Here is a 60,948-nt window from a genome sequence, read left to right as displayed (position 1 = left end):
CTTCTATTTATATATGGTAGTAATTCTATTAGTTTGAATTAGATTTTAAATACAATCCTGGAAAGGTTAGAGAGTTTCTCATGAAACTTAAGCACTTAATACTATAAAACAAATAACAAATGAGGCACAGAAAAGACAAACCACCATTATATGGCTCTGGTTTGTGCTATATGGGGATTGAATTCAGGGCCTTGCACATGCTAGGCAAGGTCTCTAGCACTCAGCCATATCCCCAGCCCTTTTTAATTTTTAGTTTGAGACAGGGTCGTGCTAAGTTGCTTAGGTCCTCACTACTTGCTGAGGCTGGCCTTGAACTTTCGATCCTCTTGCCTCAGGCTCCTGAGTTGTTGCAGTTATAGGCCTGCACCATTGTGTCCATAATTGTGTCATTATATCCCTTAAAGTGATGGGAATGTAGCACCCCTGATATAGTAGGAAGCAGGAGTAAATGGAGAGTATTCGCTGACATTGCTAGGACCTAAATAAAAGGTTCATAAGTGCCATGATAGGTTTTTTTGTCCTTTTTTTTTTTTTTTTAAAAAGAAGAGTCTTTGGTTTTCAAAGCAAATGCAAGGGTTCCAAGGATCTTTATCTCAACCAAGATACTGCCTTTGGTTAATATCAACAAAGATACAATTTCTGAGGTTATGGTCTTTTCCCAAATCCAAAGCAGAAAACCATCCAGAAAAATGAGATTCTTCAAAATTTGGTGCATCTTAGATGATCTTATGAACAGTCTTTGGAATCTGTTGTGAGTCTATAACCAATCAAAGACTCTTTACAGCCATCATCCACAATCAGATCCACAATCACATGTGGTTTATCATAACCAAAAGAGGTAGGGGCATTTCTCAGCATTGTGGATATTTGTCCTTCTGTTTTTATTTCAGCTGTATCACTTGGGGGTAATTCTGATTCAGATACGAAGCCATTTGATCCCACGAGGCCACTATCAGAACCATTCCTGGAGTGATAGGAATTCAAGGTGCTGCTGCAGGGTGCTGACAGATTACTACTTGAATGGAGAGAATTCTCTCTCTCTCTTGAAGACATAGGGCTGCTCAGGGCCAGGTCAGAAATATTTTCTTCAGTAGTCACCACTTGTGTTTCACTAGAAGGTTCTTTTCTGTGTTCTACTTTTCCTGGTTTATCTTCTGTCTGCTTGCCTGGAATTGTTACTGGAGACAATGGCTCTTCACAGACCACCGTCTCATTTTCTACGACAAATGGCTGGTATGATGTGATGATCGATACATATTTTGATTCAGGTTTTGTCTCTGAAGTGGCATTTCTTACCACAGAAAGCTAAGGGAGAGAAAGTGATTAAAGATAACAAATTAATAAATTATTAAACTTAAATGCCAATTCTCAAAAATAAAAAAGAAGCCTAAAGGTCATGGGCTACTACATGGCATATTTAGAATAGTATAATGGAATCAGATAGTTGCTTTTTTCTTTCTTTTTTAAATGAAAAATAATATATTGACATGATAAGCAAATTTGGGGGATTTTTAAGAAGTCATCTAATATCTTACTGAAGTATTATTGCTTTTTGTACATCACCTCCTATATGTATGCTTGTTAAATATGCAATGGGAGTACAACTACTTATTTTTTTTAAATATTTATTTTTTAGCTTTAGGTGGACACAATATCTTTATTTTATTTTTATGTGGTGCTGAGGATCGAACCCAGTGCCTCACGCATGCCAGGCAAGTGCACTACTACTTGAGCCACATTCCCAGACCCAACTACTTATTTTATATAAAAGTTTCATTAATTTTCTTTATCATTATAATTTTCACTGGCTTATATAATTTATACTGATAATTAATTTCTTTAATAGATGTTAAATTATTTCCAATTTTTGCCAGTTACAGAACATGTTGAATATTTCACATGTATTTTCATTTATGAAATTATTTCCTTAGAACAAAAGACTCTTTACAGGGATGGCAGACTTACAGTACTACCGTATTATACACTCTGCAGGCTTAACTTCCCACTAAGACTACATTATTTTTCACCTGTACACATAACTTGTACTACTACTGGGATTACTGGATCATTAGGTTTATTGTTCTTTCTCTAGTGAGTTTAAAATGGCACATTGCAAGGTGTCTTTTTGCTTAATTCCTAGTAAGGATAACTATTATAATTCATATATGAATTGTCAACTAACTGTTGATGATTTTTAGCCACTTTCCTTTAAGGTAGTATTTTTATTGCAAATTTCAATATGCCCTTTGAACATTACAGGTATTATTCCTGTCATAATTGATTCAAATAATTATGACTTTGAAACGTTAGACATTTAAGTGTCAAACTCTTTTGAGAGTCCAATTTTTGGCCTTCTCTCTTCTACATTGCAACTATAATCAAAAGCCAGGCTTTCTGGACTTTGGACTTTAGCACATACTGTCCCTTAGAAACTGGATAAACTCTTACTGTCCTTCAAGACTGCTTAGCTATTTCAGCCTCTGGAAAAGCCACAACTAACCCCACCCCCAAAGATGGCCAGTGTCCTCACTGGCTCCTGTGTAAGCCTCTCTCTGCCTTTGAATTTGTCACACAGCACACCAATCTTGTTCTCATCTTTTTTTTCTCACTAGACTTTAAGCTCCTCACCAGACTCGTTTGTGTTTTTGTATCAAGAAAAAAAGCAGCAGCTGGTGAATAGTAAAAAACATATGATTCTGGATATGTGGAGATTGAGTACTTTTCAATGTAAAGTACTATAGTAAGATTCAATATAACAATGTTCAGCATGTCACATTCTGCTGAATGATGCTGAACATCATTTTACTTTACAAACAAAATTGAAGAAACCTTTCAAAAAAGATTCAAGTTACATTTTAGCATCTATAAATAAAAAAAAAATTAAATACTTTACCAAGGACTTAGGTAACATTCTGTTTTTTTTCTTAAATGGATTCTTCTTAATATGACAACATGCACATACACATAGTATGATAAATACTAGAAAGACTGTGAACACAGCAATAACTGGAATCCAAACAAAATCTAAAGAAAGGGAAAAATAAAACATTAGAATTAAGATGGAATACTGCTACTGCATATCAAAAATCTCAGCCCTTTTTTTTAATAGCCTTACACATTAGGTAATTAATATGATCAGAGTTTTAAAGGACATTGGAACAGAAGTTATAGTCAGTGAGTGAAAAATTAGATATGTATCCTAGACAGCAATTGATTCTTCCCAGTTCTGCAATTCTGAAACTTTCTGGAACAATACTGCCATGATACAACATAGTTAAAATAGTTTTCATACTCACTTCCTTACAACCTCAAATATAGGGTGTTCTTAGGGTTATGCTTTTCTGTTAAAAATGCAAAAGGAGGACTTAAAAAGTATCTCTTTTGAGAAATAAACTCTGGCAATGTTTATAACTCTTAAAATAATTTAGCCCTATACCTTAGACTTTTCTGTTACAAGTGCTTATTTCAAGGCACACACAGAGGAATATTGTGCAGGAATAAAATCCCCTTGATTGCAAATCAGATACAAAGAGTAATAAAACATGGGAAAGATCTGGTTCAGAGCACACATCTCTATTAGCACCACTGTGTCCCTGTAATGCTGCTTTTTATTTTCATAGCACATTTTTATCCCCCACCGTCTTCTCCTCTTAAAAGTTAACAGTGCTCTACATATTATGGTGGTGTTTGGTTTCCTTCATGGCATTTAAAAATGTTTTTATTTGTTTTAATTAGTTATACATGATATGCATGGCATTTTAGTAGCTCTAATTTCCATCCTACTTCTTTGGAATAGTGACTGTAAAAATTACTACTTAATAAATGCTTGCATCCTCCCTATTTATAGGTTATGAAAAATTAAATCATTACAATAGTAAAAAACAAAATTATAACATAATAAATACCAGCACTATGAGAAGTCCCATGGGGGTCCATTTCAGAATTCAGCCTTTTAAAAATAATGTGCATTATTTCAAATTCTGGGCACTAAGTAGGATTTTACTTTTCAAATAATACAATACAAATTAGCATAAAATGAACTACATGACTTTGAGCCACCATACAGTGGCCTCAAAGTGACTAGTACTAAATTTTAGTTGTTTGTTCTAAATCTTCAGCCTAGATTTTCATTATTTAAAAGGATATTTGTTAAGTAAAATTTGAGATGAAAAAGGAGATAGTACAATCAATACCATAGAAATATAAAGGATCATTAGGGATTACTATGAAAAATTATGTGTTAGCAAACTGGAAAATCTAGAAGCAACAGATATACTTCTGGATACACATGACCTACCAAAATGGAATTATAGAACCAGGACCAGATGCTTCACTGTTGAATTTTTACCAAATTTTTAAAGAAGAACTAATGCCAATACTTTTTCAAAGTATACCAAAGTACTGAAAGAGAAGGAGCCATTCCAAACACAGTCTATAAGGTCAACAGTATCCTATTACTAAAACCCGACAAGGAACAAGTACAAAAAAAATTATAGACTGAATCCCTGAAGAGCATATATGTAAAAATTCTCAAAATTCTAGCAGATCAAATTCAACGGCACAACAAAAAGAACATTCAGCCTGATCAAGCTGGTTTCATCCCAGGGATGCCAGGATGGTTCATTATATGTAGTACATTAACAAAATACATCCTATTCACAGAATAAAGAGAAAAGTCCCGATCATCTCAACAGATGTAGAAAAAGCACTGATCAAATTCAACATTTCTTCATGATAAAATCCTTAAATTACAGGTATAGAAGACTGTACCTCAACATAATAAAGACAAGCGTGGAGCCAACACCAGCAAATAGGAAAACGTTAAAAGCATTTCTTCCAGGATCAGTAATAAGACAAGGGTGTCTCACTACTCTTACTCAATTTAGGACTAGAATACCTAGCCTGAGAAACTAGGCTAGAGAAAGAAAAAAAAGTCACACAAACAGGTAGGAAGTCAAATTATTCCTTTTTGCAGGTGATACGATTCTATATATAGAAAAAATAGACTCCTTCAAAAGACTATTAAAATTGATAAATGAATATGGTAAAGTTGTAGGATACAAAATCAAAGAACAAAAATAAATAGCTTGTCTATTCACCAATAAATAATTTTCTGAGAAAGAAATTATGAAAGCAATCCTATCTGCACCATCTATATACACAAATACCAAGAAAATGCAAGACCTCTACATTGAAAAAGAAACACTATTGAAAGAAATTAAAGACACACAGAAAAACAGAAAGACCTAGATCACAGGTTGGAAGAATATTGTTAGGCCACATTACCCAAAACAGTCTGCAGAATCAATGCAATTTCCATCAAAATACCAATTCCATCTTCACAGAAGAAACAATCTTAAAATTCATATGGAAGCATAAAAGATGAAATAGTGAAAGCAATCTTGAGCAAAAAAGAACAAAACTTGAGGCATCAAAATGCCTGATTTTATGACATACCATGAAATCAGAGAAACCCAAACAGCATGGTATTGACATAAAAACAGAAACACAGACCAAAGGAACATAATAGAGATCCCAGAAATAAGCCCATACATCTGCAGCCAACTGATTCTTGACAAAGGTACCCAAACCATACATTGTAGGAAGGACCGTCTCTTCAATAAATGGTCCTAGAAAAATTAGATATCCATATGCAGAAGATTAAAACTTGACCTCTATCTCTCCCTCTATATAAAAATCAACTCAAAATGGATCAAAGACCTAATATAAGACCTGAAACTTAAACTACTAAAATAGAACATAACAGAAATACTTTAATACATTAGGACAGGGACTTATTTTCTGAATAGAACCCTCCAAGCACAGAAAACAAAAACAAACATAAACAAATGGGATTACGTCAAAGTAAAAAACTTCTGCATGGCAAGAGACAATGTACAGAATGGGAGAAAATAATGGCCAACTATTCACCTGGTAAAGGGTTAATATCTAGAATAGACAAGGAACTCGAAAAACATAACAAAAATATATAATCTAATGTAAAATGGGCAAATAATCTGAATGACATTTTTTAAAAAAGAAATACAAATGGCCTACAAATAATATGCAAAAATGCTAAACATCATTAGTTATCATGAAAATGCAAATTAAAGCTACAATGAGATACCGTCTCACCCCAGTAAGAATGGCGATGATCAAAACAACAACTAAAACAAATGCTAGCAAGTATGTGGGAAAAAAGGAACTTTTGTATACACTATTGGTAGGAATGTAAATTAGAATAACCCTTACAGAGAACAGTATGGTGGTTCCTCAAAACACTGAAAATAAATATGCCATATGACCCAGCTATCCTATTTCTAAGTATATATCCAAAGGAAATGAAATTAATATACCAAAGAGATACCTGCACTATTGTTTTTGTTCATTACAGAACTATTCACAATAATTAAGATAGGGAATTAGTCTAGGTGCTAAAGAATATGTGGTGTATTCACACAATGAAATATTATTCAGCCATAAAGAAGAATAAAATAATGTCTTGGAAGCAAAATGGATGGAATTGGAGGACATCATGTTAAATGGAGCAAGTTAGACACAGAATGACAAGTATAGCACAATCGCTCTCATATTTGGAAGCTTAAAAACAACTCAAACTGAATTTAAAATAGTGATTAATAGAGGTTGGGGGTGTGTGGGTGGATGGGGAAGGTGGATAAAGGAAAGATGGATTTGATTAGTGCAAGCTGTATGCATGTGTGAGAATTACATGAAGAACTACATTAACATGAACAATTAATACATATTAATAAAAAAACAAAACTTATTCCTTGATTTTTCTGTACACGATGACTATTTTCAATGCCTCTGACATAGTCATAAAGTCAGTTTATGATACCTATTAATCAATAGGCTATATTTTTAAGATTAGATTATTGTTAAAATTAATTTAAAAAACAAGATAAGTCAAGCTTAAGGGTGGTGTTTTTAGGTCATAATGGAGCATAGGGATTTATTTATCATGAGCAAAATATCTATTTTTTCCTGATTAACAAGTAAAAGTGGAATACATACTGATTATATTCTACTTCATGGAACACTGATATAATAGGTAGAAGAATTAATTTCATCATTTAAAAACATTTAGGCCAGTGCAGTGGCAATGTGTCTGTCATCCTAGCTACTTGGGAGGATTTCTGAGCCTACGGTTGGAGACCTGTCTAGGCAATACAATGAGATCTCATTTCAAATGCATAAATGAGTAAGTATAAACATGGAAAAAGTTAGTGTAAAGGTAGGTATGTTTTTATAAAGTCATGAAAATAAAATTTTCAGGTTTTAGATAGTATTAGTTTGCATTTATCATTGACTTCTTAGTGAACACATCACAGAGACAGTTTTGTTTGGGTTTCAATTTGACATTTTTTTTCTTTTAAAATATTACTCTAGAAAACTGGATATGTACCCCTTTTTAAAATTTTTGTTGATGTCATTTTATTTGTGTTGATTTGATGTTAAAATGTGTTTTGTTTTAGTATTGAGAGTATTATTAAAACTTTGCTATACGGAAACATTTTCCTCCTTCTCAACTGCTTTTCATTTTCCCCATGAAAAATTATATTTATTTTTTGTTAAAAAAGAAAAAGACATTTGTATTATACAATTTAAGCACACTGTTAAGCCTATAAAATACATTCTAAAAAAATAACCTAACAACAGGAAAATATATACACATAAACATAAAGACATTCATCAAAGTGTGATTTATCATAATAAAAACCTGAAAATAATCTTAAAGAACCCACAATTAGGCAACAGTAAATTAAAATAATATACTATAAAATGAAATACTCTACAGATATTATAAAATGTTAAGAAAATATGTGAGGTGAAATAAAAAAATAGTTAAAATATATGTTTAAGGCAGTACAAAAAATTATATATACTATGCAATATAATCATGGCTACAGAGAAAAATAGGATGTGAACAATGGGGTATCTTTTTGGACAACAGAACTATAGTTAATTGTGTTTTCTTCTAGCTCTTTATAAGTTATCCATAATGAACATTTGAAATGTAGATATTTATGTATATAATTTTACACATATTTTATATTTTTTCTTTCTTGGGTCAAAAGGCTCTCACATGGCTTTCCTAATTAGTTACTTTGCATATTTGAATGCCTGAGAAACTGTCTTATTTTTAATTTTGGGTTTCTCTGAGAAATTATTAAATATTTTTAAAAGAAAAGAGATTTGTTGAAGTTACAAATGAATTTATCTTTTTTCACATTACTATATTTTAGTTCTCATCCTCTCTATTTAGAAAATAATGGCAAGAACTTACCCTTTGTGTTGTCATTGGAAATAGTTATACAAACTTCTTTGGACACTTCCATTGTAAATCCCCATGTGTTTGAGCTTCCTGCTGAAAAGCAGTACTCAGAATTCAGTGAAGACACAGGAATTCTCAACTGGCACAGAGACTCATCACAATCATCTTCCTTTGGTTCAAATTTTATATCTGCCATCTATACGGGAAAAAAATACAATGAAGATGTCTGACTTCTTCATCTATACAAAAATCCCCATAGTTATCTTGGTCAAACACCTAAAGAAAACACATATATGACAAATACTAAATATGTCTGAAAATAGTATTCATATCAAATAATAAGTCAATTTGTCACTTCAAATACAGCATGATAATGTGCATTTGTTAAAATGTTCTTTATAGGAATAGTAAATTTAAAAACTTGAGCGGGGATGTTCATTATTAGTTGTTAAACCAACAGATAGATGTTCATTTGTCCCATTGCTAAGAGTGCTAGAAATTTAGCTTGTTGAAGGAGAACAGCATTTATAGGAAGCATAATAAAGGTGCTTCATGAAGGCTGCAGGGTCTCTGGGCAGTGATACACAGAAATGGCTGAAGCAACCCCTCCTAGTTCCTCTTTCATTCCCCAGTGTGTGGACCACCTGTGCTTGGGCCTGAAGACACAAAGGTAGTGCTGTGGTTTGGCTAAGTGTTCCCAGGTGGTGGTATTGGGAAGTGTTGTGGACCTTTAAGATATGGGGCCTTATGGGAGGTCATTAGGTCATTGGGGCATATCCTTGAAAGGGACTGAGAGACCCCAGTCCCTCCTCTCTCTGCATGATGTGAGATATAATCACTTGAGCTGTGGGTGAGATATAATCACTTGAGCTAAGTCATATGGTACTTGCCTAAGAGGTAGGAGGCCCTGTGTTCAATCTCTAGCACAGGGCCTGGAGGGGAAAAAAAAAAAAAGGAGGGGAAAAGAAGAGATGCAATCATGTAATCATTTGTTTAATCACTTGTTTGCTCCTACGTGTGCTCCCACTGCGATGTGCTGCCATCTACTGCCTTCATCAGAACTAAGCTGATGCATACCTTTGAACTTCTGAAACTGGGAACTAAATAAAACTTTCTCTTTACAAGTTAGCTGTCTCTGGTATTTTGCTGTACTAACAGGAAGCTGACTAAGGTAAGTAGGACAGTGGTAGGACAGTGGTGACTATTATAGTTTGGATCTGAAATGTCCCCCAAAAGCTCATGTGTTGAAGGCTTGGTCCCCAATGAGCAATGCTCAGAGGTGGGGCTCTTGAGAAGGGGTGACTGGATCATTAGGATCCTGACTTCAGCAATAGATTAATCCATTTGATGTATTAATAATATCATGCTATTTCTGAGAGGTGGTGGAAACTTTAGGAGTGGGGCCTAGTTGGAGGAAAGAAGTCGCTGGGGGCATGACCAGGAAGGGCATTTCTTATCTCTGGCCCCTTTCTCCCTCTTTCCACTTCCTGGCTGCCATAAGTGAACAGCTTTTCTCCACCCTTTTGCCCTTATACCATGATGTTTCTCCCTCGCTATAGGTATAAAAAAGCAACTCAGCCAGCTAACCATGAACAGAAATCTTTCAAACCATGAGCCATAATAAATCTTTCCTCCATTAAGTTGTTTTTCTCAGGTATTTGTCAAGGTGGTGCAAAGCTGACTACCACAGAAAATTGGTACCAAGAATAGTGATGTTGCTGTGACATACTTGGCCATATGGTTCAATACCCTAATTTGAGAAAGTTTGAAGATGCAGGATAGAGAAGTCTTAGAATGTTGTAAGAAGAGCTTAATGGACAATTCTGGAATGAGCTCAGAAGACCAGATTGCTGACAGAATGTTGGGAGAAACTGCTTGTGAGGTTTCAAACCAAAATGAAGGCTCCACTGGGAAATGGATTAGAGCCATTCATGTCACATTCTGTCTACAATCTTGTCCATGTCCTGAGACTGGGTAAGGCTGAATTTAAAGGTGATGGACTAATTAATATGGTGGAGAAATTTCAAGAAGCAAAGCATTAAGGCAGTGGCCTGGGTTTTGCTGGTTCCTTTTAGATAAGTTTACAATGAGAATTGGGAGCAAAAAACAGCAGAAAGATTGGAAAAATTTGCAGTTTAGTCAAAAAAAGCCCGTTTGTTGTGAACCAGGAAGATGCGGTTGTTGAAGAAATTAGCATCACTGAAGAGAAGCCAATTACTTTGCACCAAGATAATACAAAACAAGCCTTGAAGGTATCTCAGGCTCAAGGGTATAAAAGTGAAAACTTTTTGAAAGTCTTTATTTTGAGAAAGGAGTTCTGGGATGTCCTGATCATATCCTGCAGGGCCCCAGGAAGTTGTAGCCCTAGAATTTTTTTCAGAATGCTCAGATACCCAGGGACTCATAGACCACAGTAGCCATGGTCCAGGGGTGCCTGGTTACTGACCCTATTGGTGGCAGACCTTAGCTTTGTCCACATAGTGCTGGTTTTAGGAATGTGAAATGCAAGAGTTACAGTCATGTAGGCTTTCACTGAGATTTCAAAGACAGGCCTGGGAAGCCAGGCAATGTGCAGCAGGTTTGGAATTCCTGTAGGAAGCTCCTGAAAGTGTGATTTTTAAAGCTCTGAAAGTAAAGTCAAAGCAGCAATGGAGACCCTAGGAAGTTACTGATGCCAGGAATGTGGCATATCTGCTGAGGAAAGCTGTAGGCAGAAGGAAAAACCAAACCTAAGTGAGGTATGGGGACTACAATCAACAAGGCCATAGAGATGGGCTGTCAAAATAATGTAATTATATTCTCACAGTTGTACTGTTAACTTTTCTTTCAAAAAAATTTAAATGATCCTGCCAGGCTCAGCGGCACACATCTATAATTCCAGAAACTCAGAAGGCTGAGGCAGGAGGATTCAAGTTCTAAACTAGCCTCAGTGACTTAGTAAGTCTCTGTCTCAAAATAAAAAGAACCAGATCTGGAGATTAGATCAGTGATAAAGCACCTTGAGTTCAATCTCCAGTACAAAAAAAAAAAAAATCCTTATGTTTCCAATAGAGAAATTAAGGTTAAGAGTAAAATTTTAGATTAGGGTCATGTGGCTAAATGGGACAGAGAAAACTTTAATGTACACATCTGGTCACTGTTAGTGATTAAGTCCATACTACTTCCTTTCAATAGTGTGTGTGTGTGTGTGTGTGTGTGTGTGTGCGTGTGTATGTGTGTGTGTGTGTGTGTGTATATATAAAATTCACCCCCCCTTACCCAAATCTATGGTTCATGAGCCTTGGCTGAAATTCCATTTTCATTATAAAAATGACTTGTGCTAGCTACAGAATAATTTTCATTTTGAAAAGATGAAATAGAAACACATACCTCACTTCTGTTAATTTTCATATTTACAAAGTACTTAAATGGTGGGTGACAAAGATTTTCACCCTCATATAAAGTCACCTCCTCTTTTCCCATAATAATTAAAGGGTGAAATATGTCAATAATGATTTGGTCTTCCTTCCTTCTGACATCTAGTGTAGGTGGTCCAATCCTTCCTGGAGGAGAGAGGGAAAGTATAATTACTACTAGCCTAGGAACTTCATGGTGCATTTCAAAATTATCAAAATCACTCAAACAATCTACTCTTCTTTTTTATTTTTCTAAAGTAGGGCCCCATTCACACTACTCCACAAAGATCTAGAAGATATTCCAAAAATCATTCATAAAGAAATATTTAATAAATCTCAGTAAAACTTCTCTTTATCAATTTAATTTCACTTCTAGCTCTAGAGAAATACAATTGGTTATAAAAGCTGGTTTAAAACAAACAAAACAAATAAAACAAAACCTTGCCATAACAGAAGCTCTATTAAGTACAAAAAATTTTCCTTTATTTCTGTAAATTAAGAAATCTGGTTTCTAAAAAGGAATTTGAGATATGTTTCCCCACAAAACTCTCTTTAACATCCACAAGTGTTTTTAATGCCTATGGGAATTTAAATCCTAACTTAATACATTAAAATTTTACAACTTAATCTTCCTAACCCCCCATGATTTTCACTCTTCCCACATTCTACTCCCATAATATGTGTGATATTTATTGGCATATCTGCTGAGGAAAGCTGTAGGCAGAAGGAAAAACCAAACCTAAGGGAGGTAAGGGGACTACAACCACGAAGGCTCTAGGAAGGTTCTACAAAAGTTTGCTAATAATGATTCCTTGTGAAAATCAGAACTAGACATTTAACTACTCAGCAAATATTCCCTGTGTCTTTGATGTGTGGAACTTGGTTGGTGAATACACTTCACATACTAACTGTGCACCTACTATATGCCAGGCAAGTCTGGTTTTATACCACTGTATCTCAGGGCATGGCATACTTACTAACACATAGTAGGCCCTTGAAAAATCTGACATACCGATGGTAATGTATCAGATGGAAAAGGCATGAACTCAGGAGAACTTAATATTTAAACCTTAATATTTAAAGAATAAGCAGAGGAAGTGCCTGTGTAAGAGCCCAAGGCAGCACAATTAGAAAAACAGAAGCCGAATCAAAGCAGTGGAGAGAACTGGCAGGCAGCCATGGAGTAACCAAGCACAGGAGCTGAACAGGAAAGAAGTGAAGGTAGAGGAAAGGAACCAAGGCTGAGCACACTAGGGAAGAGCCAAGTGACTAAGGCTTCTTTTACCCAGGAGTGAGGATATGATTGGCAAGGTGGGATGATGTAGTCAGAAAACAGGAAATGGCACTGAAGATTCTGGAGTTTGGGTTGTCAGTAAAGATCACACATCTTATGGGAGTAGAATGTAGGAAGAGTGAAAAATCATGGGGGGTTGGAGAGATTAAGTCTTAAAATTTTAATATATTAAGTTAGGATTTAAATTCTCATAGGCATTAAGGACTTAAGGTGGCTAGGAACAATGAGAACCAAATGAGCACAGTGAGAACAATGAGAACAATGAGCCAAAGTCCTCAGGGAATGTAACTTTGAAATGAATTACAGAGAAGATGGGGGGAGTGGGGAGGGAACTGGTGCAGACTACAGCTGGAGGGCACTGATCCAGAAATGTAGAGAGCAAAAACTTAATGGTTTTGAAGCAGCAAAGGGATGGCTATCTCAGCCATATTTTGTGGAGCTTGGGAGAAAGGAATGTTATTGATGCACTGAATTCCTCCAAGTGTTTCCCTGGCACTGTGATCATTTTTAGCAACTACTAATAAAGGCAAACATACACTGAAGACATGTGTGAGTATTTTCAAATTTAAAAGTTACACAAGCATGCATTCTACTCACCATGTTGGCATAAAATAACTTCTTTTGACTCTACATAGACAGATTCTTTTTGTCCAATCCTAGCTTTAACTCTGGCCCAGAAAGCTTCAGATAAACTATAAACTTGTTCAGAAAGTTCACAGTAATGATGAGAGATATTGGTGCAAACATCAGTCCATAGTCCCTTCCTAAAATGAAAAGGAATAAAGAAACATAAAGGTAGTTTTATTTGTTGTCACACTAACTTAAACCATCTCTGTATTCTGCTTTTCATTTATAGCACAGAGCTAGTAGAAAGAGTTTATAGAACAGGACAGGATTAGAACAGGACATAAAAACCAAAGTAGGAAGCCTCTACTCTTTGGTTAGAAATATATGTCCAGCATCCTTAATCCAAAAAATTCAAACTCCAAAAGACTCCCAAATCCAAAACTTTTGAGTGCCAACTTGATACCTTAAGAGAAAAATTCCACACCATGAAAATCTGTTTCATGAATAATGTTACCTAAAACATTATATCAATCAATCTCAGGCAAGAAGTTATCTTATTTAAATTTCTCTTGAGCTTCCAGCTATGTGTACAAGGTATATATGAAATACTGATAAATTTCATGTTTAGACTTGGGTCCCTTTCCCAAGATATATCATTATTATATACAAATACTCTAGAAATCTAAAAAAAAATCAGAAATATGAAATACTTCTGATTCCAAGCACTTGACATAAAGGATAGTCAACATGTACCATAAATTCCTTTACAATAAAGAGGCTCCATTCAAAATATAAAACTGTACAAACAACATGACACTATAGGTCTTTAAAATCTGATTTTTACTCAACTCTAGATGCTAAAGATGTAGATGCCTAGAAGTGACTCAATTCCAAAATCTAGCACATTACAAAGCCTCTTAATAGTAATCAATTTTTTAAAAATTTATGCCTTTCTGGTGACAAATACACACACCATAGGAAGCAGGATGACATCTTAACTATTAGCTTCATTTGTTATGCCTTAAAATCTTGTAAGTTATTGTCCATAGAAGAGCTCTTCATTTTCTTCACTACTACTATTATTAAGAACAATATAAACATGAGGTTCTTTTCCAATTTCAATATGTTATGTTCTTATTCATATTGAAGCTCAAACAGTCCCACGTTTGGGCCATGAGAAACTATTCAAGGTAGCTCCTGGATCCTTTGGACACATTCCCCAACATTTAAAAAAGAAATCCTTTCATCATAAGAAGACTTTCTAGTTACCCTTAGACTTTCCCTGGCTTAACCCTGAAGTCAGCATTTCTCCAATGAAGAAACAGATGTGAGTTTTTTCTTGCTCACTTCCATGTCATTGTTACTGTCCCCCCCCCCAGTAGTCAATTTCACTGATTTCAGATTTTCAGTTCCTATTTTTTTAATCAAAATTAGTACCTACAAAATATTTATTCTCATTTTTTAACCAAAAAGGAGAAAACCATATATATTTTATCAAATTAATTTCTTTTTCATTTCAATGTATCCTGGAAATCACCATATGTAAGTTCATAGAAATTTTCTTTATATTTTCATTTAAAGCTACACAGTGTTCCATGTATTGATGAATGGTCAGATGTATGATAATCTCCTATATATGAGTGACATCTTTATATTCTTTTAAGTGTATTTTAAAGGTAAGGTCCTAATGTGGGATCATCAGGCCAAAAAGCAGACACATGGATCATGGGGGTGAAGCTTGGAGGTATAGTACTTGCCTAGCATGTGTAAGGTCCCAAGTTTGATTCCTAGAGCCAGAAAAAAATAAATAAAATAAAAGTTTTGTAAAATACTGCCAAATTCTTCCCAGAAAGCCAGATTGCATTCATGCCAGTAATGTATAAGAGTAATCCCCAGTCTTCAAAGTGCTTTTAAACTTGTGAATTTTTATCAATCTAGTGTACATGGAATCAGCAAATCTTGAAAAAATTATGAACTTTGAATCTATCACAGAAATAACAGATATAATCAACTGGTGTTAAAATATTTGTGGATTTATTGATTCTTGGTTTTAATTCTTGTACTATAGAAGTCTTATTAAGGAAGTTGGGGCCTAATCCCACATGATGAAAATTAGGGCCTACTTTTTCTTCTATTAGACACAATCTCTGGTTTAATTTGTAGGTCCTTGATCCACTTTGAGTTGAGTTTTGTGCATGGTGAGAGATAGGGGTTTAATTTCATTTTGTTGCATATGGATTTCCAGTTTTATTGGCACCATTTGTTGAAGAGGCTACCTTTTCTCCAGTGCATGTTTTTGGCACCTTTGTCTAATATAAGACAATTATAATTTTATGGGTTAGTCTCTATGTCCTCTATTCTGTACCATTGGTCTACTAGTCTGTTTTGGTGCCGATACCATGCTGTTTTTGTTACTATTGCTCTGTAGTATAGTTTAAGGTCTGATATAGTGATGCCATCTGCTTCACTCTTCCTGCTAAGGATTGCTTTAGCTATTCTGGGTCTCTTATTTTTCCAGATGAATTTCACGATTGCCTTTTCTGTTTCTATGAGGAATGCCATTGGGATTTTGATCGGAATTGCATTAAATCTGTATAGTGCTTTTGGTAGTATGGTCATTTTGATAATATTAATTCTGCCTATCCAAGAGCAAGGTAGATCTTTCCATTTTGGAATCAAACTAAAAAATTTCTTCTCAGCAAAAAAAAAAAAAAACAAAAACAATCTTTGAGGTGAACAGAGAGTCTACATCTTGGGTGCAAATTTTTTACCCCTCACACATCAGATAGAGCTCTGATCTCTAGGGTATATAAGAACTCAAAAAGCTAAGCACGAAAAAAACAAACAACCCAATCAACAAACGGGCCAAGGACCTGAACAGACATGTCTCAGATGAGGATATACAATCAATCAACAAATATATGAAAAAAATGTTCATCATCTCTAGCAATTAAAGAATTCAAATCAAAACTACTTAAGATATCATCTCACTCCAGTCAGAATGACAGCTATTATGAAGACAAACAACAATAAGTATTGGTGAGGATGTGGGGAAAAAGGTACACTCACACATTGCTGGTGGGACTGCAAATTGGTACAGCCAATTTGGAAAGCAGTATGGAGATTCCTTGGAAATCTGGGAATGGAACCACCATTTGACCCAGCTATTCCACTCCTCGGTCTATACCTAAAGTACTTAAAAACAGCATACTACAGGGACACATCCACATCAATGTTTATAGGAGCACAATTCACAATAGTTAAACTGTGGAGCCAACCTAGATGCCCTTCAATGGATGAATGGATAAAAAAAAATGTGGCATATATACACAATGAAATTTTACTCAACAATAAAAGAGAATAAAATTATGGCATTTGCAGGTAAATGGATGGTGTTGGAGAAGATAATGCTAAGTGAAGTTAGCCAATCCCCAGAAAACAAATGTTGAATGTTTCCTCTGATATAAGGAAGCTGACTCATAGTGGGGTAGGAAGGGGAAGCATGGGAGGAATAGATGAATTCTAGATAGGGCAGAGGGGTGGGAGGGAAAGGGAGGGTCAGGGGATTAGCAAGGATGGTGGAATGTGATAGACATCATTATCCAAAGTACACATATGAAGACGTGAATTGGTGTCAACATACTTTATATACATCCAGAAATATACAAAATTGTGTTGTATAAGTGTAATAAGAATTGTAATGCATTCCGCTGTCATTTATTTTTTTAAAAAATCAATAAAAAATTGTGGATTTATGTGGAATAGGATATTTATGTCCTCAAAAAGTTTATCCCCAGATACTTACTTAAAAGAACTTATGCAATGGATAAATCTGAGGGCTAAACTCTAAGTCAAATGATGAAGCTACACATCACCATTAAAGAGTATCCTGTATAGTGAATACAAATTAGCTTTTGACAGGCCTCAGATGTTTAACCTCAGATCATGAGGGAAAAAAAAAAAAGACTAATCCACACTTAAGTGGTTCTTCCAATTTGGGACCATGTGAACAGTAACTATTTATTCTGAGACAATACTGCTAAAATACTGTCAAGGTGGTATTCTCCCTTGCTTCCAATAATCACAATAAATTTAGCTGTGCTTTATTAACAGTACTCTTTGCTTTATTAAGATATCAGAGAGAGAAAAAAATCTCAGAAGGTAGTTAGCTTTATTTCTATACTTCAATATTGACAGGAAGGAAAAGCAAGAGACAGAATGTATTCAACAAAGGAATAATTTGCATCCTTAGCACCTCCAGACACTTACAAGCAGTTCAAGAAGTTTCCCCAGGCAGGAAGGAAGGATGATATTAGGAGAATACAGAAAGTGACAGAATGTGTAATGACTTGAATAAAAAGGATAAGAGCAACACTCACCTGTAGTTTTTCACCTGTACTGTGAAAACAGGGGTCTGTGGTATGATCTGGTACTCCCAATGCAGAATAGGGTTCATATTATCGGTTGTAATTGTAACATTAGTTGGTATAGGCACTGTAAGAGATTCAAAAAGTTAAATGAACAACAGTAAGAAACTAATATTATCATTAGAAATCCTTATTGTAAGATGTCATGTTTGTCAAATATTGTCAAATTTGATGAAAAAATGAAATAACTAAGATATATATATCTCACTTGAGTAAATTTCTGGAAATTATTTTTATTGAAAAATGTACAGAAGAGTTCTACTTCATTTTAAATTCTGGAAACACCATTATGATATAAGGGAAACACATACATGGTATAAGGAAATACATTTCCATAACTTTTTAGGACATTTTATAAATACATTCACTGATTATTGTAATGACAATCATTGCATTAAATCATTAGAATTTTTGTCATTTTATATCATGGACTATAACCAATGTCTAGAGAAGAACTACCTACATGAGGGATGGGCAATTTTATCCTAAAATCCCACCAGGTTCTCAACCCTACATCCAGTACTCTTATGCTTTTTAATACCTTTTCTGTAACACAAGAGCATATGCCAAAAGATTGAAAGAACCACTGACCATCATACCAGTTCCATCAACATTTGCTTTCTGGGAGTGAAGGGCTTTTAACAAAACACAACCAACATTTCTTTTTGCCTTCATTCTTTTAAGCCATTTTAGAAAAAAAAAATATATTATATATATATATATATATATATATATATATATATATATATATATGCAAGATTTGAATCACATGGGAGAAAAGGTGGATGCACATAAAGGTTTAGATATTAGGTGTCTCCCTAATATCTAAAAGCTCATGTGTGAAACAATGCAAGAAAGTTTAGAAGTGAAATGTTTGGGCTATGAGAACCTTAACCCAATCAGTGAATTAATCCCCTAATAAGGATTAACTGGATGGTAACTGTAGCTAAGTAAAGTGTGGCTAGAGAAGGTGGGTCATTGTGGATATGCCTTTAGGGTCTATATTTTGTATCTGGTAAGTGGAGCTCTCTCTTTCTACTCCCTGATAGTGATGTCTTGAGCCACTTCCCTCCACCAACTCTTTGGCCATGATGTTCTGCCTCACCTCAAGCCTGGAGGAATGGAGCCGCTGTCTATGGACTGAGGCCTCTGAAACCATGAGCCCCCAAATAAACTTTTCCTCCTCTAAATTTGTTCTTGTCAGATCTTTTAGTCATAGCAGTGAAAGAGTTGACTGAAACAGACAAATTTAGTGATGTGACCCAAAGTGAAGGTAATTCCATCCTATCTAGCTGGGAAACACTATTAAACATGATCACTTATAAAATTAAATAAATGAATGGCAATAAAGCCATGTGCAGCATTTTTTGAACATAACTTATCATCCTCAAAAATTTTGAGAGTATGAGTTTGTATTTTTTCAAGGGACCCTGAATGATAATGATGTTCACCTGGACTACTCTAATTAAACAAAAAAGTACTCACTGGGTCAGATATTAAAAAACCCAGATTGTTTCCTGGTTATAGTGCTAAACAGTTTTTTCAGATTTCCTCATATATCAAAATAAGTATTAGTTTTATGTTCATAAGGTATTTGCTTCCTGTTTAAGAAAATACTATATTTTTAGTAAAATAAAAATTCTAATACTGAAGCTGAAATTGTTTAGTTTATAATTAGTTAACACATGTATTATTTCTTCAAAGCACAATGAATCAACAGTCATTTAAACAACAATCTATACCTATTGCCAATTATATTCTAATGCACCCCCCCCTTTTTTTTTTCTTTTTTTCTGATAATTTTTCCCTTAACATTAGTGATTCTCAGCAGGAGGTGATTTTGTCCATTAGGGAGCCCCAGGCAATGACTACAGACATCTTTGGTTCTCAGAACCTGAAGGAACAGGGAGGGCATCGGGGGATACCACTGGATGTAGAGGAGAGAAGCCAAGGATGCTGCTAAATACCCTACAATGCACATGGCAGTTCACTATAGCAGGCCTCAAAAGGCCAACAGTGCAAAAGCTGATAAACCCTGCTTTATGTTTATAATTTAAGTGCTTATTTCTAATTTAGGAGGAAAAACTAATTTTGAAACAGAATGCTTTATAGTATTACACCAATATTGTATATATCTTGCCCCCCAATAATAGATTTGGCTACCATCAAAATATCTTTCTTTTTTTTGTTTTTAAGATATGCTTTTTTTTTTTTTTTAACAATGCCTTTATTTCTTTGTGGTGCTAAGGATCGAACCTGGGTCTTGACCGTGCTAGGTGAGCACTCTATCGCTGAGCCACAATCCCAGTCCCATCAAAGCATCTTTCAAATTATTTACCAATGTAGTTTAATAAGTTGTGCCAAAAGGTTGAGATTGTAAAGCCATAATTGAGGTGGAGAGTTATCTCACAGATTTAAATGCACTGAACACCTAACTGACCTTTCTGTGGTCAGTAACAAGATACCTATAAACTTTCTACTTATGCTTCCTGAAGCCCTACTGATGGCTGTTGGTACCTATCAACTTTGGTCTATAAGCAACTTCCTTGTAGGCAAGCCCAAAAGCACTGTTCTAGCCCTGGCTCTTCTCTTTTGGTCTTGTTAGAGTGCTCATGTTAGAGTACATAGCAGGTAATTCCCAGGCTTCTTTAAGAGGATTTTTTTCCCTTCTTTATTTGCACCTCAGTTTCCTAGTCTGTTTACAATCCATGGTTTTGGTAGAAATAAAAGTCAATCTCCCTCTGATCAAGTCAACATTAACATCAAATATCATATAAAAATATGTTTGTAACTAGATAAGAAAGATGTTAAGAAAATACATAATGAATCTGAACTTCTTTCAGAAGCCATTAAGAAATTTCAGCATCTTTTGCCTCTTGAGCCGCTGACAATTTTAAAACCACTGGGTCCGGGTTTCTTTTTACTAGTCCTTTCAACAATTAATCTGTCCAGGATTCCACCTTAAGGACGAAGCAAGAACAATCTAGATAACACTGTCAATACTCTGCCTGGAATCCTCCTGAGCTAGATCACACAGCCCATCAGGTACATATTCTACTTTCCATGTTATTGAAGGTAAGAGTAGCTGAGCTTTCTGTCACTACATAGCAAAGGTTTCCTACCTCCAGTTTCCAACAAGTCTTTTGCTTCCTTTTAAATCCCTCTTTTTAATTATTCCCAATAGAAATGACTTTAAAACTGTATATATTCAATCTGAAATTCCTGTTTTGAGGAAAAGGCACATAGAAGTCAATCATAATACTTTAAATATCAAAGTACTTTGTATTTAGGAGGGGTTGACTGAATAATACATTATAAAAATACAAACAACAATAGACTTGTGCAGCATTAGATTAGTTTTTAATGTGAATCAAACTGTTTCCCATAATTTAAGTAAAATCCAAACATGATTAGACTAGGACTTCACATAGATTTCAAAGCAATCAAGATGAACATGTGGTAGGAGGAAGAAGTTTCAGTGGATTAAAACAGACAGAAATTACTATCAAAGGAGAAGCTTCTGAATATTTAGATCAAAAGATGTAACCTGTGGTTTTAATGTTACCAGAAAGAGAAATCATGGTTATTAGACATCGCCTTTGTTGTTTTTGCCAAGATCACATGACCAGAGACATGAGTAGTTTTCTTCTCAAGTTTCATAATTTTGTAGTGTTTAAGTTGCTAAATGTTCAGATTAAATAATTAACTTTTATTCATAATATGCTTACATTGATTAAATAAAAATAGAGAGAAAGGAAAAGAGTATTATTATCTATGGAGTTTCAGGAAAGATTCTGCTAGAATGATTTCATGAAATAAAAAAAAATAATCTTATAGATTCTATATTTCTATAATTTATATTTCATGCCCAAATAGATAATTGTGATAATTTTGTGTAACTCATTGCTTTCGGAAATGGGCTCAGAATTATTTGGCATGCTGTCTACAATTATTCAGGATAAACTTTAGCCATTTTAAGATCTAATTCCACAAACTCCTCCAGAACTCCAAAATATAATCACAGTAGAGAAGCATCAGGTTTTCAATACACTTTAATTATAGTGTAGGTCAAACAAAGAGCTCTGGTTAGAGCCAACTGTTTGCTGGGAAGTTGATAAGCCAGAAGAAACAGGATATGAAAGGCTAGCAAGTGAGAGGACAGATAAGGCTGGTGAAGATCAGGAGTGATGGAGCAGTGTCACTGATGGGGCAATAAGAATGTCACAAAAGACCAAAAACTAGCAGCTAGAACAGCCCTGTAATAATTGCTGGTCAATGTAGGGTGGTGAGGGTGGCAGAGTACATATACCTACAGATTAGTTTGAGGACAAGAGCAATTTCCTTTGTGTTGACAGGTGATAGGAGTAAAGACTGCTGCTATCTGTGCTTCACCCTATAACTGCCAAAAGCAGTCCTGTTTTTTAAAGAGGGACCACCTGTGGAGTCCATTACCCACTCTGACACACTAATGTATAATGTCTGTATAAAGGAGTATATATCCATCTGAAATGGAGTCACAGACACTGCAGACATCTGCTGACTAATCTCTCTCCATGGGAAGAACAAATTGAGAAGCAGGATAAAGGGGCCAGTCATTCAATGAATTTTTTTGGATTCTAAGTCATCTGATACTATACTTTAAAAACAAATCCTCCATATAACATCTGGCTCTTTCTCTGAATGAACATCTCTTAGAACAAAATCCCAACTTCCTAAAGACAAAAAGTTTTATACTACTATCACAATTAAATCATGGCCACTCCAACACTTGAACAATGTATTATCATAAATCATTTCTATAGAATGAACAAGACTGAAAAGGATAGGTAGGATTCTGATTTCTAAATATTGAGATATCTAAAAGATATCTCTTTAACAAGACCATTACAAGTAAACCAACTCCTTTATGTCAGGAATACACTTCATTCTGGTTCAAATTTCATTCAGATTCTTTGTCCATTTTAAATGAAACCATTAATTATTCAACCTATTTGTAAAATAACTGCACTATTGCCATGTGCTGCCAGATTCTGTAAGACAGCTCTTTAAAATTATTTTTCTCTTTTATTCTTTAGGTTTTCCTTTATGGAGGACCAAAGTGTGTTTATCCTTCAAAGTCTATGAATCATGAATAAATTAAAAAGAAAATGTAATACTTACTTAATAAATAACTAAAATGTTAGTATGCTGAATCTCTGAAATAGGAAAATTTGATTCTGAAGAAAATAATAAGAAATTGGAACACTACCCAGAATATTACCCTAAAATCAGACAAGAGTAGAAACATAACTGATAAAATAGAGAGGGTAGCTCTTTAAGCAGTACCCAGAGTGCAACAGCAGAGAAGGTAGCCACCAGCAGACTCTGATTCACTTAAAATCTATTACTTTTATATGTAAAAGTGCACGAAGAAAGAAACACTATTAATTAATGCCTATTACTGTAACAAAATACATTCCCAAACACTTGGATTTCTCAAAGACTATTTCACTATAATCTCTTACCTCCTTCCCTGTTCACATCAGGTTCCCTCATCTAAGATGAACTTTCAACTTTGTACAGATAAGTCCAGCAACAGTAAGAGTTACATGTAGACTGCAGACTAAAAATGGGGACTGGCAAGCCAAGAAACTAATCAAGAGTCAGAAGCAGAGGTCACTGTGGGTTTTCTTCCTATGCTCTGGAGATTTTGCATTTTAAAATAACTTTAAAAGCATAGGGAACACAATAAAATTTAGAAAAATGCACTGAAAATCTAAAGACATGTATGGAAAATGCACTACAAAACAGCAAGGGTTGTCTAGGGGCACTCACCAACCCTTGTGTTTCTAAAATTTTAGAGTACAGAAGGCTGCAGATCTTCCTATGGGAGGCAGGAAGGCATTGCACTACCAGAGCAGACTCTGAATAAAGATGTGCAAATTTTGCAGTCACGAGGGGCTCAATGCTCAGGAGAAACCTATATTCAGAAGGATTTGGCACTTGGTTTAATGTTCAGTCCCATTCAGGAATCTGAGTCATCTACCTCTCTGCCCAGTCAGTCAAGAGTTCTGCTGACTCTGCCTTAATGCTTCCTCAGACTGTCCTCTCTTCTCCATTTACATCATTATTTCTCATTGACTCTTCCCCAGACTTAAGCAGCAGCCTCCTAATGCGCCTCCTTTATTTGTATCTACCCTCAAACTATTTTGTAAGATGACTGGCTTGTCTAACTGGCAGATCTAATCCTGCATAAAATGATTCCCTTTTGTAAAATAATCAGTGGCTTCCCACTGACTTTAGCCAGGAATAATGGGCATATTATTTTTTTTGGCTCAGCACCTGTACTTCTTTCAAGAACACCAAGTCTCTTATTCTGAGAACTCTCCAGCACTACCCACTTTTATAATGTCTTTCCCATATGAGCTGGCATGTCACCAAGCTGAGCAAATCAGAGCCTTCCCCTGGGATTTTGTTAAGATGGAAGAGGCTGTCAGATTTTAAAACCCCAAAGCCATCAGTATCAGCAACCATGATTCCTGCCAAGAAATAAGAAATTGCAAGTTCAAGCAGTTTGAGTTTCTATTTTCCTAAGGCCCAGTTGGCATCTCTAATTTTCTGTTCAATTCTTGCTTGGATTCTCTGAGCTAATAAATTCCTCTTTTTGCTAGTTAGCCAAAGCTACATTTCTATCTCTTGTTGTTATACATGACAAGGTATTTCACTAACTGGTTCTCACCTCTCCGCCTATCCTATCTCTCTCCCCTTGGATCTTCAAACATTCAAGTCTATGAATGTATATTGTTCCACTAATTCAACATGCTGTTTTACATCTCTGCCTATGCACACACAGTTTCTCTGCACTTCCAATTCTAAGGCTGGGCTCACCTTCTCTGTAGAAGTCATTGACTCCTCTGGACAGAGCCTGGTAAACTTATCTTGCTTTCCCATAACCAATACATAAGTTCAAAATCTTGTCACAATGTACTGTAATCACCCACGTAGACACCTAACTTGCCCTAGTAATAACAGTTGGCAGAGTGGTTAAGAACTTGGACTCTGGAGCCAAGCAATAAAGATAATCTCTATGCCTGCTGGACAGATCGCTGTGCTTCACCAATTTCTCACCCATAAAAGGAGATATAAATAGCATCTACTTTGTAGGGTTGTTGCAAAAAATAAGATCTGCGAGGTGCCCACCCTTTAACTTTTTAACAGCCCACCTTTTAACTGCTAACTATGATAAATCATGATTCTTGAAAAGACAAATTGCTGTAACTAAGATTTTTGTCTTCCCAGAACTTGAACCATGTCTGTCCTAAGGAATGTCTAAGTATTTATTTGCTTGACTTTTGAAGATCAAGCCAAAGTAGGGATAGATATAAACAGCGCACACACCTAACAGGAACTCAGGAAAAAAGTCATAATACAAAGGCTTAGGCCCTGAGTTCACCAGGGTTGGGAGGCTGGGCCTCCTTATGCCTTCCAGGCAGATACTAACTGGAAGATGCAGAGACACTCCAGACTGGAGGCTGAAAAGGTTTATGGATTTCACTAAAGCTCTTTATTACCATACTGTAAGCTTCAAGAAAGCTATCCTCGCCTGGGAAGTGTCAAAAAGCAGGCAGAAACAAAATGTTCCCATTTTGTGAAGAGGCCCACTGCCTAACAAATCCGCTAGTGAGTGCACACATTCCACCACTTCTGCACTTAGAAGACTGACAAGTTGCCACTAATAACAAATCTCAGGAGTTGGGGTACACACTGAGAATAAAGTTACATAAGCCACGAGCGGTGGCCGTGTCAACTGCCGGCCTGGAAAACCACTTGTTGAAAAACAGGCTAAAAGAATCGGAGAAAAAGGGGAGCTGTGTTTGTTGCCTTGACAAGGATGAAAGAGGCTAAAATGAAGCGTGTAAACCGCACGGACCCCGCGTCGCCTCCCGCGCGGCTGCCAGCCTAGGGCCTGACGGTCCCGGGATCGCGGGACCCGGGTATGGAATAGCGGGCAAGCACTGCAAGGAAGAAGTGGTGGCGGCCTGACCAGGCGGAGCTTCCCGGCCGGCCGGGGCGGCCCCCGCCCTCCCACGTCCCCTCCAGCTTCACTTGGCAGCGGCTCAGCCGCAGCGACAGTACCCGAGAACTGCTCTGGGTCCGCGACGTTCATCTCAGCCCTGCTCCCGGCCTGCATCATAAGGATCAAGAAGACGAGGAAAGTCATGCTGGTAACGAGGGCCTCCGGGTCCAGCCAGCACCAACAGCGAGCGGCCCCCGGCTTTTGTCACTTCCGCTGTCAAGTACTCACCGGCAGGCAGGAGGCGGGGCCAGGGGGAGAGGCGGGGCCAGGAGGGCGAGGTGGGGCGCGGATACGCAAATAGGGCGGAACCCAAACCCTACCCGGAATCCGTTTGGACGGGAAGACCCCGCGAGGGCGGGCTGGAGAGAAGCGGGGTGTGGGCGAGGAAGTGGGGCCTGGGAAAGGGCGGGGCCTGGAGGGGCGGCGCCTGGAGGGGCGGGGCCAAGACCCTGACCCCGGTGCCCCGCGCGACCAGGAGAACCTAGTCCGGCGGGAGGCGGGTCCAGCACTGCCAGGCGGGGCGTGGACGCGAGGGCTGGGTGTGGGGCGGGACTAGAACGCCAAGGGGAGTGCTCCCGTGACACCCGAAGTCCTGGGCGACGCAGCCGGAGTTCAAGATCTGAGCCCAGGGATACGTGAGGAACCAAAGGTTACCTTGTTTCAGCTTGACGCTCATCTTCCGCAATTCATCTTCCTGTTTGTGTAGTGTCCTGGGGTTGCAGAACTTGGCCTTTGCCCACAGTCTGACGATGATTATTATTTCATCCCTTTAGACGTCGCCATCTAGGCGTCTTAGAGCCTGAGATGTTAGAACAGAAAGATCCCTTAAAGATCTTTTCCAATCCCCGCAGTTTTGTTTGAGGTTCCTGTGGCTTCGCTAATGATATAGTTTGTGCAAGCTCCCCCAAGCCAGTTTGAATGGCCTTAACTACTTTATTCTTGGAGTGAAAAACAACTAGCATTACCTTTTTAGCTTTGAAATGTCAAGTAGTGATTTATTAAGCAGTCTGTCATCGAGAGATCTGCCTTCTTGTCTCTCTGATCACATTTATTAGTTTACATCTCATATTCCACTCCCACCACTTGGCTCTTGTTGCAACACCCAAGCAGAAGCTCACAAAAGTATATGTCCACCTACTACTTCAGTTCTATAATTACCATGATCTTTTGCAAACATATTGCAACCCACTCTGTCACCCTTTTTACTCCACTCTATTTTTTCATGACACTTTTTGCCTTTTCCACATTTATTTTCTCTCCCTTTTAGAATGTAAGTTCCATTCAGTTGAAATCTTTGCTTGACATTCAATTAGTATTGGTTGAATGAAAGAATGCACTACAACACTAGATTTAAGCAAAACTTTTGAGAGAGAAAAATTTACAAAGACACTGTACAAACTAGAGAGGAATGAATCAGCTAGATCATTTTATTTATATTAATAAATCCCTTAACTCAGTATTTCTGAAACTTTAATGTATGTGTGAGCCAGAATGAGCTGTGAAAATGCATGTTCAGATTCAGTGGGTCTGAACAGGTTGAGGTTTGAAGTAATGCGGTTTCTGACAGTGTATACTTGGAATGCCAATACCCTTGGTGCTAGGACCACACTTTGAATAGAAAGAAAGACTTCAGTTTAATCTAGACTAATTTATGGGAAATATTACCTTTTGTGTTTATTATGATGACTATTATAAAAGGCACCCTCCAATCATTGCAAGGGCATAAGGATAAATATCTGATCTTTGCTGTTTAGGAGTTTATGGACTAAAATAAATCATAATATTCAGTTTGTAAATATTTTGATGGTACCCATCACAGGCTAGGTTACCCAGGAACAGACATTGACTTTGGAGATCAAGGTGCAAGGCACTTGTTGGGAGGTGCTTTGGGATAAACCTTTGTGAATTAGAGGCGGAGGAAGCACAGCAAAAAAGAAGTTGATCTGTGATTCCATCCCAACACAGGCTTCAGACCCCACAGGAAGCTCTGAAGCTGGAGTGACCCTGCAGAGGTGTCCTAAATTGATAAAAGAGGCTGGGCCATACATTTCAATACTAATCAGTCATTGAATACAAATTGCCCCCAGAACAGAACACAAATTGGGGCTTCTGTATTTTTAACTGGAGCTTTACCATGAAGAAGGCTAATAGTTGAGGGTGTCTACTTAGCAGCACTTCCTGTGGCAGGGAGAAGGTGGGACTAATTCTTCTATTTCCCAAGGAAGATTTTGGCAAAGCTTCACAATCACAGCACCCATTGGGGAATATTTTTCCAAGGGTCTGTACTAGTTATTTGGAGGCTAAAGATGCTTATTAATTCACTAAATATTATTGAGTGCTACTATTTATAACTAACACAAACAGGCACTGAGATACAGACTTGCACAAGACAGTTGTGGCTCCTGCCCTCATGGAGTTTACAGTCTACTGAGTGAAACTAAGCGTTAAATAGGTATTGGATAAATAAGTTCTGAAAATGTGGGAATTGTTTATTCTCAGGGAAAACAATTATATTAAAGGAGCACAAACCAGGATTTAGGCTGTTTTAAGAAAATTCTTTCTGAAGGGAGTTACAATTATGTTGTGGCCTGAAAAAGTTGGGAGATGGGGTTGTGAGGGTCACAGGCTAATAAGAGAGGTAGGATGTTGATGATAAAATACACATAATTAAAAATCCAATATACAAGTCTTTTTAAATTTTTTTTTGTTGTCAATGCATCTTTTATTTATTTTTTTTTTAATTTATATGCAGTGCTGAGGATCAAACTCAGGGCCTCACACTCTCCAGGCAAATGCTTTACCATGAGCCACCACTCCAGCCTCCCAATACACAAAGCTTGAATAGCTTATAAGGAACAAATGAGAAGCATGACAGCTTCCCTGGTAAATTTCCAAGGCCTAATGATTAGAGAACATCCAAGTATATGTTGGTTTTCACTAGAGCCTCTGGTGAGTTTTTAAAACCAAGAAAACAAATTTGGGTTTGAGGGGTAGATGGTGAAGGGTAGATCATTCCAAAACCAAGAGTACACTGAAACAGGGCTACATTTTGAAGGCCACACTTGACATACCTTAGAGGAAGTTAATAGGCCAAGTAAAATAATTTAAGAAATTAGAAATATGGTGAGGACAGAGACTGAGTGTGCAGAACATACTGTGTGTTTGAGCTCTGGCACTGTGTTTCCTTCCCTTTTCTCCAGGGCTGGAGAGTTTGCTTGCTTCCCTTTAAAGGAGACAGCTTGAAAGTTGTGACTGAAGCACTAGTTCAATTTTCTAGATTATTCTATAAATTATAGCCATTGCTTTTGCTGTCCCACATGTAGCCATGCCACTGTATCCACATTGCCCTTAACTTCGTTTTGTTGTTGTTGTTGTTGTTGTAGAACTTATTACCATCTGGAGATATCACTGGAAATTAAACACACACATACATACACACACACATTTATGCATATAATATATTCTCCACAACTAATTACTGAAATTGTGGTAAACATTAACAAGGACAGCTGGATTATAGAAACATAAAAAGGGACTTAATCTGAGATTTAAGGAATTCCTCAGAAAAATTGGGAATGGAACCACCATTTGACCCAGATATCCCACTCCTTGGTTTATACCCAAAGGACTTAAAATCGGCATATTACAATGATACAGCCTCATCAATGTTTATAGCAGCTCAATTCACAATAACTAGGTTATGGAACCAACCTATGTGTCCCTCAATAGATGAATGGATAAAGAAAATGTGGCATATATACTCAATGGGATATTACTCAGCTTTAAAGAAGAGTAAAATTATGGCATTTGTCAGTAAATGGCTGGAGTTGGAGAATACCATGGTAAGTGAAATAAACCAATCCCACAAAACCAAAGGCTGAATGTTTTCTGTAATATGTGGATGCTAATTCACAATAAGGTGGGAGGTGCTAGGGAAGAATAGCATTACTTTAGATCAGGTAGATGGGAGATAAGGAGAGGAGATGTGGGGGTAGGAAAGATAGTAGAATGAAACAGACATTAATACTGTATGTATATATGTGACTACATGGCCAATGATTCTGTAACATGTATACTCATAAAAATGAGAAATTATATCCCATCTATGTATGATATATCAAAGTACATAAAGGCAATTCTATTGTCATGTATAACTAATTAAAACAAATAAAAATTTAAAAATAAGTTCATATGTCTAGATATATATAAATATATGCATATACACATATGTGCATATGTATAAAAATTTTTTCAGTCGTATCTCTCTTCTAGCAAATAAACTTCTCATTTTCTCCACTACTATGTCCCTTGCACCTAAATAAGTGCCTATAATTTCATTTATATTTACTGAATAAATATATGAATGAACAAATAAGCTTATAAATAGATGTACAATTGAAACCGGTATAAATTTATGCTATATTTGGGTCACCAATGAGAATCTAGAGATGTTTGAATATTATGCTGGTACTAAGCAGAGCACTATCCATTCTTGTCTTGCTCACCCTTCTTAGCTGCTATACTGACATCTGATCATATTGGACCAATGCCTGCCTCAAAGACAGTTATCTGTAAATGGCAAAGTTATCTAGTAGATGGCTTGTGGAGCACAGCCAAGGATTAATCCCCATGTTGCATGGCACAATGGCAGAAATGGTTCATTAGCTCACTTTTAACAGCATTTCTGCCTTGCTGCCTTCCCACTATAGAAGCAATAACAGCTCACCTTCCCAACTTTTGTGGCAGCTAAGTATTGTTGTATGACATAGTTTTGGTCAGTGTGACATAAGCAAAAGTGTGTGTGTGTGTGTGTGTGTGTGTGTGTGTGTGTATAGAACATTGTTTCATTGTTCATAGAAGGGAAGATGCAAACCAGACATGGAGATACACATCTGTAAACCCCATTTACTCATGAGGCTGAGGCAGGAGGATTTTAGACTGGAGGCCAACTTAGCAAGGCTGTCTCAAAATGAAATGAAAAACGATAAGGATGCAGCTCAGTGGTATAGTGCTTGCCTGGCATGCATGAGGCCCTGAGTTCAATGCCTTGTGCATAAATAAATAAAAAGGGATAGAGGCAAGAGGGGAGCTCATTGGCATTGAGCCTTTTGAAGTCTACCTGCTTTGTATGTAGACACATTGATGACTAACTCTGTAGGGGGCCTCTTGCAGCTGCAATAATATTGAGGATAAAAAGTCAATTATTAATCAATGGATGAAAGGAAAAATAAATTATATTACACACACACAGGAAAATTATTCAGCTTTAAAAAAAAGGAATGAAATTCTGTCATTTATGACAATACAAATAACCTGGAGGGCCTTGTATTAAGAAAAATAAGCCAGGCACAGAAAGAGAAATAATTTATCATCTCATATGTGGAATCTAAAGATGTTTTGAACTCATAGAAACAGAGTAAAGTGAGAGATAGGGGATTGGGAAGATGTTGGTCAAAGACACAAAATTTCAGTTAGACAATTCTAACTGGATTCATTCAAGAGATTTATTGTGGCTATTGTTAATAATAATGTATATTTAAAAATTGCTAAAAGTAGAGAGTCTCATCACACACACAAAATGATAAGTGTGTGAGGTAATATATGTTAAATAATTTGATTTAGCCATTCCATATTTAATATATATCAAAAAATAGTGTTTTATACCATAACTGTGTACAATTTTTTCTTGTCAGTTAAAAAAAAAACAGAAAATGTAAATTAAAAAAAAGTCAATGGCTAAAAATGGGAAAATAGGAAGACTGAATCATCCAGTCATTAATGAACAGCTGAACCAATATCTGTGATCACCTACCTCTGGACTCTTGTAATGAGAGGAAAAAATAAACCCCTGTTGGTTTAAGTCACTGTCATTTTGATTTTATGTTGATTGTGCTGTACCTTTTTTCTTACCCAGGGTCATGCCACAATGAATCCATTCTCTTTCAGAGAATTGGAGTGGAAACCACAATGGAGAGGAGGATGGCACTGCGGGGAGGGGGATGAAAAGAGAAAAGAAGAGGCCACAACCTCAAGAAACAGAGGTAGAGAACTAGAATAGTGAGCAAAAAGAATCATGTGGTGGGAGGAACAAGAACAAGACCTCAGTGAGGTCTGGCTTACAGCTGCAGCTGTGCTAGAGGCTTGGTGGAACCGTCTGAATGAACTCTGTGGTCCCTAGGGACTCACTGGTGACTCCTCTTCTGACTTTCCCCCACACATCGTGACAACATCTCTGGCAACAGGCAATTGGAGTGTCTCTGTTCCTTGCAATGAAAAGAGCCCAACAAACATAATTCTAGCCATGTGTGCTTAGACTCAGAAAAAGGATAGCTACCATGTTCTTGAGAACACATTTCTCAACATCACACAAAACACTGGGCTGAAGAAAAAAAAAAAAAACAATAGTTGCTAAAAAGAACCAAGAAACCTAAGGAAGTATGCATTTTGTCCTTGGTGCCTTGTTACTTCCTCTTTCAGTGTGTCTTCCTCTCCATGCTGAAGGGGAAGTTGCCACTTCAATGTCCAATGTCCTCTCTCTGTTGGTGACACCCAAGTCCCCCATACTCTGAGAATACCTAGCACTGCCCTGATTCATAATGCCTTAGTTCCTCTCTCCACCTTGATCTTTTATCAACATATAGGTAAATAATTCTGTATTTGTAGGCAGATGTTCTTAGGTGGCTCTGGATAATGATGGTTGAACAAATTAATTTATTAACATCAATATTGGATAACCATTTAGGGGTTAGCACTCTAAAATATATGTTTTAGCCTTGTAACAGTTTTTAACTAACAAAACAATGAATTTCCAATAGTGATGTTGGAAGTCTTGACAGAAAAGTAGAGAATAATATATTTTGCCTTGGGAAAAGAGGTCTTTTGGGTGCCTTACAAATCACATGACAGCTCACTTTCAAAAGGCAAGTCTATCTTACATTAGTGAGTACAAACTAGCAACTTGATGACTGAAGTCAACCAGCAGATGTGTTTTGTTTGGTTAACAGAGGAAATCTCATTTTCATTGGTGCTAGACAAGGTCATTCCCATTTTTTTTTAATCTCACGTGTCTATATTTATTATCTTGAATGCCAACACTAGTGACTAGAGCAGAGAAGATTATTTATTTACAGAAAATACTCATGCCTGCACCTTTTTTCCCCCAATTGTTACCCCAGAGGTCATGCAATTAGAACCAAAATGTGTCATCCTACACATTTTGGTGTATATACCGAAGTCAAAGAAACCATCAAAAATGAATCTGGTACTGGAGGCAGTGATGCATGCCTATACTCCTATCTTCTCTGGAAGCTGAGGCAGGAGGATCCCAAGTTCAAGGCTAGCCTGGGAAACTTAGACCTGTCTGTAAAGAAAAAATAAAAAGGGGTGGGGATGTAGCTCAGTAAAATAAAATAAAATCTGGAGGTGTATGTGTGCATGGACCTTCCCCGCTCTGAGATACGAAGAGAAATATTTTGTTCCCTAGTATAAACAATTTCTTCTTGGGAATACAAAGAAGGATCTAGGTGTTTACCCTTTGGAATATAAATAAATTCCTCCACAGGAAAGATAAGGCCAGAACTCTAGCTTTACCTCCTAGAGATGTCTTCATGGCCCTGGGGGTTCACTCCTCCTTGAGATGAAAACACACATACTTTGGGGAAGGTAAATCTCTCTGGAATTCTCATTAGCTAATCACTCTTCAATTAATTCCACGCTTGGCCTTTCAACTCCGATCCCAAATCTCAGTAAAATTTGTTCAAAAAACCTTAATCATGCAGAAATAGAATACTTTGTCTATGTTGGCTGAACGACAGGCCTACCATCTTAATTGTCTCATGAGCTGTTTGACTTATGTGGCCTTCTTGGTTCTGATTGTAGGCATTTGCCTCTGATGAGATTCAGGAACATGCCACTCCCAAATATGGCACTTTAGATTTGTGGAGACAGCAGAAGCAGAAAGGACTCCCTGACCTCTTCCCCTTCTCCTCTAAAGTAGACCATGAAAGAATGATCTTCTTTTGAAGCAAGTCATGAGGTAGAATAGAGATAAAGGCATGTTGAAAGGAATGAAAAGGAGACTACAATTTTAATCTAAAAGTCTTGTGCTAAAATTCCTCATACCTTCACTTCCAATGTCAGTTTTTCCTCAGGCCGTTTACTCTCAAATTTCTGAGAATTCTCCGGAGCTTTGCTCATTATCTTTAACTTTCTGGAAATTCACTATATACATGTCCATTACTGCATACATTTTAAAAAATAGATTGAGCAAATTAAGATATGAAACCTATAATATAGTGTATTTCCCCAGTGTTATCTAATGATCCAACAATGGGGAAGACATCAACCTAAGGATCCCGAGAACTGCCATACACCACAAAACATCTTGTGATCACCAGACTGATGTCATCCCCACATACCTTCCCATGCCCACCACTCACAAGTTTTCCTTTAAGAACCTGAGGCTGAAAAGCCTGTCTCACTTTCCAATGAGCCTGCATTCTTCCTTGAATGTGTACTCCTTGCTTTTCTGAATAACTCTCTGTTGGTGCCTCTACTTGATGTGTCTTGAAATTCGTTTCTCCAGTGTTTTTCAAGGATCCTGTTGTCCTGAGTTGAGGGCCCCCTCTCCAGGATTTCCTTGACACACCCCCACTCCAGTGACAATAAGACTTTCATTCAAGAGGTAATTTTTCTCTGTCTGGATTAAAGGAATGTCCTTTTTCTGAAGACACAGGGACACAGGGTAGAACATGAACAAACAACTTGCTCAATTCCTCCCAATTTTTCACTATTAGATCATTGTTATGGTTTGGATGTGAGGTGCCCCCCAAAAGCTCACATGTGAGGCAACCTTCTAAGGACTAAGACCTCAAGCCCTGAGGATTGGAGCTGGCCTTCTATGGACTAAGATCTCTGAAACGATAAACCCTCAAATAAACTTCCTCCTCTACATTTGTTCTGGTTGGATCTTTTAGTGAACTAATTAAAACAATCATACATAGCCTCTTGGTTCAGTCCTGCTTCTCCACAACTGTCCATGCTTCATCAAAGTTAGCATAAAAATACATAGCTTTCCCTGCTTTTTTCCTTTCCTTATGAAGTGTCCCATGTCATGTAAAACTTGTATTAATTAATTCTGTATGCTTTTCTCTTGTTAAGCTGTGCTTTGTTCATGTTCATGTTCGACCATGAACCTACCAATGAATGAGAAATGACATATTTTTCTCTTGTATCTCCAAGTTATTATCAATACTTTGATCAAAGAATGTATATGTGCATGACCAATGTAATTCTGCAACCTGTACACTCAGAAAAATGAGAAATTATATCCCATCTGATTCAAATGTATGATATGCAAGATCATTGTACTGTCATGTGAAACTAATTAAACCAAATTAAAAAATTTAAAAAAATAGAAAGATAAAAAAAAGGAATGTATATGTGCCAACAACCAGACTTTTAAAAAAGAATTAAAATATACTATTAGTGTGAACAGAAAATTTATAATATGACTTTTTGGACTAGAAATCAGATGAAAATGAAAAGATAATTTCTTGCTACTCCAAATAAGATAACTATCCACATGAAAAACTATCATCTAGAATAATGTGTTAATTCTGGGCAGAATTTCTAGCTGTAGATTAACAGTGAACATGACAGCCTTTTCTTCAGTCAGGTAGACATTTTTTTTTAGTTAGGCAATAGAGCACTATGGTCAAACATGAAGCCCCTGAAACTGAACCACCTGGATTTGGTACCCCTTCATTTCATCCTTGGTAAGTCATGCGACCTTGGGCAGGTTGCTTCATATATCTGTGCCTCAGTTCTGTTACCTGTAAAGTGGAGTTGGGATAATGTATCTCTAGAAGAAGAAGAAGAGGAGGAGAAGTGAAGAGACAGAGACAGAGAGAGACTGAGTTTTAAATTAAAAATAGCATTATAACTTTATTTATCTTGCAGTCAAAGTTCACAGAGGCTCTGATGAGAACACATCAGGGACATATCAGTTCTACTCAAAGGGCTGGGTAGTGGTCAGGAAATTCTTTGCAATAGGAAGGGACCTTTACCCTTAATCTTGAAATTAGTTTCTACTCTCATATTGGGCTCTTAGCAAAGACCTGATAGTGGTAAGGTAGAAAAAATAGAAAATATTAACAGTAGCACTATAAATTTCCTATAGACTAAAGAGAATGACCAAATTTTTGGAAAGCATGCTTACTGCTTTACATTTGAATTGTTGCAAATGACAAAGCAATGTCAGCTTGTGCTTCCTCTGATTTTGCCTTTGCATTGCCTGCACTTTCCCATCCCACAAATGCTGACTTTCCACCCCATTCCATTTGTTTCAGCTAAAGTACCTTGGCAGTCTGGTAGAAGACTATTAAAAAAAAAAAAGCTTGCTTATTAAATTTACATATAATGCACTGGGTTTAGTGGTGCATATCTGTGGTCCCAGCTAATTGGAAGACTGAGGCAGAAAGATGGTTTAATCCCAGAAGATCAGGGCTAGCCTGGGCACTGGGTAACACTGTAACACACTGTCTCCCCACCAAAATAAAACAAAAACATGAAAGACACCAATCCTGCTCAAAAACAGGACCTAAGTTGAGACATAAGCATAAAAAATAAATAAAACAAAAACAAATAAACAAAACATAAGACAACTACATTGAAAGAAATAGAATAAAAACATGGTAAAAATATGGAGAACAAAATTGTTCAGTGTATCCCCAGCGAAGTGCAGGAAAAAAGGCGTCCTTTCCTGATGATGCACATATCTAGTCTCTTTGACTTTGAATACAGGGGTTAATTGAGAGTGTAAGAAAGAAGACTGCCTGGGTTCAAACCCAAGTTGCCTCATTTAATAGCTTTGTGAACTTGGGTAACAAAATTTGTACTTCTGTGTGCCTTGAGCTCCTCATCTGAAAAATGGAGATCACAGTTGTTACTCATCTCAACAGAGTAGATGTAAGAATTCAATGAATGCATGTAAGACTTAGGCAGCGCCTGGGACAGAGAAAATGCTGGATAAATCATGGCCATTATTTCTCTTTACTCAGCATTATCTGGTCATAGTTCCATTCTTCCCTCTGGTCTTCAGTCCAAGCACATTTCACATACAAGCCCACTCCATTTTGGCCTCCCTGACTTTAACTTTGGTTCTTCTATACATTTGAAGCTGAGACTCTTGACTGGTGGTACTCAACAAAATCATCTGCTAGGGCCCCTACAAATGCACAGAATAAGTAAGCTTGGGGATGGTCACAGAATATTAGGAGGCTTTCTAACTATCATGAAACAGGAGGCTTAAACAGATTCTAAGCCATTATCCTGGATTAAAATGGGACTGGGCATCCCTCAAAATGATTTTGAATGCTTTTTGCAGTTAGGACTTGAAACAGAAACTGACCTGAGGAATGACACAGAGGAGCAGTTGGTCTCCAAGAGAAAGTCACCATGACTGCAGAATCTGAGAGGATGATTCATGCTGGGCAGAAAGGCTAAATTGTAAGTGATTGTGGTAAAGTGTAAGTTTGACTTACAATGATACACCTCCATTCCCATCCAAGTATCTGTGCACTTAAAGAACAGATGTAAGTGGCATGTAGCATTCATGGCCTAACAACCTCTTTCCAACACATTTTCGATGGCTCCTCATGGTGTGATGGTTCCCTAAGTTTTGCCTGCTTAAGGTAGAATTGAAACGAACAAACATTATGTCTCCCAGACTCCCTTCTATCCTGGGTATTGACAAATGATTAAATTTCTTCAAATCCTAAAGTGCTAGACTTCAGTTGAAAGGGAGCTACCATTTTGTTAGTACAGGATAATGGTCAAGATCACCAAATCTCCATTGCATTTTTCCCCCTCCACACAGGCCACCCTCGGTTTCTCCCCAAGAAAGATGACTGCATATGGCTCCTCACATTCCAGCAACTTAGCAACTGAAAAGATGAGCTAACAGAATGTGTTGAATCTGCAACTGGAAAAGTCAAAATATTAAGGGTGGAGCTCAAGAGAATTGGGTTCTAAAGTTGGCCAGATAAGAAATTTTTCAGAGGGTGGAAAAACAGTCTCTGACCAAGCAGCATTTCCATTTTAGAAGTTCCCATAATACACACACACACACACACACAGAGAGAGAGAGAGAGAGAGAGAGAGAGAGAGAGAGAGAGGAAGAGAAACACAGGGTTTTAGACACCCTGCACATGGCTGGTATGTTAGGTAATGCTCCTTCCTGGTGAGAAATGAAAGTGCAAATGAAGGTGTAGGCACACTCACCACAGAAAATTCTTTAAAAGCTGAGGCTCTGTAAACAGCAATGCTAGAGTGGGGCAAAGCAGAGGCCAACAACAATGGGGGCATCGAGCCTATATTCAGACCCACTGACCAGTGGGAATGGCATTTAGAGACATTAGATGTGTCTTCCCCTGCCATCTGGTCTAAGGAGTCAGGATATTCACTGGTTCATAAATAGACATGTGGGAAATAGGGTTAGCTTTAGACCTGGGTCATACAATTCTACTTTCCTGTGCTTTTCTTGTTTCTTCCTCTTCTTAAGGCTGACTTCCCCCACGATCACAAGGTAGACTGCAGAAGCAATAGAACTGTGAGACTCTTCCTTCCCAGTGAGTTGGGGAGAGACTGCATTTTCCACAAATTAAAAAAAAAAAAAATCCTTTGACCAGTTTCTGTGGACAGGGAATAGGGAGAAATAATGGCTCACACCTGAATTACTGTCTGTTAGGCTGTAGTTAGTAATAGGTAGTGGGATGTATAGCAAGATTATGCATTTACTTTGAGTTACTCATAAGGTTTTCTTGAAATTACTGCGAAGGCAGATGAGTAATTAACTTGTAGCAGATAACCTGTAGAAAAATATGGGTACAAAGGCCTTGAGAGTAAGCAAATAGAAACAGAAGGAGCTAAAGAGGGAGCTAATTGGAGAAATGCATCAAGACGGAAAGATTAATGGGACTAACTCTTGACAGGGTCCACTGAAGTCAGGGTAAAACTAGGAATTATGGCCATTGCTGCCTCCATGTATCTTAGAAGGGAGGTTTCTTTAGTAATGCAGGCACACGCTGATAACTTCTGACTTGCCTCTGCCTGCCCCTCCCCCATCCATGTTAACAGAGGATTGACTTGTAGATGAAGTCCCCCTACATAGGACAGTTTTGGAAAGGACCAATTAGAGTCCAAATCTCCACTGCCCAGCGTGAAGGAGGAGTGGAACACCTTATTGGCAAAGAGTGCAGAAGGTGGAACCCAGTTCTCAAGGCAAATATCAAACAGGAAGAAATTTTGAGAGAGCACTGTTTCCTTTGTGATTCTCTGCTGGGAGACCACCTGTTCTTTCTCTTCTTGAGAGTGCTCTTTTGCCTGAGCCTTACTTTACTTTCCTTTCAATTTTTATAAAATTCTCTTGCATGGTTTTTGGTGCCTGACTTTAAATTTTCTTTCATCTGAACACAAGAGCCTTGTTGCTTTATCTCCCCACTGTCCTGTGACAGTTCCACTTAATGTGAAGGATGAGGTTTGCTTTACCTGAACCCCATGAAGGGTACACAGAATGAAAAGCCTGGCATGGGATCTAACAAGAGACAACCCAAGTGTTCAGAGGAGACCAGAAATAACTAGCAGTGTAGTCAACTGAATAAACTTGTGACACATTAAGCATGACTGTACCAGTTAAGAGTTCATTCAGAGAAACCGAACTAATGGGATGTGTATACAATAGTAGTGTTAGGGGAGAGGAAGGTATATAGTTATTTAAGGAATTGGCTCACATGACTACAGTAGCTGGAAAGTCCAAAATCTTCAGGGTTAACCAATAGGCTGGAGACCTAGGAAAGAATGGGTGTTGTGGTTCGAGTCTATAGGCTATCTGTCAGCCAAATTCTTTCTGCTGAATCTTCTTATTACAGTTTAGGGGGCTAACGTCTGAGTGAATTGAGGAAGGAGGTGGGAGCTGGCACAGAGCCAAGTTTCCATAATTAAGCTCTGTAGCACAAGAGAAGGCCAAACTACCTAGGCATACAGTTGAACTTTTCCAAACTTGTCAGGTAAAATGTTCTGGGAAAGGTAATTTAGTTGGAATCTGCTTTAGGAAGAAGAAAATTGGTGTGTGTTACAGTTTTCACATATATTCTAGAAATGGTGTCTTAGGAAGATAGAACATCTGAAACAGAGATAAGTTGTTGAAACAGAGGAAGGGAAGTGATTTCTGTCTATAGGACATGGGTGCTGAGCCTGACTGGGTGAGCCAGGAGACAAAGCCCCCAGTCCCAAAGCCATTGTTGGCTGTGCTCAACCTCATGGGAAACAGATTCTGTGTTCAGCTGTTTTATCATTGCCTTAAAATTATCAGTTACTTAGTAGTTTTCTTTTAAAATGGCTGTTGTAATAATAATTGTATTAAGTGTATTTTTAAAACATTTATTTTAAGAAAAGAGAATAAAATTTTGGAAATAATAACTTCTGAATGGTAGAAATGATTTCCATTATCTCTATCCAGAAAAGTCCAGGGAGGTTTTAAATTAGTCTAGAAGTTTAAGCAGCTGTAACAATGTTTCCTTTTTAGAAGGTGTTAAGTTCTAATCATCTCCTCTTAATCACTTCCAAAGATTTGCTTTTTCAACTTTTTGTTTTGTGTTGGTCAATGTGACAGCAATGAAGAGGAGCTAGGGACTTTGGTCAGCTGTAGTTATAGTCTTTAGACAGAAAATTTAGTGTATACATTGCTTTAGTTCAAACTTATGGAAGCAGATTCTTCAAGTGGAAGATTTTGAAACAACAAAAAAAGGACTGAACATAAAATTAATTTATCAATTAATTTCCTGTTTCTTTGTACTTTTTCATAATTTTATTGGTGTATTATGATTTATTTTAAAAGGAAAATATTTAAATTTGAAAATCTATAAATTCAGGGCAGTCTGTATGTCAGGAAATGAGAAAAAAAAGTCCTTTATTGTAGCTTTTTGAAAATATACAATACACTATTGTTATCTATAGTCACCCTACTGTGCAATAGCACACCAGAATGTATTCTTCCTATCTAACTAGAACTTAGTACCCACTGATCAACCCTGGCCTTTCCCTGTTTCCATTACTCTTCCCAGCCTGTGTTAGCCACCATTCACCTGTTTCTTTATACCCTTCTTATACTTACTGAATATGGCTAATAGAAAATTTCCAATTACCTATGCAGCTTGCACTAAAATCTGCTGTACTAGAAAATGGTGTTCTTTATTTCTGCCTTTTCCTTTACATATTGGTTGATCTTGGGTTCTTCCCAGAGGTCAGATCTTCAAATCTGTTCCCAGAGGTCAAATCTTTCTCAATAAGACTGCCATCTCTTTCAAAAGGGTTAAAATATGCTATTCTGGCATCGTGATTATTTAAAGATACTTGAAAAACAGCCTGTACAAAAAGATCTCTTTGCCTTTCATGCTGTTCCTTAAAAGCAGAAGATAAAATTCCCCTGTGAAAGACCTTCTCTCTGTACTAGAAAGATTAGGCACTTTTACTCTAAAGGACAAGAAGTCAAATTTTGAGAATTCTGTATAGTTCTTATTAAAATAACTCTTATCTTTCAAGCCTCCCTACATGATTTGTTTACTTCTTTAAAACTCTTCTTTTTTTTTCAATTCAGTATAGAAGTAACTAATTCTATTTTGGGTCTGCATTTCCTCATGAAGTCTCCTGGGCCATGTAAAGCTTCTAAGTAAATGTATGTGCTTTTCTTCGGTTTATGTAACTCTGCCAATTTAATTCTCTGTGCGCTTGCTTCTGGGTTCTCTACCTGATCTTTCCTTGCATCACTATGAGATTTTGAAATTATATATTGTCTTATTCCAAAATATAGAATTTATTGGCAGGTCAAGGGTACATCTCAGGGGCTGTAAAATCTGGGCCTTGATAAAGTAAGCAGAGACTAGACTATCATGGGCAATTGGGGGGAAAAGTTATTTCATTATATTTATTTTTCTGTTTCCATGCACATGTATACACAAAATACATGTGTTCATACATATGCACAGACACAGAAAAAAATAACATGTATGGCTTTTATTTTTACTCATGAATCAGTTTCACATTGTCACATTCTGATTCAAAGTTGGAGGTATCAAGCTTGGGTTTCTGGAGTAGGAATTATATCTAATAATTCTTACACTTTTCCATGTTGCAACTGGTCTGAGCACATGGACCATCTCTCAGTACTGACTTTTGATATAATAATAGTCACAGGAACTTATCATGGTGTGCTTGGCAGTTGAGGTGGCCCTTATAAAAAGCTATGATATTATTGCATTCTCACAATGGTGAGCAATAGGTGGCACTGATATTGTTGGTTATCATTTTGTAAATGTGGTTACAGAGGGTCACTAACTGACCCTCTGTAGGATGTGGGATAGGGGCCTGGGGGATGTAGCCAGCTTGTTCTAAAGGCTAAACCCATGGCCAGATGTGTTCAGGACTTTTGCATACTTCCTGCGAATGTCATTCCTCAGGAAAATCCCCTTGGCTCTGACTCCTGAAATAAAGCTTGTCTTTTAAAGTTGCCAGTCTACTTTGTACCAGCGGCTTTTTGTATTGTGGGAAGAGAAAAATGCACAGCTGTGCTAAATAGATGAGTCACTTCAAGATTGAGGAAGCCAAGATTTGTATCTTGGGGACTTTTCAAGAGAAGGATGGGTGTTTCTTGTTGGTAAAAACAAATAAGCGTAAGAAGGGAGAAAAATGTACCCCATTTTTATTTTCCCTTCTCCCTTTTGGTGCACATTCTTCCTGTTACATTTTCCATTTGCCACATATCTTGCTAATTTTTTCTTTTTTTTTCTCTCCTCTGTGTGTGTGTGTGTGTGTGTGTGTGTGTGTGTGTTGTTGTTGTTTGTTTGCAGTCCTGGGGATGGAACTCAGGGTCTCACACTTGCTAATGAAGTAGTCTACCACGGAATCATACCCCCAGCCCACATTTCTTATTAATTTTCACAACTTTTTGTTAAAGCTCACTACCCAAAGTTGATCACTACCCAACATACATGAATCAAAATATCACATTGTACTTCATGCTTATGTACAAATACTGTCAATCAAATAAAATTTTTTTTAAATAAAAAAGAATATTAATCGTTATTTTACATGCCAAAATGGCAGTTTGCTTTTTACGTGGCCTCCTCTGAATGCCTCTGCATGGGAAGCTGGTCCATAGACTTCCAAATGTGTTTATATAAGAATCCTTTCCTACTGACATTCAGGAGTGGCCCTGAATTACACAAACGCCTCTGGGGTTTATCACTCTGCCTATCCTTAGGTGCCTGAGTGTTCTCATCCTCCCCCTCTCCACCCATTCACAAGAAGCAGTTACGAAACATGCCTTGCCTCAACAGGATATAGCCATATCTCTCTTCTGTATAAGCACCTGGATGAGTCATGTTTCTTTCATCTTCTTTTCTGGAATAGTTATGATCTTTAATGTTTTATTGCCAGACTTATCATACTTTTATAGTATTAGCTGTGGGATTATGATTATTATAGTCAGTACTAAGTGAACGGAAAGTGACCACAACACTCGGAGCGACCAAGAGATCTTTACTGCAGCAGTGCAACAGAAGAGAAGAGAAGAGAAGAGAGAGAGAGAGAGAGAGAGAGAGAGAGAGAGAGAAGAAAGAGACCAAGAGATCTTTACTGCAGCAGTGCAACAGAAGAGAAGAGAAGAGAAGAGAGAGAGAGAGAGAGAGAGAGAGAGAAGAAAGAGACCAAGAGCGAGAGCAAGAGGGACAGAGAGAGCAAGAGAGAGACAGAGCAAGAGAGAGAGGGGCCCAGCAGGAGGGAGTTTTTATAGCCCAAATCTAATGGGGCCTCTGGGTCTGTAAGCTGCCTTGTTGGCACAAGGGGGTGGGGGGTTGAGTGTTCAGCCTTGAGTGTGGGTTGAATGTTCAGCTTTGATGCAAACAGGTGATAAAGGACCAGACAGAAGGAGATTTGAGTGCGTGGGCCATCCTGCAGCTAACATTGTTCAGCCTGCCCTGCAGATAACATAGTTCAGCCTGTTCTGCACCTAGCACTAAGTCCTCAATTTTTTTTTTTTAAACCTGGTTGTTTGCAATGTTGAGATAAATAAAGTTTTCTACCAAGAATAGATTAATTGGGTGATGTTACATTTGGGCATAGTTTAATGTAGATGTCTATTATCTTTTAAATGTACAGTTTTGCTTTTTTTTTCCCCTGGAAAGATGACTATAATACTTTTCCTTAAAATACCTTTTAAGGATTAGGGATGTAGCTCAGTGGTGGAGCACTTGCCTAGCATGTGCAAGAGGGCCTTGGGTTTGACTCCCAGTATTAAAAAAAAAAAAAAGCTTTCAGCTAATTGTAAAATACATAAAAGTGTACATGTTGTAAGTGAATGTAATTATTCATTTTTGAAAAGTAAATACACCTAAGTGATCAGCATCCCTAAATCTCCTTCACGCTTCCTGTTTAGTCTCTACCCTTTGGCACAAGGGGACCCTTTGTCTTCACTTCTAACAGAGATGGGTTTTGCTTGTTTTTGTAACTTATATAAATGGAGTCATACTGTGTTTATTCATTTGTGTCTGGATCCACTATCAACAATTTTTAAAATTTGTTTTAATTAGTTATATCTGACAGTAGAATGCACTTTGAGACATCATATATAATGGAGTATATAGCAATTAGAAATGCATCTTACCCCAGTCAGAATGGCAGTTATCAAAATACTAACAATAAGTGTTGGTGAAGATGTGGGGGGAAAATCTATTCAACAATTTTTAAATTTTTAAAAAAAATTTATTTTATATATGGACACAATGCCTTTATTTAATTTATTTATATGTGGTGCTGAGGATTGAACCCAATGCTTCACACATGCTAGGCAAGCGCTATACCCCTGAGTCACAACCCCAGCCCTAAACTTGTTTTTGATGTTGTTTTCAATTCATTCTCATATAGAAGAGCCTATGAGGTGCAGATAATGTAAAATCAAAATAAAACAAGACAAAAACAAAAACAAAAAACAAAATAAAAATAAACAAGAATCCCAGAAAGCTAATAAGCATAATCTCATCCTATAGAGAACTATCAATATTTTTGGCTATTTCCAATCCTTTTTTTATGAATCATCTTCAAAATTTACATAGCTAAGATGTAATGAGTACTTAATTTAGAATTCTGTCTTACTTTTCTTAATATTATATTTTAACATTTTCTTTTGTCATTAAATATTCTTTGTAAGTATCATTTTAAGAGATTATATATTGTGATTTTACAAATTATCTTTCAGACAAGTAATGCAGTGGTTGACATTTGAATACAAAAATATTTACCTGTGCTCCTGATTATTTATAAAGTAGGGTTCTAGATGTAAAATTATTTGTCAAAGTAATTTGGGCTGTTTTTTCTAAGTTTGCCACTAGTTGAGGATCCTCCGTATACTATGCCTTGGGACTACACAGTGTCTGCTTTTGGCACTTCAACCTAATATAGAAGATGTTTGATATATAACATACTGGTTATTTAAAGGAGATTTGATTTAAGATTCTAATTCTTTCTACTAGAACTCACTAATGTTTACTTTGATTAATTTGATCTTTGAATGACTGGTTTTGAGCTCCTAGCTTAGCAATTTGGAGAGAAAGTTCTATAGATATATGGAAAGGTAAATCTATTCTGTGTTAATGTGGACTCCCAATCAATTTAAAAGATGTTGTATATGATGTATTTTTTTCTTTTGTTTTTTATCTGTATTATTTCAACCAGAGATATATATAGTCTTGATAATCCTTATTTGTATTTTAGAAATTGGAAAGAAGACCCTATGGTCCACAAAATCTAAAACATAAACTTTACTCTCTATTCCAGACTATTTTTAAAAAAACAGAAATAAAACATTTCATAAATTTGAAGTCAAATGTTTAATAAATTAATTCTGAAACTATTGTGAAGGATAAGATCTATGCTAGTTTAAGAATTCATGAATTTGAGAATCTAAAGAAAGTTCAGACTAAAATTCAGAATTAGATCTTCCTCCCCACTCTCCTTTTCTTTCTTTCCCTCTTTATTTTCTTCTCTCTTGGTCTCCCTCCCTCCTTCCTTTTCTCTTTCTCTCCCTCTCTTTCCTACCATCCTTTTCCTACCAAAATATACTTATTATGTGCCACTTGCTGATTTAGTTACTACGGATAAAGTAGCAAGTAAAACGAAGTACTTGTCCCCATAGAACTTTCTAAAATTGGGTTTACCAAAGTATTATTTAAGGCAGTAAAACTCATGACTTTTACGTGTATGTTTTTATGACTTTGACAATATAACCAGTCATGGAATCACCACCACAACCAACATGCAGTATGTTTTTCTTCATTGCCCAAAGTCCTCCTCATTCCCTGTGTGATGCCCTCCACTTTCCATTGCCCCGATAAGCTCTGATCCTTTTTTCTATTCATAGAGTTTAGCCTTGTCCTGAATGTCATATAAAGGAGTCATGCAGTATGAAGCCTGTGTACCCAGTTTCTTTTACTTAGTGTAGTGTTTTCAAGATTCACCCGTATTGTTTCATGTACCAGGAGTTTGTGTTTTTATTCTAGAATATGATTCTTTATGGATGTACACCAATTTATTTATACATCCATTCACTATTGGATGGTCATTTGTTTTTTTTTTCCCTTCCCATTTTTTGAAGGTTGTGAATAAAGCTACTATAATCATTCACGTACAGATTTTTTTTTTTGGTGTGGACATAAGTTTTTGTCATTTTGGGATAAAAACCTGAGAAGGGGACCAGTGGGACATGTGTCAAATAGCTGAAAGACAGGCACAGTGGCATATACCTGTAATCCCAGGGGCTTGGGAGGCTGAGGCAGGAGAATCGAGAGTTCAAAGCTAACCACAGCAAAAGCAAGGCACTAAGCAGCTCAGTGAGACCCTGTCTCTAAATAAAATACAAAATAGAGCTGGAGATGTGACTCAGTGGTCAAGTGCCCCTGAGTTCAATCTCTAGTACCTGCCGCCCCCCAAAATTAAAGAAAGGTGGGTAGGATAAAGGAATAATCTCAATTAATAGCTGAATATCTACATGAGAGTAAATGAAGCTTTCATGTACTTGAAGTCTCACATTTAGAGGATAAAGAGAAGGATCCCAATACTACAGTGAAGCATTTTACAAAGTCCACATCTTGTTAAAACCAAGGGTCTGTTCATCATCTCTAGTAATTAGAGAAATGCAAATCAAAATGACTCTAAAATTTCATCTCATGCCAGTCAGAATGGCAGTTATCAAGAATACAGACAACAATAAATATTGACCAGGATATGGGGAGAAGGCACACTCATTCATTGCTGGTGGGACTGGAAATTGGTGCAACTAATATAGAAAGTAGTATGGAGATTTCTTGGAAAACTTGGAATGGAACCATTTGACCCAGCTATCCCACTTCTCGGTCTATACCCAAAGGACTTATTAAAATCAGTGTACTATAGTAATGCAGCCATATCAGTGTTTATAGTAGCTCAATTCACAATAGCTGAACTGTGGAAGCAAACTAGATGCCCTTCAATAGATGAATGGATAAAGAAATTGTGGTATATATACACAATGGAATATTACTCAGCATAAAAAGAGAATGAAATTATGGTATTTGCAGGTAAATGGAAGGAGTTGGAGAATAGCATGCTAAATGAAGTAAGCCAATCCCAAAAAACCAAAGGCCAAATGTTTTCTCTGATAAATGGATGCTGAACCATAATTGGGGAGATATGGCAAAAATGGAGGAACTTTAATTGGACAAAGGGGAGGGGGCATGGGGATAGGAAAGATGGTGAAATGAGATGGACATCATTACCGTAGATATATGAATGACTGAACAGATGGTGCGATGCCACATCCTGTACAACCATAGAAATGTAAAATTGTGCTGAAATTGTGTCCAATGAATCAAAATGCATTCTGCTGTCATATATACCTAATTAAAATAAATTAAAAAGAAAAAAAGGTCATGCCATTTCCCAGAGCCATTTTGCTTCACTAATCAGCAGTATCAACATAGGCCAATTACACAATTGAAGCTCCTTTTTTTCTTCCCTTGATCTTAGGATATTACTTCCTTTATTTCTCCTTCTGCTACACTGGCAGCTCATTCTCCCTTTCTGCTTCCTCCTCTCCTTCCCCATCTCTAAATATTTACATCTCTAGTCTGAACTTTTTCCTCTGTCCCCAAACTTGCATATCTAGCTACCTACTCAATGTCTCCACTTGAGAGCCTAACAAGCTTCTCAAACCTCACTTCTCTACAACCAAACTCTTCATCTCCAAAACCCCAAGCTTATGTCTCCTGCAGTTTTCTTCTCTCTTTCAAATGCTAGGGCACAAAACCTAAAGACAACCTTAACTTCTTTCTTTCTCTTACACCTTCCTTCTCTCTTATCCATTAGCATATGTTTTCTATTTAACCTTCAAAATATGGGCAGAATGTGATCATTTCTCTTTGCTTCTATTGCTACTATTATGGATGGAATCACCTGATCTCTAGCCTGGATTGTTGCTGGTCTCTAAGTTTTTACCCTCATCCTGTGATCCAGCCTAACATAAAAAGCCAGAATTTAAACAAAAACAAAAACAAAACAAAACAAACAAACAAACAAACAAAAAACCAAAAAACACCAATAAGATCTTGTAATTCTCGTTATTATTATTTTTTTTTAATTTTGGATCTCTGGACAAACCAGATCATTGTATCATTTTAACCACAATAAGCAATAATACTGACCACCTGTTACACAGTCATCAGCAAGGCCTTTTCTTATTATCTTGACAAAGACACTTGATATGCTGTGTTTTACTCTAGTAAAATAGAGGACTTTTTATTCATTTTCCCACAGATTGACTATTCATACCTGCATGCTAAGGGGAATTACCTCAGGGGACTTTGATCTTAAGGGTCTGCAGGAAGAGAGAGAGGAGAGCATGCGCTGACCCCTTTTATTGAGGAGAAGCTATTCAAATGAGGCCAGGGGTCAGGTTTCAGGGGGCTGAGTCTATCTTCATGATGTCCACTGTCAGCAGGTTGACTGACATCTGGGTAGGCCACACCCAAGGGCACAGTAAGAGAAGGAGACACACACAAGGCAGTTCCATGGAAGATTCTATCCTAAACAGGGCAAGGGGTTATATTACAAAGGAACAGGTGAGCATAGCTCCACCCATGGGGATGTAGGAAGATACACCCATGCACGAGACACCGACCCTCGAACCCAAGAAGGGTGGGGAAAGCTCTGTCATATTTCTGTGACTGAGCGCCTTAGCACCCAGCCGGAGAGTGTGACCCAGTCACATGCAAGGTTGGTCTCACACAGGCAGGGCAGAGTAGGACAGTATAAGACTTCATGATGCTACTCCAAATGCACACAATTGAACAGTTATGACTTGCTTATTGGTAAAATTTTCCAATTGGTATATTCTGACAGTGGTTGATTATGGTGAGTGAATCTGAGGGAAGCAGAAAGGGAACTACTTGAACTTGCATTGTTTGTTGCAAAATGAAAATGGGAGGCCATCGTCACAAATATTATTAAGCATTTCAAGGTGCTGATGGCTGAATATTAAAGAAAGTTCAGGGACCTTCCCAGCACAGGGCTCTGTAACGCATGTCTGTGCAGCTGGCCCTGCTCCCATTTTGTCTTGGTTGCTCTTTTTCTTGCTTACTCTACTCTTACTAGAAGACCTTCCTTAGGTTTCTTAAACATACCAGACAGTGTCCAACCTCACATTTAGTCTCTGCTTGACTCATTCTTCCCTAGATCATTCTTTGTTTCCTTCAGGTCTCTGATGACATATCTGCTGGTTGGAAAATTGGGAAGGAGCTATTTGGGGATAATACAATGAACTTTAGTCCTCTTTATAGAGTCACACATTTGTACAGTTTAGATTTTGGGGATCTTTTAAATGTATTTATTTGCAGGATTAAAAGCAAATCCTGAAGATGAAGGAAATTAAATGCCTGCCTAAACTAAACAATTACTTGTTATAAGTTGAGAATGTGACATTCAAAATAGAAATCCTCAATTGGAAGATAAGGACCTACACACAGTAGTGTGGGATGGGTCAGATCTCACCAGTCATAAGATGCTAATTTGGGAGAAATGGTTTTAAAGGCAATAGTTTAAAAGGTGAAAAAAAATACAGCAAAAAGAGTAAGGGCCTTTAGACTTTATCTTTTGGAAATATCCAGATGTGGGGGAAAATGATTTGTTGAAAAAGAAAATAGAAACATTAATTCTGGAGTCAGGCAGATCTTGTTTCAAATCTTGGTTTATAGGTATATTAGCCATGCAACCGATTCTCCAAGCCTCCTTTTTTTCTCACCTATAGAAAGGGGATGATGATGATGATGATGATAATGATGATTATGATAATAATAGTAATAATAATAATAATAATCTTTTTCATAGGATTTTGTAAAGAATAAATGAGATAACCCAGGTAAAGCTGTACAACATCATACACATAAGTTAAACACTAAATAAATGTCATTTAGCATTTTTATAACTAATAGAAAGAGATAATTCTATAATAGAAAATACCTAAAGCTGCATTTTAAAAAAAATCAGATCTTTATCTATAGTCCCAACTTTGAATGTAAAATTTTCAGTTACTCCCTCATGAGGATGTGACTGTTTATGCTGTAATTGTTTGTGGTTTGGCAGTGAGGAAGTTACACAATGTGGTTTATTTATGCTGACCATTTAAGAAGTTTCTCTGTTGCTACAAAGAGTTGAACATTTCTTAGGGATCTAAACTATGGTTTAAAAGCTAGAATTTCTCGGTATTGAGAAGAGAATTCTCGGTATTGAGAATTTCTCGGTATTAAGATGTTTCTGAATTGGTCAGTTGTTTATTCTGTTTAGAAAGGAACAAAAAAAATTCTTTAGATTGGCAACTTGCCCTTATGATTATAGAGACTAGATAGAACATGCATTTCTTGTCTCTTTTATGTTGTCACTAAAGGAAGCTCTTTAATCTTAATGTTGGACATTACTTTATCAAAAATGGGAAGATGATTTTATTCTCTATTATTTCAAGGAGAAATGCATTTAGGGAGACTTTTTTTTTATTTTAAAATCAGCTGTATAATTAAGAAAGAGAGGCTACAAATGCTCCTATTCTAACTCCCTTAACTTTGTCATTTCAGAATATCTGAGGCTTAGATTCTGGAAAGATATCCCATATAACTATTCTATTTATCACTGAAGAAGTCTTAGTTATTGACTCACTATTCCTAGGCCATGGATTGATTCTCTGGTCATGATTTAAAAGCAAAACACATGTGACTGAGTGTATAAGTTTAGCGGTAGAGCCCTTGCCTGCCATGGAGGCGGCCCTGGGTTCAATTCCCAGCAGTGTAGACCAATCAAATAAAAAGAGCAAACAAAGACTGTTCGTGAATCCAAACTTTCTCTTGGTATCCCCTGTGCTTCTGTGGTCTCAGAAAGTGACATTAACTGAAAATGAAAAAGCTCCCTATTTAGTTGGAGATAACAATGTGGGGACCGGGTTTCTTAGTGTGGTGTCTAATATACATTAGTAAAATATTTGAGGGCACAAACCCTGGAATTATGATGGCTTTCTAGAAGTTCTTTTCACTGTGAATTTTTCTGACGGTTATGACAATTACTCTCACTATGGGTTTGTTAGAATTTACAAGCTCAGTGCTGGGAATATCTGCCTGTTGAAATAAGGATCTGCAAGAACCAATGGTGCTCTGGTTCATGATTCCAAGAAGAAGTCCACTGGCCATTTTAGAGTTAAGATTCAGATTGTTATGGTTTAGATACGAGGTGTCCCCCCAAAACTCATTTGTGAGGCAATGCAGGAAAACTCAGAAATAAAGTGATTGGGGTACGAGAGCTTTAATCTAATTAGTGGATGAGTTGACTGATATAGATTAACTGGGCAGTAACTATAAGGAGGTAGGGTGTGACTGAAAGAAGTAGGACACATGGAGCCTACTTCTATGAGGTCTATGATTGAAAAATATAATCAGAACAAGGAAAAAAAGACAAAATATTAACATTGTTGGTAATTGTCATTAATCATTTAGTTGACTAATCAATCAATCATCATTAATTACCTAGTTCATAAATATTGGTTCTCCATTCAATCTTCATCTGGAAAATACATCTTTAATTATTTTAAATCTTAATATTTCCCCAATTCTCCTATATTTTGCACAGGTTCAGGGCTTGAGGCTTCTATCCAACTTGTGGATAAACTTTCTGATTGCTGAACCTTAAAGTTGTTGCCCCCAACTTTCTCAGCTTCTAATCAAGACTTTTTGGAGATTCTCATTCCCTTTCACTGAAATTTCTTTTTTCTCTTATTATTAGGGAAGTAAAAGATTGTTTCTGCCCGTGAAATCCTTCATTGTTTCTCCAATAACACAATAGATAATATTCAACTGAGTAGGAAATGCTTTCTCTCTTCTCTCAACCTTAGCTTCAACTTTATAATTATCCTAATGTATATTGAATGGTCTTTTCACAGTCACCTCCCTCAGATCTACAGAAAACAGAGGTATAACAAACCCTAAGTTTAAAATATTTGTTGATACAAAATAGCAAACTTTCCAAGCTTCTCCATTATGTAGGATATTTATTAAGCGTTTGTGCTAGATGATCTTTTTTTTTTAACTTAAGGAATTCTCTACATTCTATTTTGCCTCTGCTGCATAACATTTCATTACTCCCAACCAGAGCATTGATCCATCCAATCCACAGGTAATGGACAATGATACCAGAAACAGGGCCAAAAGGCTCAACCTGTGTAGTTCCTCTACATGCAGGTTGAGATGTGTCACCAGCAGGTAGGTACTATAAAGATGTGGTAATGCTCCCAGATGTCTTTCTAGGATTTTTATCTATTTTATGTATTTGCTCAAATCATTATGTTTCAATTTTGTTAATATTTTGCTGTGTTTTAGTCAACTTTTGCATTGCTGTGACAACTTAGAGGGAGAAAAGTTCATTGGGGGATCACAGAGACAGAGGTCTCAGACCATAGACAGCCAATTCCAATGCTCTGGACTGGAGGTGAGGCAGCACATCATGGGGGAAGGGTTCAGGGGAGGGTTGATGCACAGTTAAGGAAAGTTCAGGAAGCAGAGAGAGAGAGGGAGATGGATTAAAACATCACTTTATTTCTGAAGGATCCATGGGAGAGTTATAATTTCCAGGGCATGCCCCATGACTAATTTCCTCCAGCCATACTCCACCTGACTATGGTTACCACCAATCAGTACATTTAAACTAGAATGAACTAATTAGGTTTCAGGTCTCATGATCTAATAATCATTTTACCTTTGAATGTTCCTGCATTAACAGGAGCTTTTGGGGGCTCACCGCTTATCTAAACCATAAAATGCCTATTAATTTCTAAACATGTTTTTATCGTTCCCTTATTCTTTTCTGTTTTGTTTTGTATTTACTCACTTGCTTTCCTGTTCTTGAGATATTTTATCTTTAGATAATTGACCAAATCTGTTTGTACTTACTATACTTACTATTACATGAAGTCCTTTTATTTTTTTTTTTTTAGTGATTTGGAAAAGAATTCAGTTTTATTATGTCAAGTTAAACATTTGAATAGCCCATGTCCTAGCCATTTCACTCCTAGGTACATACACAACAGAATATTTGGTGCTTTTGAAACAGAAAAGACACACAAATGTATTAGTATAATCTTGGATCATAAGAGCAAAAATTCTGTAAACAACCTAATTTGATCATTTACCAGACAAAGGGCAAATAAATAATAGCACATTTTTGTAATAGAACAATGTTTAGCTTAGAAAATGAGTTGAGGTAACTATATGTAATAGCATGAATGAATTTTAAGATTATAATATTGTCAATGTTTCAGAATGAAGAAGATAGTGCATATTATAATACCCTTTCTAGAAAGTTAAAAATAGAAAAGACTAAATTTCATCATATGTATACACTTACCTATTTTTAGTTCACATGTACTTATTATGGAATAGAAAAGGCAAGAAAATAACGAATATAAAGTTCAAGAGAACTGTTCCCTGTGAGGAAAATTAGAGGTTTAAGATCTAGGAAGAGCAAATAAGTAGACATAGATGATTTTTAATATTCTAATTTGTGGGTGATGAGTTCATGTGTTTTCACTACAGTATTTAAAACTTTCACATATGTTGCAAAAAGTTAAAGGGGACCACATATGGAGTGGTAAACTAATCCAATTAAACATGACTGAAGTTTTAATACAACAAAGAGAGATACGTCTGCTTCCTGCAAAGATCTAGCTCTAGCAATTCTAACCTGAAATGTCAAGTAAAACTGAAGTAAGAAGTGGGAGCATGAAGGGAATAGAATCAGATGGAGATAAAAGTCCCTTGTTCAAGGGAAACAAATAAATCTTGGCAAAGAGTGAAGAAAAAATTACTCCATGACACTTGTTACAGCATGGTGTGGTAGATTTTATTCAGGACCATAACTATAGGTATAGTGAACACTGCAACGGGGTCCTGCGGTGAGGGAGAGATTGAATACAGTGTGGGCAAGTGGGAATTTGAACCCAAGGAGCAGGATGGGGGTCCATGCGAGGAAAATAACTAAGAGGAAGCATTAAGAGTAAAGGGGGATTCTGGCTAATCTCTCCTACTAGGATTTTTACAGGATTTTTTTTGTAGATGGGCCAGGGTAATGAGATATCACCAGCAACCTGATCAGATATTGAGGTTGATCAGATATCAGAGGTGGGAGATTCTTGCTAAACTGACTTCATAGGATTCTTGTTAAAATTGGATTTCATAAGAAAGTCAACAGATGGTCCTAGGACTATAACTCCATGTGGTCAAGCAAAATATTCTTGTCATAAGGAAATTGGTAGGGAAAAGCAAAAACAATAAAAATAAATATAAATATACATTTTAGTAAGATACTAAGGGGCACTCACAGAGTGCAAAAAAAATGTTTAAGTTTGAAGACAAGCAAGTCTGAGCTACTGTGAAAGGTATAATAAAAAAAAAAAAGTATGGCCAATGGAAAACAGGAAATACAACCACAGAAAAAGTTCCCAGCCAAAGGTAATGATAATAGGTCTAAAGTTCTAAATGTACTGATAAAAAAGTCCCCTATTAAAATGGTATAGAAGACCAAATTCTATCTGCCTCCTTGAGTCACAATTCCTCATGAATTCCTGCACTATGTTCTGAATGTCCCTTCCAACACTCAAATTGGACTTCTGTTGCCACTTTAACAGTGGGAGGTGGGATCTTTAAGAGGTATATAGCTCATAAGGTGAGGAGAGGGCTCTGTCCCCATGAATGAACTAAAACTGTGTATTGGGAGTGGGCTAGTTTTTGTTGGAGTGGGTTAGTGATAAATTCTGATGAATTCCAGTTTTTTCCACTCTTGCTTGGCCCTTGCCAGATGCCAGTACCATATACTTAGACATCTTATCCTCAGGGTGGTGAGCCCAATAAAATTCTATTGTTTATAATTTACCCTGTCTGTGGTTATCTGTTCTAGCAGCAGAAAATGGATTAAAACATCATGAACGAAATTAAACATTTTTTATTCTCTTGCTAATCTGTTTTCTTTTAAAATCATTTAACCTAAGAGAACAGAGCAAAGTTTTTCCTCTCAATACAGGGGAAAAGGAACATTAGATTAAGAAGTTATGTGGGAAACCAGACTATGTCTACCCCAAACATGAAGGACAGTTGGACTGAGGGAAGCAGGAAGTAGCACGAGAAGGCTCTCTGCTCTCCTTCTCTTTGCCTAAAGCGAGGTATGGATTACAAAGACAAAGCCCTTCTCTCCACCAGGGAGAACAAAGGTTAACCACTGAAGACAACTTTGGACCCTTAGGAGTGAGCCTAGTTTGGGTGTCAGGGGAATCTATATTGGCAAGCTTTATTAGCTAGCCTTTATCTGTCATTTATTTACCTCCTTCAAGCTGCTATCTACAGAGATCCAAAGTCCTTTTCCCTATCTTGCCACTTCTCCGAATGGTTCCTATTCTTTGTTAAGGATGCTATTAGAAACTGGAGTTCAAAGCCACCTTTGAGAATGCCTCATTCCCTGGATGTCTCTCATGTATGTTGAAAATACACACATTAATAAACTTGTGTCTGTTTTTCTCTTTCTACTCAGTCTTTTGTAACAGGAATCTGTTCCAACGACAAACCCACAGGGGGTATTAATTTTCCCCTACGCAGACATGCACCAGTCATTTAATGTTAAGATACGCAAGACAACAATTGATAAATTAAAAAGTCCTTACTCAAGGCTCATCAGGCATCTTGTTATTTTCTTGGGAAGCTAACATCTTGTCCTTAACTGGTCATGTGGAGCTGGAGGAAAGGGACAGAGCTTTAGTGCAGGTTAAGTGCATTGGAGGAGTGAGGGAGGGGAACTCTCTGCAGCCTGAAGAGTTCTGATGTGAGGTAAGATCCCATTTACTTATTCCCATCATCCTGCCTCCCGGAAGTCCTCTCTGAGCCTCAGCCTAACACTGTCCCTTTTGCAAAAGCTGTCTCCCTGATCTGTCCTCACCTCCTGGCTCTTAGGGGTGGCCCTGGTGGAGCTGGGGGAGGAATGATCAGGAGGTCTGTTTTACCTGTTGATACTCTTCACCATAGCTGTCCTAACGAGACACCATCGCCTCTGTCAAGTACTCTAGACCCTGAGCTGTAATGGTCCAGCCAGTGCACATAAGTGGAACAGTCACCATAAGAAGGCACTTAGCAGTGTGTGTGTGGCACCTGCTGTCGTCTGTTCCAACTCTGGACTACAGCCCTTTTGTCTCTCCTGGGGTTACTCGGAGTGCTGATCATCATCTTCCTCCTTTTCATGGTGATATTTCTGGGCTCAGTTTGGGAAAAAACGATGACATTGAGAATTAGGCCATCATCTCACAAGGAACTTGAACTCCTCATGTATCTTTATATTCCCTTGCACATAGTAGGTGCTTAAGATTTGTTTATAGAACACTGACCTGGGCTGCCTCACTATGGAGTTCATTATGAGGAACAAGTATTTTTCATGATAAGAGACAATTATGTTTGAAAAAAATATACATAAAAATATATTGTACTACACAAGTTAGTATGATTTAACACATAATGACTTCTTGGTAAATGAGCACTAAATAAATATTAGTTTGCATAAGCAATAAAGGTAGACTGGATACCACTATTACAGCACTATTTCTTTGTATTATAGCAGTTGTACCCTGATTCAAGAGAAGAAAAGATTACTGCTGGTCAATTTTGACCAAATCCTTTTAACATATTTGGTTGTAGTTTGGGATTTGTCATTTCAAAAATATTTTAACTTCTCGATTTTGGTCAAAATACTATGAATTTATTTGTGAATAAGCTTTGCAAAATTGATTGTAGAAGTTTTGATTGTGAGGCCAAAACTCTCTCATCTTGTTTTAACAAAAATCCATATGCCCTTTTTGGTGATATTCCAGGGAGAAAAAAGTGCTCTCTGGGATACAAACTTTCACTACCTGTGTTTTTCCTCCTATTATAAGGGTGGAACAAATTTCCACTAATCTGGCAAGCAAAATGTATTCCACAATTTCCAAATAAGTTTGCCACATGTACATTTGGTGCCTTAGACCTGTTATCAGTTAAAGTAAAGAATATTTATATTCTATGAACTTATGGGAAAGCTCAGGTTTGAGTTGATTACTAATTAATTCATGCAAAACATGCAATGAAGCTTACTGATAGCAATAACAGATTAAGCAAAACATTAGCTGTTCATACTTACTAAGAATAGCCCTTTATCAAACTAGTTCACCAGAAATTAAACTATATGACGTGAGTTAGTATAACTCTGTAAAATTGCCTTTACTGATTATAAATTAACACTGCTGTCCTTGATATTCCTGAGTATTGATATAAGGAAGGGTTCTATGGAATGAAGGTTTCTGTACCTTTTATAAATCTGAGGCAAAGATTAATAATCCTGTAATATCTACCACTCAGAAAGCAGACTGAATGTTCCAGGCACATGCTTTACTGACTTGAATTTCCATTCCATCTTTCTAGGTGGATACTGTAATTCTTACCTTCCAGAAGAAAAAAATCAAGACCAAGTTAAACCACTTTCTCACAGTCAATAATTGCTTCGCACAGGATTCAAATAATAATCTGTTCAACCTTGAAATCTAAGACCTTAATCAATGTTTTATATTTTTATTAAACAACTGTTTACCAAGATAAGGATTCTAGAGTAATTGATTAATTATTTTTATAAAATGGTAGGAGGTGATCTGCAGAGTAGAGGAGCTACATTCTGGAGCCAGGAACCCAGTAGAGGCAGCAAACTATAAACAGGATGGTCTGTGCCACATGGAAGCTTGCCAGGAAATTCCCAAATTCTTTTATCAGGATGCTGGAAAAATTGCACTTAGGTCACCCAAGCCTCCGGGGAAACAGTGTGTTTATGACTTGGACATTGAAGGGGAGCAGTTTCATGGGCAAGAATGGCTAGGACATTTAGGAGACACACATGCATATGACTTTACCTTTGATTTCAGGGCCATGAATGAGTCACAGATTAAGAACTCCTGATTCAAGCCATGATATTTCCCAGTTTTTCTTGGCTTTTGGGAGACTCTATATCAAATGAAAAGCTGAATTCCAACATTTCTCTAAATGTTATTGTGTTCTTCCCACCCTCTAAGTCAGTAGGCTCCAACTGTGTTCTAGGGAGCCTTTCAAGTTCCACAGTTCCTGGGAGAAAAGGGAAGCATTGGAACTGCATCCCCACAGTTTAATGGGAGCAGGTTGGGGACACTGTCATGAAGAATGTAAGCTCACTCCACCACTATCTAATGATTTGATTTCTTTGTATCTTAGGTGTCCTCAATAATGATTAAAGGACTTAATACATGTGTAACACTCAGAACTGTGCCCAAGAGAAAAGCACTCGGTATTGTTATTATTCTTATTGTTTGATTTTGCTTTTGTACATAATTTTGTTATAATCTAGAGCACTGAAACTAAAAATATTGAAAAGCGCTTTCTCTATGATCTTTGGACCTCTTTATGATTAAATTATCTGTTTAAATTGCCTTTTTCTGTTCATTAAATTTTTACTTGTTATATATATATATATCTTTCACAGAAAGATATCGGCCCCGGGCCGGCTGAGTCCCGCTCCTGCTGCCGCGGCACCCCTGCTGAGCGATCCCCTGCTGAGCTGTCAGTGCACACGGGCTTGCAATCTTGCAACCCGGTTGGGCACAAAAACACAAGCCAGTCAAACTGAGACAAAGTTTTATTTAGAGAGAGGCCGTGTGCGTCCCCTAACAGGTGGGTCCACCACGTGTGTGTTCTACCTGAGCCGGGGGGGGTTTCCCCTTCCCCCGGAACACCCTCCTACCATCCTTTCCCAACCAATGGGAACTCTCCCATTACAAGAGTGACATGAGTAACCTGAGTCTTGAAATGGGCCCAGCTGAACAGCATGAGTCCAATTACCATATGAATGTGAATTGCTGGCTGGCAGTCAATAAAATCCAAAGGTGCCTGTATCAATATTTTTGCTGTGGCTCCTAACACTTTGAACCAACAAACTGCCCTCCCCAGAAACCATAAGAATTACCCTGACTTTCTTCAGTGAGAAACTTGGAAATTGCTTTTATTTCTTTTGGAGTGTTAGATAAATGAGATTGAGACAACCTAACGTATGTTGCTATCTTCTCTGGAAATGAGAATGTCTTGGTCCATTCAGGCTGCTAATCATAAAATATCATAAATGAGGTTGCTTATAGATATCTGAAATTTATTTCTCAAGGTCTAAAGGCCAGAAGTCCAAAATCAAAGCACCTGCAGATTAGGTGTCATTTTCTGGTTCAATGACATGGCCCCTTTCTGTGTCCCTTCTCATGGCAGAAGGGACAAATAAGCTCTCTGGAGTCTCTTGTTGAAGGGCATTAATTTCAGGGCTCCACACTTATGATCTGATCACCTCTCAAAAGCCCCAATCTCTTAATGCCATCACCTTGGGGTTTGAGATTTTTAACATATGAGTTTTGGGAGACACAAACATTCAGACCATAACAGAGAGTAAGTAGAAGTATAGGAGATGGATAGTAGCAAATAAAAAATGAGGCTGATTCCTTATCATTTTATGTTTTTTTCATTCCTTGCTCTTTATTTCTACTTTTGAAAGATTTTTAATCTTCAAACATTATTTTTGTTGTTGTTTTTTTCTTTTTGAACTGTAAAATACATGATGCATACAAAATGATATAAATAGAATATATTTCTTGTTCCCAAGAAGAGAATGAAATGAGCCCAGCTGAGTGGATATCTTCTCTTTGCCCTTCACCTTGCTCCTGAGCTTCACTTTGCTGCACATGCTCTGTGCTTTGGGGAGCTGACCTGGATGGCTGCTATCTCCAGTCTCCTCTGCCTTCTGAGTTCCAGTTGGCTTTGGCCATCAGGGTACTGCATTAACTTATGACTTCTGCGTTTGTAAATAATCCCTTCATTTGACTTCTCTTCAAATTAATCTGAGAATGTCATCTACTTCCTTTAAGAATTGAACTAGTCCCTTGAGGGATTACCTCCCTACTTTCCCAGTATGTACCAGTATAAATTTTGTGGTAATCATTTCTTTGCTTTTAAACAAAATGTCACCCCACCATATATGTATATACATATATGCTTATTTTGATCTGTTTTGACTCATGAAAATGGATTGATTGAAAGTCACCCTTTGCCAACTCTCTGCCTCATTTCTTTTCCTTTGCTAATTTGGAAATCATACGTTCCATGTTTTGAGTATTCTATAGTTGTTTTAGAAATTTTAATGCTCATGTTTAGCTTAAGAAGTCTCAACTTAAT

General features: G+C 37.1%; 1 protein-coding gene across 1 annotated transcript; it reads right to left on the bottom strand.

Moving 5' to 3' along the window:
• Window positions 1-666: 666 nt before the first annotated feature.
• Ifngr1 (interferon gamma receptor 1) lies at window positions 667-26,228 on the bottom strand. The gene is made up of 7 exons (XM_026391867.2): window positions 26,095-26,228; window positions 17,932-18,046; window positions 13,583-13,749; window positions 11,666-11,838; window positions 8,309-8,492; window positions 2,894-3,024; window positions 667-1,305 (listed from the first exon to the last, which is right to left on the bottom strand). The coding sequence occupies exons 1-7, from the start codon at window positions 26,177-26,179 to the stop codon at window positions 727-729; spliced, it is 1,434 nt and encodes a 477-aa protein (XP_026247652.2). The 5' UTR covers window positions 26,180-26,228; the 3' UTR covers window positions 667-726.
• Window positions 26,229-60,948: the final 34,720 nt, after the last annotated feature.

This window comes from Urocitellus parryii, chromosome 8 (assembly GCF_045843805.1).
Source record: "Urocitellus parryii isolate mUroPar1 chromosome 8, mUroPar1.hap1, whole genome shotgun sequence".
Lineage (NCBI taxonomy): Eukaryota > Metazoa > Chordata > Mammalia > Rodentia > Sciuridae > Urocitellus > Urocitellus parryii.
This window is presented reverse-complemented; position numbering and strand designations above follow the sequence as displayed.

Bases quoted from the DNA above. Each gene is read 5' to 3' on its own strand.
- Ifngr1 (XM_026391867.2), bottom strand. From the start codon at position 26,179: ATGACTTTCCTCGTCTTCTTGATCCTTATGATGCAGGCCGGGAGCAGG. The intron at 13,750-17,931 runs GTGAGTGTTGCT...TTTTCATTTTAG, and splicing joins GTACAGGTGAAAAACTACAG to GAAGGGACTATGGACTGATG. The intron at 1,306-2,893 runs GTAAAGTATTTA...TCTCTCCCTTAG, and splicing joins GAATGTTACCTAAGTCCTTG to CTTTCTGTGGTAAGAAATGC.